Below are 72089 nucleotides of genomic sequence, written 5' to 3' on the forward strand. Positions count from 1 at the left end.
TCCCTCTTCACGATCATGCAATCCCTGGGCCATCCATATTCTCCTGAGGTCTACACTTGACTCTCTATTTCTTGTATGGAAACCACTCACATGAGGTTCTTTCCATTTCTGTTGCCCTCTTCACCATTCCTTTCTGATTCTGTTTTCATCTCATGTCATTACTTCTTCTTATTTCAATTTTTTTGTATTCAAATATTTGCCTTCATTGGCTTATGAAGCTGATGACAGGAAGGGGATTACTCAAGTATGTGCACAGTTTTCATTCAATATTTGTTTTCTAGAAAACATTTCTAGAAAATGTGAGTTGATATCCTATTCCTTTTATGAAAAATGCACTAACATAGGAAATAAATCCATAAAAATGGTTAGAATATGGCTTCCTATCATATACTTCAACTTTTATGTACATTACTATGCACATGGCACTTTTAATACTGAAAAAAATAGAGAAGACACCACACTTGTTGAGTTAAGCTCATCCATTCATTGTCTTTACAAGGACATAAATTATAATGCTATTCACTGGTCAGGTGTGAGCTTAAGACTTAATCTTCCTCTGCCCTTACTACTCAGTTGTTTCAAAAGGTATATAAAAATTATGGGTTTTTCTCTTTTATTAAACTGTCATCCATAGTAGTTACTCTTTTTTAAAAAAATTTAATTGACACAATTATTTCTTTTTCTACCGCTTTATGTTTTGTCTTTCTGGAGGGATTTTATGTCATAAGGAAGAACTCGAGCTTCCAATCCACCACTGAGAACTGGTCTAAAGTTCCCACTGCTCAGGCCATTGAATGGCTGGGAATATCCACTGAGTGATCTTAAGCTGTATCTGCTTAAGCCCTTCACACTAAAGCAAAACAGAAAAAACAGGCTCTCAGAAAATACAAACAACATTGGAAAGAAGGAAGAGTGAGACAAAGGGAGGGAAAGGAAAAAGAAATACGGAAGTGAGGGAGGGAAGGAGGATGGTTGGAGGTGAGAGAGAGCGAGAGAAGAAAGAAGGAAAGAAGGAAGGAGGGAAAGAAGAATCAGGGGAGGAAGAAAAGAAGGAAGGAAGAAAGGAAAAGAAAAGGAAAGAAATATCACTGATAATGCAACTCTTGTCATCTGAATTTTTGTGTGAATGGCACAAGAAGCTATTGCTCTAGGATGTTCCCAAAAAGATTGTTTTCATAAAACATAGAAGCAATCAGTAGCATTTTAATATCTTTCCTGATCTCATGTACTTTAAAATTCTTCAGACATAATGAAATTTAGAAACCTATTGCTCTAATGCATGGTAGCAGGCATCACAGAACTATTTTGTACGCAGAGTTGTTGACAGATTGCTTCCTTCACTGTATTCTTTCTCATCACTTTTAGAGTACCTGTTTTGCCTGTGATATTAAGATTTAATTTGAGGAAGGCAGTCCAAGTGATAAACAATTTGTTGGCACAGTTTATTCCACAGGAAACCCTATTCTGTGCCCTCTCATGGATTTAATTCCTATGTTAGTACTTTTTTCAGGAAACAGAGCAATATAAAAGGATGTTGTCTCTTTTCAGTGAGAGGTCTCTCCTCCAGCACCCATTCCACTTTCATTTCCAGAGATCATTATTTAAGACAAAGATGTGCACTCCAGCGAATGGTGTGTATGTATGTGTGTAGGTGTGTGTGTTCTGTGTGTGTAACTGTGTGTGTGTCCTTGTCATTATCCTATTAGCTTAAACTTTGCATTCCTATTTTTCAACAAATTTGAATTTTATTGATGAGTGTTCTCGCTGATACTTAAGTTGATGTTTCTGTTTTATTTTTCAGGAGACCTTCAGAGAAGAAATGGTAAATATTCTATAATAAACCCTACTCCTGAACCATAGAGCCTTTTCCCCTCTGACAACCCCTTCCTCTTCCATTGCATGCCATTCTTTGTTCGTCCTCCTTCTGAAAGTCCACTATCTCTCTCTGGATTTCAAATAATGGACTTTGGACTGGGCATAAAGCAAGAGCCCCTGTCCAATAACCAGAACAAAAAACACTGGAGACGTGCCAAGCAGTAGAGCACTTGTGTGGCAGATGTGAAACCATGAGTTTAAACCCCATTGCACCAAAAATTGACAGAAAATTTTAAAAATTGACTTCTTCGGTCTTCCAAATGCTTGCCATAGAAATAAACACAAAACAAAGTTATATATTGATCTGTTAACATAAATATCACCACAGACTTTGAAGAATCTAACTGTATTTCCATCAGAAGCAATGGTTCATATTCTCTAAATTAGTGTGTGTTGACTTAATTCTACATTGCTGCCACAGTGAGGATTGCCATTAAAAATTCAGTGGGAATCAAGAACACATGAAAGATAACAAACTACATAATAAAAGCCAAAATAATGTTAAAATATACTAGAAGCTATTAATATGGTATTCACAAGAGCTAATATTCCTCAAATGGTTTTATCCATGACTTAATTCTCTTCTTTTTCTTCTTCTTTCATTTTCTAACACTCTTATTCATACCAAAAGCAAATTTTCAGCCACTTTGTGTGTTTCTGTATGTGTGCTTGTGGCCCTAGAGGTTCCATTTACCATTTGCAGTTCTCACTAAGATTGAATTTTCTTAAGCTTCTTTTCCATGATATTAATTTCAAAAATTCACTTTATTTTTCAAAAGTGCTTCAGGGAACAAATGCTAAAATTGCCCTGACAATACTTTAATGCCACCTTAAAAGACCACTTTCTTTTTTATTTTCTTTTATTATTCATATGTGCAGACAAGGCTTGTTTCATTTCTCCCCACTGCCCCCACACCCTCCCTCACCACCCACTCCACCCCCTCCCTCTCCCCCCCACCCCCTCAATACCCAGCAGAAACTATTTTGCCCTTATTTCTAATTTTGTTGAAGAGAGAGTATAAGCAATAATAGGAAGGGACAAGGGTTTTTGCTGGTTGAGATAAGGATAGGTATACAGGGTATTGACTCACATTGATTTCCTGTGCGTGGGTGTTACCTTCTAGGTTAATTCTTTTTGATCTAACCTTTTCTCTAGTACCTGTTCCCCTTTTCCTATTGGCCTCAGTTGCATTTAAGGTATCTGCTTTAGTTTCTCTGCGTTAAGGGCAACAAATGCTAGCTAATTTTTAGGTGAAAAGACCACTTTCTTAATAGGAGAAGGCGACCAGAAACTAGAGAAAAGGTTAGATCAAGAAGTAACCTAGAAGGTGACATACATGCACAGGAAATTAATGTGAGTCACCTCCCTGTGTGGCTATCCTTATCTCAACTAGCTAAAACCTTATTCCTTCCTATTATTGCTTATACTCTCACTTCATATCAAAAGTGAATTTTCAGCCACTTTGTGTTTGTATATGCATGTGCTTGTGTGCCCTAAAGTTTCCATTTACCATTTGCAGTTTTCATTAAGTTTGAATCTTCTTAATCTTCTTTTCCATGATGTTAATTTTGATTATCCCACTTTATTTTTCAGAAGAACTTCAGGAAACAAGTGGTAAAATTATCTTGACAGTGCTTTACTCTACCAACCTTAAGTGTCTGCTTTCTTGGTGTATTGAACATTCCTTCCCTCTTCACATGCATGCCATCATCCCTTGGCCCATCCATATTCTCCTGAGGTCTACACTTGACTCTCTATTTCTTGGTTATAGAAACCATTAACATTACATTCTTTCCATAATTATTACCCACTTCACCATTCCCTTCTGATTCTATTTTCATCTCACATCATTACTTCTGTATTTCAATTTTTTTGTATTCCAAATATTTGCCTTCATTTCCTTATGAAGCTGATGACAGGAAGGGGTTTATTCAAGTAGGTGCACAGTTTTCATTCAGTATGTGTTTTCTGGAAAACTTCCTTTAATGTTAGTTGATATCCTTCTATTCCTTTTATGAAAAATGCACTAACATAGGAAATAAATACATAAGAGTTGGTAGAATAGGGCTTCCTATCATATACTTCAACTTTTATGTCCATTACTACACACATGGCACTTTTCATACTGAAAAAATAGAGAAGACTCCATACTTGTTAAGCTCATCCATCCATTGTCTTTTCAAGGACATAATTTATTATGCTAGTCACTGGTCACATGTGAGCTTAAGACTTATTCTTCCTCTGCACTTAAATCATATTACTCAGGTATTTCCTGGTATGGAAATATTAAGTGTTTTTTTTTTAATTTTTCACCGTGGTATTTATTCTTTATTCTTTTGAATTTAATTGACACAATTACTTCTTTTTCTTCTGCACTTCCCTTTTTGTCTTTCTGGAGAGATTTTATGTCATAAAGAAGAACTGGATCTTCCAATCCACCACTGAGAAGTGGTCTAGAGTCCCACTCTAACTGGGTGGGAATATCCACCGAGTGATCTTAAGCTGTATCTGCTTAAGCCCTTAACACTTAAGCAAAACAGAAAAGGAGGCTGGCAGAAAGTCAAAACCAGATTGGAAGGAAGAAAGAGTGAGTGGGAGGGAGGGAGGGAATGAGAAAGAAACAAGGAAGAGAGGGAGGGAAGAAAGGATGTTGGGGCAAAGAGAGAGAGAGAGAAAAGAAAGTCCTAAAGAAAGAAGGGAGAAGGGAAAGAAGGAAGAAAGAAAAGGAAAGGAAAGAAAATTCACTGATAATACATTTCTTGACATCTGACAATTTGTGTGAATGACACAGAAGCTATTGCTCTAGGAGTTTCCCAAAAGATTTTTTTTCATACACAATAAAAAACATACATTTTAATGTCCCTCCTGATAATGCACTTTAAAATTATTCGGACATAGTGCAATTTAGAAACCTATCCCTCTGATGCAGGTAGCAGGCATCACCTGACTATTCTTTATACACAGCTGCTGACAGATTGGTTCCTTCACTGTGTATTTTATCATTGCTTTTAGAGTACCTGTTTTGTCTGTGTTACTCAGATTTTATTTGAGGAAGATGGGCCAAGTGAAAGACAATTTGTTAACACTATTTATTCCATATAAAGACCTCTTCTACCCCCTCTCATGGATTTAATTCCTATGTTAGTACTTTTTTCAGGAAAGAAACAGAGCAGTATAAAAGAATGTTGTCTATTTTCAGTGAGAGGTCTCTCCTCCAGCACCCATTCCACTTTCATTTCCAGAGATCATTATTTAAGACAAAGATGAGCACTCCAGTGAATGGTGTGTATGTATGTGTGTAGATGTGTGTGTTCTGTGTGTGTATCTGTGGGTGTGTCTGTGTGTGTGTCTTTGTCATCATCCTATTAGTTTAAACTTTACCTTCCCATTTTTCAACAAAGTTGAGTTTTATTGATGAGTGTTCTCGCTGATACTTAAGTTGATGTTTCTATTTTATTTTTCAGGAGAACTTCAGAGAAGACTTGGTAAATATTCTCTAACAATTTCTCCTTTACCATCAAGACATTTTCCCTCTGACATCCCCTCCCTCTTCTATTGCATGCCATTCTTTGGTTCCTCTTCTTTTGAAAGTCCACTATCTCGCTCCAGATTTTAGATAGTGAACTTTGGCTTGGGTCAAAAGCAAAAGCCCCAGTCCAAAATAACCAGAATAAAAAGGACTAGAGAAGTGACAAGCAGTAGAACACCTCCTTGACAAAAGTGAAATCCTGTATTTAAACCCCATCGCACCAAAAAACAAAAGAAAAGATTTTAAATTGGCTTCTTCATTCTTTCAGATGGTTGCCATAGAAATAAACACAAAACAAATTTATATATTGATCTGTTAATGTAAATATCACCACAGACTTTGAAGAACCTAACTGTATTTCCATCAGAAGCAATGGTTCATATTCTTTAACTTAGTGTGTGCTTGTGTGCCCTAGAGTTTCCATTTACCAAATGCAGTTTTCATTAAGGTTGAATTTTCTTAATCTTCTTTTCCATGATATTAATTTTGGTTATTCCACTTAAATTTCAGAAGAACTTCAGGAAATAAATGGTAAAATTACCTGGAAACTATGATACTCTACCCACCTCAAATGACTGCTTTCTTGATGTATTGAACATTCCTTCCCTCTTCACGATCATGCAATCCCTGGGCCATCCATATTCTCCTGAGGTCTACACTTGACTCTCTATTTCTTGGTTATGGAAACCACTCACATGAGGTTCTTTCCATTTCTGTTGCCCTCTTCACCATTCCTTTCTGATTCTGTTTTCATCTCATGTCATTACTTCTTCTTATTTCAATTTTTTTTGTATTCAAATATTTGCCTTCATTGGCTTATGAAGCTGATGACAGGAAGGGGATTACTCAAGTATGTGCACAGTTTTCATTCAATATTTGTTTTCTAGAAAACATTTCTAGAAAATGTGAGTTGATATCCTATTCCTTTTATGAAAAATGCACTAACATAGGAAATAAATCCATAAAAATGGTTAGAATATGGCTTCCTATCATATACTTCAACTTTTATGTACATTACTATGCACATGGCACTTTTAATACTGAAAAAAAATAGAGAAGACACCACACTTGTTGAGTTAAGCTCATCCATTCATTGTCTTTACAAGGACATAAATTATAATGCTATTCACTGGTCAGGTGTGAGCTTAAGACTTAATCTTCCTCTGCCCTTACTACTCAGTTGTTTCAAAAGGTATATAAAAATTATGGGTTTTTTCTCTTTTATTAAACTGTCATCCATAGTAGTTACTCTTTTTTAAAAAAATTTAATTGACACAATTATTTCTTTTTCTACCGCTTTATGTTTTGTCTTTCTGGAGGGATTTTATGTCATAAGGAAGAACTCGAGCTTCCAATCCACCACTGAGAACTGGTCTAAAGTTCCCACTGCTCAGGCCATTGAATGGCTGGGAATATCCACTGAGTGATCTTAAGCTGTATCTGCTTAAGCCCTTCACACTAAAGCAAAACAGAAAAACAGGCTCTCAGAAAATACAAACAACATTGGAAAGAAGGAAGAGTGAGACAAAGGGAGGGAAAGGAAAAAGAAATACGGAAGTGAGGGAGGGAAGGAGGATGGTTGGAGGTGAGAGAGAGCGAGAGAAGAAAGAAGGAAAGAAGGAAGGAGGGAAAGAAGAATCAGGGGAGGAAGAAAAGAAGGAAGGAAGAAAGGAAAAGAAAAGGAAAGAAATATCACTGATAATGCAACTCTTGTCATCTGAATTTTTGTGTGAATGGCACAAGAAGCTATTGCTCTAGGATGTTCCCAAAAAGATTGTTTTCATAAAACATAGAAGCAATCAGTAGCATTTTAATATCTTTCCTGATCTCATGTACTTTAAAATTCTTCAGACATAATGAAATTTAGAAACCTATTGCTCTAATGCATGTAGCAGGCATCACAGAACTATTTTGTACGCAGAGTTGTTGACAGATTGCTTCCTTCACTGTATTCTTTCTCATCACTTTTAGAGTACCTGTTTTGCCTGTGATATTAAGATTTAATTTGAGGAAGGCAGTCCAAGTGATAAACAATTTGTTGGCACAGTTTATTCCACAGGAAACCCTATTCTGTGCCCTCTCATGGATTTAATTCCTATGTTAGTACTTTTTTCAGGAAACAGAGCAATATAAAAGGATGTTGTCTCTTTTCAGTGAGAGGTCTCTCCTCCAGCACCCATTCCACTTTCATTTCCAGAGATCATTATTTAAGACAAAGATGTGCACTCCAGCGAATGGTGTGTATGTATGTGTGTAGGTGTGTGTGTTCTGTGTGTGTAACTGTGTGTGTGTCCTTGTCATTATCCTATTAGCTTAAACTTTGCATTCCTATTTTTCAACAAATTTGAATTTTATTGATGAGTGTTCTCGCTGATACTTAAGTTGATGTTTCTGTTTTATTTTTCAGGAGACCTTCAGAGAAGAAATGGTAAATATTCTATAATAAACCCTACTCCTGAACCATAGAGCCTTTTCCCCTCTGACAACCCCTTCCTCTTCCATTGCATGCCATTCTTTGTTCGTCCTCCTTCTGAAAGTCCACTATCTCTCTCTGGATTTCAAATAATGGACTTTGGACTGGGCATAAAGCAAGAGCCCCTGTCCAATAACCAGAACAAAAAACACTGGAGACGTGCCAAGCAGTAGAGCACTTGTGTGGCAGATGTGAAACCATGAGTTTAAACCCCATTGCACCAAAAATTGACAGAAAATTTTAAAAATTGACTTCTTCGGTCTTCCAAATGCTTGCCATAGAAATAAACACAAAACAAAGTTATATATTGATCTGTTAACATAAATATCACCACAGACTTTGAAGAATCTAACTGTATTTCCATCAGAAGCAATGGTTCATATTCTCTAAATTAGTGTGTGTTGACTTAATTCTACATTGCTGCCACAGTGAGGATTGCCATTAAAAATTCAGTGGGAATCAAGAACACATGAAAGATAACAAACTACATAATAAAAGCCAAAATAATGTTAAAATATACTAGAAGCTATTAATATGGTATTCACAAGAGCTAATATTCCTCAAATGGTTTTATCCATGACTTAATTCTCTTCTTTTTCTTCTTCTTTCATTTTCTAACACTCTTATTCATACCAAAAGCAAATTTTCAGCCACTTTGTGTGTTTCTGTATGTGTGCTTGTGGCCCTAGAGGTTCCATTTACCATTTGCAGTTCTCACTAAGATTGAATTTTCTTAAGCTTCTTTTCCATGATATTAATTTCAAAAATTCACTTTATTTTTCAAAAGTGCTTCAGGGAACAAATGCTAAAATTGCCCTGACAATACTTTAATGCCACCTTAAAAGACCACTTTCTTTTTTATTTTCTTTTATTATTCATATGTGCAGACAAGGCTTGTTTCATTTCTCCCCACTGCCCCCACACCCTCCCTCACCACCCACTCCACCCCCTCCCTCTCCCCCCCACCCCCTCAATACCCAGCAGAAACTATTTTGCCCTTATTTCTAATTTTGTTGAAGAGAGAGTATAAGCAATAATAGGAAGGGACAAGGGTTTTTGCTGGTTGAGATAAGGATAGGTATACAGGGTATTGACTCACATTGATTTCCTGTGCGTGGGTGTTACCTTCTAGGTTAATTCTTTTTGATCTAACCTTTTCTCTAGTACCTGTTCCCCTTTTCCTATTGGCCTCAGTTGCATTTAAGGTATCTGCTTTAGTTTCTCTGCGTTAAGGGCAACAAATGCTAGCTAATTTTTAGGTGAAAAGACCACTTTCTTAATAGGAGAAGGCGACCAGAAACTAGAGAAAAGGTTAGATCAAGAAGTAACCTAGAAGGTGACATACATGCACAGGAAATTAATGTGAGTCACCTCCCTGTGTGGCTATCCTTATCTCAACTAGCTAAAACCTTATTCCTTCCTATTATTGCTTATACTCTCACTTCATATCAAAAGTGAATTTTCAGCCACTTTGTGTTTGTATATGCATGTGCTTGTGTGCCCTAAAGTTTCCATTTACCATTTGCAGTTTTCATTAAGTTTGAATCTTCTTAATCTTCTTTTCCATGATGTTAATTTTGATTATCCCACTTTATTTTTCAGAAGAACTTCAGGAAACAAGTGGTAAAATTATCTTGACAGTGCTTTACTCTACCAACCTTAAGTGTCTGCTTTCTTGGTGTATTGAACATTCCTTCCCTCTTCACATGCATGCCATCATCCCTTGGCCCATCCATATTCTCCTGAGGTCTACACTTGACTCTCTATTTCTTGGTTATAGAAACCATTAACATTACATTCTTTCCATAATTATTACCCACTTCACCATTCCCTTCTGATTCTATTTTCATCTCACATCATTACTTCTGTATTTCAATTTTTTTGTATTCCAAATATTTGCCTTCATTTCCTTATGAAGCTGATGACAGGAAGGGGTTTATTCAAGTAGGTGCACAGTTTTCATTCAGTATGTGTTTTCTGGAAAACTTCCTTTAATGTTAGTTGATATCCTTCTATTCCTTTTATGAAAAATGCACTAACATAGGAAATAAATACATAAGAGTTGGTAGAATAGGGCTTCCTATCATATACTTCAACTTTTATGTCCATTACTACACACATGGCACTTTTCATACTGAAAAAATAGAGAAGACTCCATACTTGTTAAGCTCATCCATCCATTGTCTTTTCAAGGACATAATTTATTATGCTAGTCACTGGTCACATGTGAGCTTAAGACTTATTCTTCCTCTGCACTTAAATCATATTACTCAGGTATTTCCTGGTATGGAAATATTAAGTGTTTTTTTTTTAATTTTTCACCGTGGTATTTATTCTTTATTCTTTTGAATTTAATTGACACAATTACTTCTTTTTCTTCTGCACTTCCCTTTTTGTCTTTCTGGAGAGATTTTATGTCATAAAGAAGAACTGGATCTTCCAATCCACCACTGAGAAGTGGTCTAGAGTCCCACTCTAACTGGGTGGGAATATCCACCGAGTGATCTTAAGCTGTATCTGCTTAAGCCCTTAACACTTAAGCAAAACAGAAAAGGAGGCTGGCAGAAAGTCAAAACCAGATTGGAAGGAAGAAAGAGTGAGTGGGAGGGAGGGAGGGAATGAGAAAGAAACAAGGAAGAGAGGGAGGGAAGAAAGGATGTTGGGGCAAAGAGAGAGAGAGAGAAAAGAAAGTCCTAAAGAAAGAAGGGAGAAGGGAAAGAAGGAAGAAAGAAAAGGAAAGGAAAGAAAATTCACTGATAATACATTTCTTGACATCTGACAATTTGTGTGAATGACACAGAAGCTATTGCTCTAGGAGTTTCCCAAAAGATTTTTTTTCATACACAATAAAAAACATACATTTTAATGTCCCTCCTGATAATGCACTTTAAAATTATTCGGACATAGTGCAATTTAGAAACCTATCCCTCTGATGCAGGTAGCAGGCATCACCTGACTATTCTTTATACACAGCTGCTGACAGATTGGTTCCTTCACTGTGTATTTTATCATTGCTTTTAGAGTACCTGTTTTGTCTGTGTTACTCAGATTTTATTTGAGGAAGATGGGCCAAGTGAAAGACAATTTGTTAACACTATTTATTCCATATAAAGACCTCTTCTACCCCCTCTCATGGATTTAATTCCTATGTTAGTACTTTTTTCAGGAAAGAAACAGAGCAGTATAAAAGAATGTTGTCTATTTTCAGTGAGAGGTCTCTCCTCCAGCACCCATTCCACTTTCATTTCCAGAGATCATTATTTAAGACAAAGATGAGCACTCCAGTGAATGGTGTGTATGTATGTGTGTAGATGTGTGTGTTCTGTGTGTGTATCTGTGGGTGTGTCTGTGTGTGTGTCTTTGTCATCATCCTATTAGTTTAAACTTTACCTTCCCATTTTTCAACAAAGTTGAGTTTTATTGATGAGTGTTCTCGCTGATACTTAAGTTGATGTTTCTATTTTATTTTTCAGGAGAACTTCAGAGAAGACTTGGTAAATATTCTCTAACAATTTCTCCTTTACCATCAAGACATTTTCCCTCTGACATCCCCTCCCTCTTCTATTGCATGCCATTCTTTGGTTCCTCTTCTTTTGAAAGTCCACTATCTCGCTCCAGATTTTAGATAGTGAACTTTGGCTTGGGTCAAAAGCAAAAGCCCCAGTCCAAAATAACCAGAATAAAAAGGACTAGAGAAGTGACAAGCAGTAGAACACCTCCTTGACAAAAGTGAAATCCTGTATTTAAACCCCATCGCACCAAAAAACAAAAGAAAAGATTTTAAATTGGCTTCTTCATTCTTTCAGATGGTTGCCATAGAAATAAACACAAAACAAATTTATATATTGATCTGTTAATGTAAATATCACCACAGACTTTGAAGAACCTAACTGTATTTCCATCAGAAGCAATGGTTCATATTCTTTAACTTAGTGTGTGCTTGTGTGCCCTAGAGTTTCCATTTACCAAATGCAGTTTTCATTAAGGTTGAATTTTCTTAATCTTCTTTTCCATGATATTAATTTTGGTTATTCCACTTAAATTTCAGAAGAACTTCAGGAAATAAATGGTAAAATTACCTGGAAACTATGATACTCTACCCACCTCAAATGACTGCTTTCTTGATGTATTGAACATTCCTTCCCTCTTCACGATCATGCAATCCCTGGGCCATCCATATTCTCCTGAGGTCTACACTTGACTCTCTATTTCTTGGTTATGGAAACCACTCACATGAGGTTCTTTCCATTTCTGTTGCCCTCTTCACCATTCCTTTCTGATTCTGTTTTCATCTCATGTCATTACTTCTTCTTATTTCAATTTTTTTTGTATTCAAATATTTGCCTTCATTGGCTTATGAAGCTGATGACAGGAAGGGGATTACTCAAGTATGTGCACAGTTTTCATTCAATATTTGTTTTCTAGAAAACATTTCTAGAAAATGTGAGTTGATATCCTATTCCTTTTATGAAAAATGCACTAACATAGGAAATAAATCCATAAAAATGGTTAGAATATGGCTTCCTATCATATACTTCAACTTTTATGTACATTACTATGCACATGGCACTTTTAATACTGAAAAAAAATAGAGAAGACACCACACTTGTTGAGTTAAGCTCATCCATTCATTGTCTTTACAAGGACATAAATTATAATGCTATTCACTGGTCAGGTGTGAGCTTAAGACTTAATCTTCCTCTGCCCTTACTACTCAGTTGTTTCAAAAGGTATATAAAAATTATGGGTTTTTTCTCTTTTATTAAACTGTCATCCATAGTAGTTACTCTTTTTTAAAAAAATTTAATTGACACAATTATTTCTTTTTCTACCGCTTTATGTTTTGTCTTTCTGGAGGGATTTTATGTCATAAGGAAGAACTCGAGCTTCCAATCCACCACTGAGAACTGGTCTAAAGTTCCCACTGCTCAGGCCATTGAATGGCTGGGAATATCCACTGAGTGATCTTAAGCTGTATCTGCTTAAGCCCTTCACACTAAAGCAAAACAGAAAAACAGGCTCTCAGAAAATACAAACAACATTGGAAAGAAGGAAGAGTGAGACAAAGGGAGGGAAAGGAAAAAGAAATACGGAAGTGAGGGAGGGAAGGAGGATGGTTGGAGGTGAGAGAGAGCGAGAGAAGAAAGAAGGAAAGAAGGAAGGAGGGAAAGAAGAATCAGGGGAGGAAGAAAAGAAGGAAGGAAGAAAGGAAAAGAAAAGGAAAGAAATATCACTGATAATGCAACTCTTGTCATCTGAATTTTTGTGTGAATGGCACAAGAAGCTATTGCTCTAGGATGTTCCCAAAAAGATTGTTTTCATAAAACATAGAAGCAATCAGTAGCATTTTAATATCTTTCCTGATCTCATGTACTTTAAAATTCTTCAGACATAATGAAATTTAGAAACCTATTGCTCTAATGCATGTAGCAGGCATCACAGAACTATTTTGTACGCAGAGTTGTTGACAGATTGCTTCCTTCACTGTATTCTTTCTCATCACTTTTAGAGTACCTGTTTTGCCTGTGATATTAAGATTTAATTTGAGGAAGGCAGTCCAAGTGATAAACAATTTGTTGGCACAGTTTATTCCACAGGAAACCCTATTCTGTGCCCTCTCATGGATTTAATTCCTATGTTAGTACTTTTTTCAGGAAACAGAGCAATATAAAAGGATGTTGTCTCTTTTCAGTGAGAGGTCTCTCCTCCAGCACCCATTCCACTTTCATTTCCAGAGATCATTATTTAAGACAAAGATGTGCACTCCAGCGAATGGTGTGTATGTATGTGTGTAGGTGTGTGTGTTCTGTGTGTGTAACTGTGTGTGTGTCCTTGTCATTATCCTATTAGCTTAAACTTTGCATTCCTATTTTTCAACAAATTTGAATTTTATTGATGAGTGTTCTCGCTGATACTTAAGTTGATGTTTCTGTTTTATTTTTCAGGAGACCTTCAGAGAAGAAATGGTAAATATTCTATAATAAACCCTACTCCTGAACCATAGAGCCTTTTCCCCTCTGACAACCCCTTCCTCTTCCATTGCATGCCATTCTTTGTTCGTCCTCCTTCTGAAAGTCCACTATCTCTCTCTGGATTTCAAATAATGGACTTTGGACTGGGCATAAAGCAAGAGCCCCTGTCCAATAACCAGAACAAAAAACACTGGAGACGTGCCAAGCAGTAGAGCACTTGTGTGGCAGATGTGAAACCATGAGTTTAAACCCCATTGCACCAAAAATTGACAGAAAATTTTAAAAATTGACTTCTTCGGTCTTCCAAATGCTTGCCATAGAAATAAACACAAAACAAAGTTATATATTGATCTGTTAACATAAATATCACCACAGACTTTGAAGAATCTAACTGTATTTCCATCAGAAGCAATGGTTCATATTCTCTAAATTAGTGTGTGTTGACTTAATTCTACATTGCTGCCACAGTGAGGATTGCCATTAAAAATTCAGTGGGAATCAAGAACACATGAAAGATAACAAACTACATAATAAAAGCCAAAATAATGTTAAAATATACTAGAAGCTATTAATATGGTATTCACAAGAGCTAATATTCCTCAAATGGTTTTATCCATGACTTAATTCTCTTCTTTTTCTTCTTCTTTCATTTTCTAACACTCTTATTCATACCAAAAGCAAATTTTCAGCCACTTTGTGTGTTTCTGTATGTGTGCTTGTGGCCCTAGAGGTTCCATTTACCATTTGCAGTTCTCACTAAGATTGAATTTTCTTAAGCTTCTTTTCCATGATATTAATTTCAAAAATTCACTTTATTTTTCAAAAGTGCTTCAGGGAACAAATGCTAAAATTGCCCTGACAATACTTTAATGCCACCTTAAAAGACCACTTTCTTTTTTATTTTCTTTTATTATTCATATGTGCAGACAAGGCTTGTTTCATTTCTCCCCACTGCCCCCACACCCTCCCTCACCACCCACTCCACCCCCTCCCTCTCCCCCCCACCCCCTCAATACCCAGCAGAAACTATTTTGCCCTTATTTCTAATTTTGTTGAAGAGAGAGTATAAGCAATAATAGGAAGGGACAAGGGTTTTTGCTGGTTGAGATAAGGATAGGTATACAGGGTATTGACTCACATTGATTTCCTGTGCGTGGGTGTTACCTTCTAGGTTAATTCTTTTTGATCTAACCTTTTCTCTAGTACCTGTTCCCCTTTTCCTATTGGCCTCAGTTGCATTTAAGGTATCTGCTTTAGTTTCTCTGCGTTAAGGGCAACAAATGCTAGCTAATTTTTAGGTGAAAAGACCACTTTCTTAATAGGAGAAGGCGACCAGAAACTAGAGAAAAGGTTAGATCAAGAAGTAACCTAGAAGGTGACATACATGCACAGGAAATTAATGTGAGTCACCTCCCTGTGTGGCTATCCTTATCTCAACTAGCTAAAACCTTATTCCTTCCTATTATTGCTTATACTCTCACTTCATATCAAAAGTGAATTTTCAGCCACTTTGTGTTTGTATATGCATGTGCTTGTGTGCCCTAAAGTTTCCATTTACCATTTGCAGTTTTCATTAAGTTTGAATCTTCTTAATCTTCTTTTCCATGATGTTAATTTTGATTATCCCACTTTATTTTTCAGAAGAACTTCAGGAAACAAGTGGTAAAATTATCTTGACAGTGCTTTACTCTACCAACCTTAAGTGTCTGCTTTCTTGGTGTATTGAACATTCCTTCCCTCTTCACATGCATGCCATCATCCCTTGGCCCATCCATATTCTCCTGAGGTCTACACTTGACTCTCTATTTCTTGGTTATAGAAACCATTAACATTACATTCTTTCCATAATTATTACCCACTTCACCATTCCCTTCTGATTCTATTTTCATCTCACATCATTACTTCTGTATTTCAATTTTTTTGTATTCCAAATATTTGCCTTCATTTCCTTATGAAGCTGATGACAGGAAGGGGTTTATTCAAGTAGGTGCACAGTTTTCATTCAGTATGTGTTTTCTGGAAAACTTCCTTTAATGTTAGTTGATATCCTTCTATTCCTTTTATGAAAAATGCACTAACATAGGAAATAAATACATAAGAGTTGGTAGAATAGGGCTTCCTATCATATACTTCAACTTTTATGTCCATTACTACACACATGGCACTTTTCATACTGAAAAAATAGAGAAGACTCCATACTTGTTAAGCTCATCCATCCATTGTCTTTTCAAGGACATAATTTATTATGCTAGTCACTGGTCACATGTGAGCTTAAGACTTATTCTTCCTCTGCACTTAAATCATATTACTCAGGTATTTCCTGGTATGGAAATATTAAGTGTTTTTTTTTTAATTTTTCACCGTGGTATTTATTCTTTATTCTTTTGAATTTAATTGACACAATTACTTCTTTTTCTTCTGCACTTCCCTTTTTGTCTTTCTGGAGAGATTTTATGTCATAAAGAAGAACTGGATCTTCCAATCCACCACTGAGAAGTGGTCTAGAGTCCCACTCTAACTGGGTGGGAATATCCACCGAGTGATCTTAAGCTGTATCTGCTTAAGCCCTTAACACTTAAGCAAAACAGAAAAGGAGGCTGGCAGAAAGTCAAAACCAGATTGGAAGGAAGAAAGAGTGAGTGGGAGGGAGGGAGGGAATGAGAAAGAAACAAGGAAGAGAGGGAGGGAAGAAAGGATGTTGGGGCAAAGAGAGAGAGAGAGAAAAGAAAGTCCTAAAGAAAGAAGGGAGAAGGGAAAGAAGGAAGAAAGAAAAGGAAAGGAAAGAAAATTCACTGATAATACATTTCTTGACATCTGACAATTTGTGTGAATGACACAGAAGCTATTGCTCTAGGAGTTTCCCAAAAGATTTTTTTTCATACACAATAAAAAACATACATTTTAATGTCCCTCCTGATAATGCACTTTAAAATTATTCGGACATAGTGCAATTTAGAAACCTATCCCTCTGATGCAGGTAGCAGGCATCACCTGACTATTCTTTATACACAGCTGCTGACAGATTGGTTCCTTCACTGTGTATTTTATCATTGCTTTTAGAGTACCTGTTTTGTCTGTGTTACTCAGATTTTATTTGAGGAAGATGGGCCAAGTGAAAGACAATTTGTTAACACTATTTATTCCATATAAAGACCTCTTCTACCCCCTCTCATGGATTTAATTCCTATGTTAGTACTTTTTTCAGGAAAGAAACAGAGCAGTATAAAAGAATGTTGTCTATTTTCAGTGAGAGGTCTCTCCTCCAGCACCCATTCCACTTTCATTTCCAGAGATCATTATTTAAGACAAAGATGAGCACTCCAGTGAATGGTGTGTATGTATGTGTGTAGATGTGTGTGTTCTGTGTGTGTATCTGTGGGTGTGTCTGTGTGTGTGTCTTTGTCATCATCCTATTAGTTTAAACTTTACCTTCCCATTTTTCAACAAAGTTGAGTTTTATTGATGAGTGTTCTCGCTGATACTTAAGTTGATGTTTCTATTTTATTTTTCAGGAGAACTTCAGAGAAGACTTGGTAAATATTCTCTAACAATTTCTCCTTTACCATCAAGACATTTTCCCTCTGACATCCCCTCCCTCTTCTATTGCATGCCATTCTTTGGTTCCTCTTCTTTTGAAAGTCCACTATCTCGCTCCAGATTTTAGATAGTGAACTTTGGCTTGGGTCAAAAGCAAAAGCCCCAGTCCAAAATAACCAGAATAAAAAGGACTAGAGAAGTGACAAGCAGTAGAACACCTCCTTGACAAAAGTGAAATCCTGTATTTAAACCCCATCGCACCAAAAAACAAAAGAAAAGATTTTAAATTGGCTTCTTCATTCTTTCAGATGGTTGCCATAGAAATAAACACAAAACAAATTTATATATTGATCTGTTAATGTAAATATCACCACAGACTTTGAAGAACCTAACTGTATTTCCATCAGAAGCAATGGTTCATATTCTTTAACTTAGTGTGTGCTTGTGTGCCCTAGAGTTTCCATTTACCAAATGCAGTTTTCATTAAGGTTGAATTTTCTTAATCTTCTTTTCCATGATATTAATTTTGGTTATTCCACTTAAATTTCAGAAGAACTTCAGGAAATAAATGGTAAAATTACCTGGAAACTATGATACTCTACCCACCTCAAATGACTGCTTTCTTGATGTATTGAACATTCCTTCCCTCTTCACGATCATGCAATCCCTGGGCCATCCATATTCTCCTGAGGTCTACACTTGACTCTCTATTTCTTGGTTATGGAAACCACTCACATGAGGTTCTTTCCATTTCTGTTGCCCTCTTCACCATTCCTTTCTGATTCTGTTTTCATCTCATGTCATTACTTCTTCTTATTTCAATTTTTTTTGTATTCAAATATTTGCCTTCATTGGCTTATGAAGCTGATGACAGGAAGGGGATTACTCAAGTATGTGCACAGTTTTCATTCAATATTTGTTTTCTAGAAAACATTTCTAGAAAATGTGAGTTGATATCCTATTCCTTTTATGAAAAATGCACTAACATAGGAAATAAATCCATAAAAATGGTTAGAATATGGCTTCCTATCATATACTTCAACTTTTATGTACATTACTATGCACATGGCACTTTTAATACTGAAAAAAAATAGAGAAGACACCACACTTGTTGAGTTAAGCTCATCCATTCATTGTCTTTACAAGGACATAAATTATAATGCTATTCACTGGTCAGGTGTGAGCTTAAGACTTAATCTTCCTCTGCCCTTACTACTCAGTTGTTTCAAAAGGTATATAAAAATTATGGGTTTTTTCTCTTTTATTAAACTGTCATCCATAGTAGTTACTCTTTTTTAAAAAAATTTAATTGACACAATTATTTCTTTTTCTACCGCTTTATGTTTTGTCTTTCTGGAGGGATTTTATGTCATAAGGAAGAACTCGAGCTTCCAATCCACCACTGAGAACTGGTCTAAAGTTCCCACTGCTCAGGCCATTGAATGGCTGGGAATATCCACTGAGTGATCTTAAGCTGTATCTGCTTAAGCCCTTCACACTAAAGCAAAACAGAAAAACAGGCTCTCAGAAAATACAAACAACATTGGAAAGAAGGAAGAGTGAGACAAAGGGAGGGAAAGGAGAAAGAAATACGGAAGTGAGGGAGGGAAGGAGGATGGTTGGAGGTGAGAGAGAGAGAGAGAAGAAAGAAGGAAAGAAGGAAGGAGGGAAAGAAGAATCAGGGGAGGAAGAAAAGAAGGAAGGAAGAAAGGAAAAGAAAAGGACAGAAATATCACTGATAATGCAACTCTTGTCATCTGAATTTTTGTGTGAATGGCACAAGAAGCTATTGCTCTAGGATGTTCCCAAAAAGATTGTTTTCATAAAACATAGAAGCAATCAGTAGCATTTTAATATCTTTCCTGATCTCATGTACTTTAAAATTCTTCAGACATAATGAAATTTAGAAACCTATTGCTCTAATGCATGTAGCAGGCATCACAGAACTATTTTGTACGCAGAGTTGTTGACAGATTGCTTCCTTCACTGTATTCTTTCTCATCACTTTTAGAGTACCTGTTTTGCCTGTGTTATTAAGATTTAATTTGAGGAAGGCAGTCCAAGTGATAAACAATTTGTTGGCACAGTTTATTCCACAGGAAACCCTATTCTGTGCCCTCTCATGGATTTAATTCCTATGTTAGTACTTTTTTCAGGAAACAGAGCAATATAAAAGGATGTTGTCTCTTTTCAGTGAGAGGTCTCTCCTCCAGCACCCATTCCACTTTCATTTCCAGAGATCATTATTTAAGACAAAGATGTGCACTCCAGCGAATGGTGTGTATGTATGTGTGTAGGTGTGTGTGTTCTGTGTGTGTAACTGTGTGTGTGTCTTTGTCATTATCCTATTAGCTTAAACTTTGCATTCCTATTTTTCAACAAATTTGAATTTTATTGATGAGTGTTCTCGCTGATACTTAAGTTGATGTTTCTGTTTTATTTTTCAGGAGACCTTCAGAGAAGAAATGGTAAATATTCTATAATAAACCCTACTCCTGAACCATAGAGCCTTTTCCCCTCTGACAACCCCTTCCTCTTCCATTGCATGCCATTCTTTGTTCGTCCTCCTTCTGAAAGTCCACTATCTCTCTCTGGATTTCAAATAATGGACTTTGGACTGGGCATAAAGCAAGAGCCCCTGTCCAATAACCAGAACAAAAAACACTGGAGATATGCCAAGCAGTAGAGCACTTGTGTGGCAGATGTGAAACCATGAGTTTAAACCCCATTGCACCAAAAATTGACAGAAAATTTTAAAAATTGACTTCTTCGGTCTTCCAAATGCTTGCCATAGAAATATTTGTTTTCTAGAAAACGTCCTTTAATGTGAGTTGATATCCTATTCCTTTTATGAAAAATGCACCAACATAGGAAATAAGTCCATAAAAATGGTTAGAATATGGCTTCCTATCATATACTTCAACTTTTATGTCCATTACTCTGCACATGACTCTTTTATACTGAAAAAAATAGAGAAGAGTCCATACTTGTTGAGTTAAGCACATCCAACCATTGTCTTTTCAAGGACATAAATTATTATGCTATTCATTGGTCAGGTGTGAGCTTAAGACTTACTTACAGCTCCCACTGCTCTGGCCACTAAATGGGTGGAACTGAGTGACCTTAAGCTGTATCTGCTTAAGCCCTTAACACTTAAGCAAAACAGTAAAAACGATGGCAGAAAATCAAAATCAGATTGGAAGGAAGGAAGAGCAAGTGGGAGGGAGGGAATGAAGAAAGAAAAAAGGAAGGTTGGGAGGGAAGGAAAAATGTTGGGGGAAAGAGCGAGACAGAGAGAGAGAAAAGAAAGAAAGGAAAGAAGGAAGGAATGAAGCAATAATGAAGGAAGAAAGAAAGAAGGGAGGATGGAAGGACAGAAAGAAAAGTAAAAGAAAGAAAATTCACTGATAATACATTTCTTGACATCTGAAATTTTGTGTGAATGACACAAGAAGCCAGTTTTTTCATAAACAATAAAAAACATACATTTTAATATCCCTCCTGATAATGCATTTTAAAATTATTCAGACATAATGCAATTAAATACCTATCCCTCTGATGCAGGTAGCAGGCATCACATGACTATTCTTTATACACAGTTGCTGACAGATTTGTTCCTTCACTGTGTATTTTATCATCCCTTTTAGAGTACCTGTTTTGTCTGTGTTACTCAGATTTTATTTGAGGAAGATGGGCCAAGTGCAGGACAATTTAGTGACACTATTTATTCCACATAAAGACCTCTTCTACCCCCTCTCATGGATTTAATTTCTATGTTAGTACTTTTTTTTAGGAAAGAAACAGAGCAATATAAAAGAATGTTGTCTATTTTCAGTGAGAGGGCTCTCCAGCAAAACCCATTCCCACTTTCATTTCCATAGATCATTATTTAAGACATAGATGAGCACTCCAACAAATGGTGTGTATGTATGTGTGTAGATGTGTGTGTTCTGTGTGTGTATCTGTGTGTGTGTCTTTGTCATCATCTTATTAGTTTAAACTTTGCATTCCCATTTTTCAACAAATTTTAATTTTATTGCTGAGTGTTTTCCTTGATACTTAAGTAGATGTTTTTACTTTATTTTTCAGGAGAACTTCAGAGTAGAACTGGTAAATAATATCTGACAAACACTCCTCCAGTGTCATTGAGACTTTCTCCTCTGACATACCTTCCCTCTTCCGTTCCATGACATCCTTTGATGCTCCTTCTTCTGAAAGTCTACTGTATCTCTCCAGATTTAGATAATGGACTTTGTCCTGGACAAAAAGCAAGAGACCCTGTCCAAAATATCTAGACCAAAAGGATTGGATAAATTACAAGCAGTAGAGGGCCTGCATGTCAAAAGTGAAACCCTAAGTTTAAACACCATTTCACCAAAAAATAAAAGACAATTTAAAAACTTGGCTTCTTCAGTCTTCCTGAAGCTTTCCATAGAAATAAACACAAATCAAAGTTAACAGAAGCAGTGGTTCATATTCTTTAATTTAGTGTGTGTTGACTTACCAACATTGCTACCACAATGAGAATTGGCATTAAAAATTTAGTGGGAATCTAAGAACACATTAAAGATAACAAACCACATAATAAATGCCAAAATAATGTAAAAAAATACTGGAAGATATTAGTAAGGTAATCACCAGAGCCAATATTCCAAAATGTTTTTATCAATTGAGTAATTCTCTTCTTCTTCTTCTTTCATATTCTGACAGTCTTATTCATACCAAAAGCAAACTTTCAGCCACTTTGTGTGTTTATGTATGTGTGAGCTTGTCTGCCCAAGAGTTTCCATTTACCATTTGCAGTTTTCATTACGTTTGAATTTTCTTAAGTTTCTTTTCCATGATATTAATTTTGATATTCATTTTAGTTTTCAAAATGACTTCAGGGAACAATGGTAAAATTACCTTAACAATACTTTAATTCTAACTAAATGGCTGCTTTATTGATGTATTTAGCATTCCTTCCCTCTTCACATGCCTGCCATCATCCCTTGGTCATCCATTCTCCTGAGGTCTACTCTTGACTCTCCATTTGGTGTTATGCAAATCACTCATGTTAAGTTCTTTCTATTTATGTTTCCCCACTTCTCCAATCCTTTCTGATTCTATTTCCATTTGATGTCCTTACTTCTTCTGTATTTCAAATTCTTAATTTTTTGTATTCCAAATACTTGCCTTTGTTTCCTTTTGTAATTGATGACAGGAAATGAATTAGGCAAGTAAGTGCACTGTGTCCATTCAATGTTTTTTTTTGGAAAACTTCCTTTAATATTCTTTCTTTAACATTATATCCTTCCTTTTAATGTTATATATTTCTATTCCTCTTATGAAAAATGCACTAACATAGGAAATAAGTCCCTAAGACTGGGAGAGTAGGGCTTCCTGTCATATACTTTAATTTTTATGTCCATTATTCCTCCATTTTTCTTTACATTCTTAAGAAAATAGAGGATACTCCATTCTTGCTGTGTTAAGATCATCCATCCATTTTATTTTCAAGGACATAAATTATGCTATTCATTTGTCAGATGTGAGCTTAAGACTTACATTTCCTCTGCCCTTAGTAATACTACTCAGTTTTTTCCAGGTATGTAATATTACGGGGCTTTTCTGTTTTGTTTAAACTTTCATACATATAATTACTCTTTATTCTTTGAATTTAATTGATGCAATTATTTCTTTTTCTCCTGTTCTTCCTTTTATTTCTGTCTAGAGGGATTTTATGTCCTAAAGAAGAACTGAAACTCCCAACACATCACTGAGAACTTATCTGCAGCTTTACTGCTCAAGCCATTGAGTGGGTGGGAATATCCACTGTGTCGTCTTTAGCTGTATCTGCCCACACTCCTGAAAGATGGGGGAAAAAAGGGTTGACAGAAAGTAAAAACCAGTTTCTAAAAGAAAGCAAGAAATTTCACTGGTATTATATATCTGACATCAGAATTTTTATGTGAATGACATAAGAAGGTATAGCTCTAGGACATGCCCAAAATATTGTTTTCATAAAACATGGAAGCAATTCATAACTTTTTCATATCCTTCCTGATTTAATGCATTTTACAATTATTCAGACCTAATGCAATTTAGAAACCTATCTCTCTCCTGTACACACATTTGTAGACAGATTGTTCTTTTACTGTTCACTTCCTCATCACTTTTAGACTACCAGTCTTATTGAATTCCTAATATTTAACTTTGAGAAAGGCAGGCTAAATGAAAGACAATTTGTTGACTGTTTATTCCTCAGGAAGCTCTATTCTCCACCCCTGATGGATTTATTTCCTATGTTATACTTTTTTTCAGAAAAGAAATAGAGGCGTGTAAAAGAACACTGTCTATGGTTGGTGAGAGGGCTTTAAGAATATTTCCTTCCGGTTCTTAGAATTGTGGATCAGTTTCAACTACAGAGAAAACTATGGCACTGTTCCAACATTTTTCTTCTCTTTGATATTTGGTCCTCATGTTGAATGAACTGGTACTTTTTCTTTCTATTTTGGAAGATTTAATATTATTTAGAAGCACTGTGACTAAGATAAAACAAGCTCATATTTCAAGATCTACAGTCATTGTGTCATATGTTTCCTGAACTTATGCATTTATCTCAAAATGAACTCATTCATCAACTCCAACTTACATACATTTTTTCAATCTCTCCAACTAGGTACAATCTCCACTTTAGTTGAAATTTCCCTATAATTTCTCTTGTCATTTCAATCTATGTAGTCAAGTAAATTTTATTAGTAATAATCCTCTGAATTTGAAGTACATTTGAGGTGGCTAATGTGTAAGTTTTGCACAAAATATGCACAGATCACATTTAAGATGCACTTTACTGGCATTAAATACTTCAGCTTCCTTCCTTTCCTATTATGTAGGTTGGATTAACCTTCACTTAGGTAGGAGTTAAATAGAAACACACACACACACACACACACACACACACAAACAAGGATGGGTAATGGTCTGAAAAGAGGAATATTGAATATGTAAACACAAAGACTAACTAGGATCTTATGCTATACACACTTCTTTTGTGTATAATTCTACAATTATATCTACTTTTTGCTGTATGTATAAATGACAAGGTTGTGACCATTGGCTACAGGAACCTAAACCAGTACTTCCCATAGAAATGGTACTTCAGTATTCTCAAACACCATGTTTCCAGTGCCTTTTTATTTTTTCTGTTTTTCATTTCATGTGATTTAGTTTAAAAATACAAGACTTTTCCTTCCTGAAAAGGATATGAGGTAACAATATTCTTTTATTGCATGAAAGAGTAAAATCAAGAAACAGCTTATCTCTGGAAGGTTTTACTTGGGAAACACATGAGGAGTCACAGATGGACAAAGTTCTAAATAATTCAGGAGAAATGGATAAGAAGGAGGAAAAGAGATTAATGTGATAAACTCAGAGATTTTTCAATAAAGTAGTAGCATCCTCAACACTATTGCCAAAATAGTATGTAAAAGAAAGAAGAGAGATTAACACAGCAAAAGAGATTGCTTTAAAAAATGTGAGAGAAATAAAGGTGCACCTATGACATAAAAGTTTTGAAACCAATAAAATATGAGAACTCTCAAGATACTGCCTTTTAAAAAAAATCTGCTTCTAGTGTGAGCTCATCTAGTATGAGTAGGATGAGCTCATCTCTTGAAAATTATATGAAAGGTTTTTGAAGGATATCACTGAAATTCAAGTGGCACTTCAGGAAAGGAATGGAAAAAATGTATGTTTCAAATAATTTTGAAAAGCTAAGTGTACCTTATAAAATTTAGGTATGACCTGACATTTTTTTTATCATAAATCTGGATGAATTATTCAGATTTATCCCTGAGATATATTCAAATCTATACCTTGGAATAAAATGATCACTTTTTATTTTATACACATCATGATCAATTTGAAAGTTCATGAACATACACTTCCATTGCACTCAGAAATTTTGTAGCATTCCTTTACTGGTACGATGTCACATTTTGTTAAGTTTCTCACAAACACCTGAGAAAGTGACTAACATCAGTTTTATTCCATTTATTTTATTGATTATCAAAGATGTATAAGCTGAGAAATTGTGCTCCTACTTGGAAGATAACAGGAATGGAAGGAATTTACTTACAGTGATGTTTCAACTGTTCGAACTTCTTTTGAAGTAAATGAGAAAATCACAGAATAACCGTTTATAAAAGCTTATTTTAAAAGTTCTGTCTGGTCAGGTGAGCTGGTTTATACCTCAATTCTAGCAACTTGGTAGTTGGAAATAGGAAGACAATGTTTCTAGGCTAGTCCAAGGAAATAGTTAGTGAGACCCTATCTCAAAACAGCAAGCCAAGCGTGGTGGTGCATGCTGGAGGTGGAGGCAGGTATATTGCAGTCTGAGGTCAGTCCCAGGTAAAGTATGAGAGCCTACCCCAAAAATAAGTTTGATAAAAACAGGGTTAAATGTGTAGTTCAAGTGGTAGAGCAATTGCCTAGTGAGCACAAGGTCCTGAGATTGAAATTCCAGTGCCACCAAAAAAAGGTCTGTCAATTAGCAACTCAAATTCTAATGCAATTTCTTTAAATGCAAAGAATTAGAAACAATCAAACTTGCAAAACGGTTATACCCAAATGTAATATTCATTTTCTGTCTTAATGCTTGTGTCATCTTCTAAAATGTCTTGATCACACTGAAGTATTAACCACAGATTATGTAAATTATGTTTTACTAAAGACACCTTGTTTAATGTGACAAACAGATTTGACAAAATTTAAAAATCATCCTCAACACATGCTGCCAAAATAGTATGTGTTATAAAATTTGTGCACCTATATAGAAATAAATAGATGTAAGTATAAAATAGAATTATTTATAAAGCTATACACAAAAGAAATATGCATGATATGAAATTAGTCTTTATGTGACATTCTCAATATTCTTGTATTGGGTTTCACCTTTTGTGTAATCCCTTTTCCCTTTTCAAGATAAAAATGTGCTTCATTGCCATCTTTGCTTTTAGTCACTTTTTCTAATTACAGTTATACTACAAATTCATTTCACACTGGGAATTTTTTGCCATTTTTTGTATTTTGTGCTGGTTTTCCTACATATTTTTGAATTATTTTTTGAATATATATCTTTTTAATGATTTTCTGTAATTTTATTTCTGATTGATAAAAATAATTTTGATATATATATGTGGTATAATGTGATTTGGGGTCAACATATAATTCATGAAATGAATCAATCAGGTTAATAAATGCATCCATCACATGAACTTATTTTTTTGAACCAAGAATGTTAAAAATCAATTCATTAAGTAATGCAAATTTTACAATACATTATTATTTACTATGGCCACCATGCATTGTAATAAATGGCTAATTTTTGTTCCTTCTGTCTAAATGAAACATTGTAGCCTTTGATCATCTCTCCCTTTCCTCAGACTTCTCTCTCTCAAAACCCACTCCACCTCATCTTCTCATAATCACCTTTCTCCTCTGTTTCTAAGATATATTGTCATTTAGGTTCTTCCTGTAAGTGTCATTGTACAGTATCTTTATTTCTCAGCCTGCCTTATTTCATTTAGTGTAAACTTCTCTAGTTCCACCCATTTAATAAGTCTATTTTCTTTTGCAGAGAAACTTCAGGAAGAAATTGGTAATTTTTCTGATATTTTTTACTAAAGTTTTTCTTAGAATATTTTTCCATTTTCTTACTCTTCATATCATTCACACTCTTTTTTTGCTCTTCCTTCTTGTGGATTTCAGATTACGCCATTTTTCTTCTCTTTGACTTCTGGACTTTTCCTACACTAAATTCCACTGCCATCCTCTTCCTCACTTCCTCTTCATTTCCTTTCCTTCTTTTACTATATATATTGTTAGGCTTCTTCTTTGACATTCCTCTGTCTGTCCTCTGAGGGAATATTCACTGTTTTGCCCATAATAGTGTCCCAGTCCTTTCATGAGGGCATCAGATTCCAAGTTGCTAAGTGAGATAGGTCTTATTTTTATTAACCTTATAAACACATGCATATAGCAATTTCAAGTAAACCTGGGACCTACTCGTTCACTTCTCTTGACCAGATTCTCAAGTAATCCAAGGTTTCTAAATATTCTTGCACGCATTTGTCTCACTCTTTTCTCTCTTCAACTATAATTATTACTGCTCTCTTTTCGTTTTACTCCATTTGATTATTGATTCTATTAATCTCTCTTCCTTCATGATATTTCTATGCATTTCTTTAATCATGTAAACTCCATTGAAAATACATCTCTAATCTCTAAGGCTTTGTTCTAAGATATTCCTACAATTATTAGGACACATTACAAGAATTATTTAACTTCATATTCCTAAATATCAGATTACATTCTTTCATAATAGTGATATTTCCAGATGGGATGTACTTCAGAATTTTTTTATAGCCAATGGAAAATATATGACTTGGCCAATGCTGCAGAAACCCGTATTGACAGATGTATGTCTTTAATTACATATCTTTATAATATTAAGAAAATCTGTCTCATATATTCATGCTTGTATATTTTCTCTCAGATAGGAGAAAGACTCAATACAAGTTTGGTAAGTAACTATTATGTCTCAGACCTCCTTCTTACCTCTGTCTTGGAATCAGTCTTCATCTTGGCTCCTGTAGCAATGGTAGGATGAATGTGCATTTTTCCTCAGTTAGAAGAAGGTTTAACTCAAGTTCAGTAAATATTGATGATCTCTCAGATATCCCTATTTTGTCTCTTGTGGATTCAGCTGCTATCTTAGACTCTACTGTATTTTGCTATTATGCATAATCACAACAAAAAAAGCTTCTTAAAAAGAATAATTTGGGGCATTATTTTTCTAAATTTCAAAAATTTTGGTAAATTGTTCCTGAAATGCAATCTACATGTTTCAACAATTTTCCCCTCCTTTCTTCTTTCATTCCATTCTTTATTTCATGCTTTCACATTTCCAGTTATATATCCCACTCAAATTTTTTGCTGTTGTTTTTCTACATTTATGTCATCTGACCATTTTAATTACTATGTTCTAAAATTTGAAATATAAGAATATAGACTTTAAAACTACAAGGATTTTGAAGAAAAATTTGAGAAAGTTAGGAAGAGATGAGAAGAAGATAAAAGGTTTCCTGTTCTCTTTTCTTGCAGACTGGAGGAAAGCAGAAATATATACTGGTGAGTGGCAAAGACTGAGGAAAATATTCCTGTTCTGAAAAATAGTATAAGTGAATATGTACACTGTAAAAAGTTATGCCCTGAAAAATCAAAGAAAACTGAAGTACACTTTCCCTAAACACAGTATATTACTTGATTTTTAATAAGTACGCTGGTAAAACATAAAATGTTAGAATTTTAATTTTCCAAGTTTGCCTCTCACATTGTATTTTGAGAGAGTGGTTATGTGCTAAAATCTGAGGAAAACTATGTGGAAACGAAGTTCCATGGTCAGATTCACCATATGCCATATTTTCTCACCAATATGTGAATATAATATAGTAATTTATTCCTGCAGGAATGGAGGGTGAGGAGACTATAGGGATGGGTATAGGCTTTAAGTAAGACATAATTAGGAGGCCATAAAAAGAGGATCAAATATATGAAAGAGTATTTTTGTTAGTTGCTACCATTCATTAATTAAACCTTAGAAATGGTGTATTCTGGACAGTCAGCTATATTTTTCAGACTTTCGATTCTCATGTTGCTATGTTCTTTGTAGACTGGAGAAAAGAAGAATTCCAAGCTGGTGAGTCTATAATACTTCTCAAAAGGACCCTGCTCTTTGTGGAGTGATCTCTGAAAAAAATACAGACAAAGGTGATATAAATCCATCCAGGACCAGAGAAGCTCTCACACAATGGAGATGCTCCAACCTAGGGGTCTTGAGGCTTCCCAGGATCATGATTGTCCTTTTTCTTTGCAGTGAATGTGACATTGGATGCAGACACCGCCCATCCTGTCCTACTTCTTTCTGAAAAGGGGAGACGAGTATCCTGGCAAGAAAGCTGTCAAGCTCTACCCAGCTCCACACAGAGATTTGACTCCTTTCCTTGTGTGCTGGGTCAGCCACGCATCAGCTCAGGGAGATGCTTCTGGGAGGTGGAGGTTGGGGACAAAGGTTCTTGGGATGTAGGAATTTGTAGGGATAATGTGACAAGGAAGGGAAGGGTTACAATGTCACCACAGTATGGTTTCTGGACTATCCGGCGCTATGGGGAAGAATTCTGGGCCATTACTTCCCCAGAAACTCAACTTATTCTAAGAGAGTACCCCCATAGGGTAGGGATATTCTTGGATTATGAGGCTGGAGATGTGTCATTCTATAACATGACAGATGGATCCCACATTTTCACCTTTCCCAAGACCACATTCCAAAGTGTTCTAAGACCTCTTTTTAGGCTTTGGTTCTCTGACTCAGGCCCCTTGACCATTGTCTAGGTAAAAGAGAAAAGAATGATGCTAGATTTCAGAGGTGTACTCCTCTCTGTGATCAGTGGTGAATTTGGGGCCCATTATGGTTACAATTCTATGCAGCAAGCCAGAAATTGAGTTTTCTTTCCCCTTACTGACTTATGCTCATGATAAAGCTCTGGGATGGCATACAGATTTCTTGTTGTCCCTGATACTCATATCCATTTTTATTCTTTAGTAATAGACTTCTTCATATTAATAATATATATTATTAATATATAAGTCTATTATAATATAATAATAAACTTCTTCATACCTTGCTCAAAAGCACCTTGGTATAGAGATTAGATTGCATAGCCATCTTTGCTGTATGTGACATGATGCTGGCCAGCACATTAGAAGCTAAATTGTTCCTTAAGACCTCTGTAATGTGACTTGAAAGAAAATTTCTATGGCTTTCTTCTTCTTCACTTTTTCTGCTAGCTAGATGTGACATGATGGATGAAACTTGAAGACAATTTTTGGAAATGTCTTATGACATGGATACTAGAAATGATAAAATAAGTCCGAGATTTTGACAATTTATTGCAACTACTTTATTGTTGGGGACCAGGCATGACCCTGGACTGGAAATAATGGAGTTTGCACTGCCTCTCCATATAGGAGTTTGCACAGCTTCTCCATGTAGAAGTTTGCACAGCCTCTTCTACCATAATTTCCCTAGTACCTGGTGTCTTGACCTTTGCTGTCACATCTCTTTGAAGAATACAACCTGCTGTGTCTGCATACCAGCCCCCTGATGCAAAACTAGATAAAGTATCAGAACTGTTGGGAGACTCCCTGATGCTAAATTAATCCATACCTTAGATAAGGTGTCCTGCATGCCTTGATGATTCCAGAAATGATGTGTTGTAATTAAGCTTCATTAGCCTTAGGAAAATTAGCTCACCAAACCTCACTCCTTTCACCTTGCATCAAGAATTGTTAAAACTTGATTTTTACCTGTCTTTTCCTTGTACTGACCTAATAAAATAAACACTCTGGTCAGGTAAGCACTCACGTTTTCCCACCAGGAACGTGCAGCCCTCCCGACAACAGTGTTCTGTTTTATGTTCTATGTATGTTTGTCAGTGTGTGTCTTATTTCTTATTCCCAGTCGCTCTTAGTCAGACTCATGCAGCATATCCACGCAGGCAGGGGCACTCTATAACCCAGTACCAGACTTCTATGACTTCTATAAATTGTGTATCTTTTTTTCCATTTATTTGTATGCTGTATTTTTGTTTATTGTGACTGGATCTAATCTTAACAGATGCCTCCATTTAAGAACAGCAGCAGCTAGTGGAGAGGCTCAAGTGGTAGAGCACCTTGCCTAGCAAGTGTGAGGCCCTGAGTTCAAACTCCAGTACTGCCCAAAAAATAGACTGTGAGCAAATGACATCCAGAGTTGAAAATTCAGTAAACAAGATGTTAGTATCCTGCATTTGCTTGCTTAGCTACTCCTGCTCGCCAGTTCTGCAATCTCATCAGGGTCTCTCACTTTCTTCTTACTCTTCAGTGTCTGCTGACCTCAGTTCATGTCCTTTCCTAATTTGTTTCCATGAGTAATAATTGCAAGTATTTGCTTAGTAATAAATGAAAATCCCTCACCTCATTTTCCTCTTGTAACATCTTCTCTGCAAAATCTTAAGTTTGAATTATTAGCCATTCCTCATACTGGCAGCTTAAAATGCTGCAAAGTTCCACATGTGTGAGTAGATTGTATCTCATTATGTACATAGTGACCTCTCACAACTCAGATGTCAAAATGTTCTGGCAGTCATCCCACACTTCTCGAAAACGTTTACATTTCCTTAACTTTGTACTGCCAGTTTTTTGAAGATTACACTTTGTTTTAACTTCCAACAGTATTCTTCCAAATTCTCAATATATGACCATGTTCCTAATTAGAAAACAAAAGTAATATAATGAGTAGAAGCTATCAGAAGGGAACTGCCTCTTCTTTGTAACAAGATGTATAACAAAATTATCTAAATTTGTAATTCCCCATTGCCCCTCCCTATCTCTTATATTAAGAGAAGTATCCCTTTTCCTACACAGGAAACACCAATCCATTCATCCTGTACTGGCCTCTCTGGTTTGAGGATTAATCAGTTATTCCTCTTAGCCTTTACCCTTACTCTTTCCCATGAACCTCAAAAAATTCCAAACCTTGCTCATCTTAAAATCAAAAGGATACAATAATCCATCATGATCTCTTATATACCCTTCTTTTCATCCTCTTAAAATACTAAAATCATTCGTATCTTCATCCTTCAACACATTACCTTCTCACAGTATTCACTGCAAAAAGTTTGCACATAAAATCCCCCAAATTCATATGTTAGTTCTAACATCTAGTACCTAAGAATGTGAACTTATTTGAATATTGGCTTATTGAAGATCTAGTTTGTTAAGTTAGATCATGCAGGAAAATAAGTTCCCAATCCAACATTACCAATTACTATAAGTGGACTTAGGATGCAATCATGTACAATGAAAAAATACAAAAACTTATTTTGCAAATTAATATCATGGCAGCTTCCCCCTATTTTTTCTTCCAGTAAATCTATAGTTTTACATAGTACATTTGAGTCTTTAATCCATTAATTAGTTGATTTTATAGTGTGTGAGATATGCATTCTCAGCAATCTGAGCAACTAAGATGCCCCAAATTTCTAAATAGTAGAGCCATGTTTGCACTGTTCCCCAACCCCCAGACCACAGACCAAAACTAGTCCCACTTTCTTGCTTCCATACCTGGGATCATAAAGCCTAGGCCACTGCTCTGTCCCACTGCTCCAGGGTTCAGTGTCACCAGATATGGTACATTTTCTCTGTTCCCAAGATTCAACTGTACCCTATTAATTCTGTGACATAAATTGCAGTAATGCCATCTTCTCCACATCCTTAATTCCTGGAATACTTTTTCTTCCTGTGAGTTTTGTCAGTTATACACAATGAATCCTAAGTCAGAGTCACAGCTACATTCCTGCTCCCAAGAAAAACTAAGCTATTTAAGGAGTTCCTCAGACTCACAGTCAGTCCTCCCCTAGGTGGAAGAACTGCATCCATCTATGCCTTAGAGAGTGAACCTGCACCCATGTCACATGTGCCATTGTAGTTAGACATGATATAAAGTCCATGATCCAACTAAACAGCCACAGCATATAACCATGGGACACAGTAACATTATAGCTGCATATGGTCAGTGTCAAACTGGACACCAGAGCCTTTAGCTGTCTCATCATTGTGGGGAAAATGAGAACATGAAGTCTCCTAAATATTTTCCCTTTTGAAACTTTAACAACATACTTAGCCACCAATGCTGCCTCAAATTCCTGCAGGCTAGACCACAGAGGTACATCAGTTAGATGTAGCCCATGCAGGCATCAATAAAATTGATCATAGCTAAAGAAACCGCATGGAGACTAGACTACTATGCCCATTTAGAAGTAGAGCCAATATGTACTGCCAAAAAGACAACACAAGCCCCATCTTCAAGTGAATCTTTTTCTTTACAAAAGCTGTTCTACAAAATTGGATAGGTGACTATTCCACCAAAACCACAGTCATCACCTCAGTGAAACAAGAAACATGAAAAAGTAAAGAAACATGAAGAAAGTAAATCTATAGTAAATGGCACCAAAGAAATTTTAAAAATTATTTTTTTTCTTAGAAAACAATTCAAAATAAATATGTTAAGGAAGACTAGCAAAATAGAGGAGAATGAAGAGAGTTTTTCTATAAAATCAGGAAAAAGATCATGATCTGAAGAATTCGAAAACAGATCAGAAAAAGAACAAAAGTCTTGAAGCTGAAAATTCAATGAAGTAAACAGTACAACAGAGTTCAAAGAGACTGCTAGATCAAGCAAAAGAATCTCTGAACTTGAAATTAATTCTTTCTAAATAACCCAGGGGAAGATAGCAAAAATAAAAGGGAAAAAAGTAAAGAAATAATACAGGACTTATGTTACAGCAGAAAACAGAAGTTTTCCCATTGTAGACATTTCATAGGGAGAATAGACAGAAAACAGCACAGAAACCTTAATGAAATATTTGTGGCACATGTCCAATGTCCTGGGAGAGATCAAGATCCAAGGAGGAGAGGACCCAGATGGTGGGTAGCTGATGGACCCTGGGACCTTCACCTGCCTGATTTCAAACAAATACGCCAGATTTTCATAGCAGCGAATATCAAGTGACCTTGCTTTTTCTGCCAACCAAGATATAACCAACTCATAGTAGGTACATAATATTTATGACCAATCCTTAAACTAACTTTTTATAGTGCATAAAGCCAGGTACAGGGTCATGCAACCCCAGCCAATCTGCCCCTTTTTTTGTTTGTTTCTTTTTTCTCTCTTTTCATTCCCTCCCACCTGGGTCAGTAAAACTAAAACACAATGTGGAGAACTGCAGAAAGAGACTTGCAAGAATCTGGGAATACCTTGACCTGCCATAATAAATAGAACTGTCTCCACCTTAGTGTGTCTGCACCCTCACCAACAATAGTGCAACACACAGAACCACACAAAGAGAGCTGCAAGCATCTGGGAAGATCCAGACCCACCAAACACAAGCAGACATGAAACCACTGCTGATGCTTACCTGCACTGCCCTGTAGCTGACCAGTTTTCAATGGAGTGAATCTGCAAACTCACCAGGTAAGCAAAACACACTCTCTGTTTTGAAGGGAACCATGTATTCTAGCACAACTGTGGAGCCAATGGCACCCCTCTGGACAAAACTGATGGCCAAATACACAGAGGGAACATTTCCCTCTACCTGGTGGGGGGAAGAGAATGTAGAGCTGAAAAGCCTGTGGGGAGGTTGGGTGACTCAGCAGTACTGTGGGGAAAGAAAGGCATTGCTCTGTCTTGGAGAAACCAGGATCAAGTTGAAACCGACAGCCTCACTAAGCAAAAAGCTCACTTCTAGCTCACAGGTTTGCTTTATGAGTGGAAGGGACCCATGACTGCTCATTCACCAACCCCTCACAGGATCACTTCTAAGAACACACCTGCTCCAGAGGGTCCACTTCACTAACGGAGCCCAGGCTCAAATACCCAGAGCAGGGTCCCAGCAAAGCTGTGTAAATATTTAAATATATATTTATCTATTTTTTATTTTTCCCTACTCCATTCTTTCCTAACATTAACTTACTCAGTGCTCTATTGCCCAATTTTCCTTTCTCTCTCCCAATTTTTTCTTTCTTTTCTTTTGTCCATCTTCTCTCCATTCCTTTCTCCTCACCTTCCTCTCCTCTCCCTTCCCCTCCCTCCACTACCTCAACCTGCTCAATATGCATCACCCACTATATAGGCTATTATAACAACTTTACAAGTTACCCCATCCTTCCTATCCCTCAGCAATCCCTGACAATGGCACCCTCTTCTACAACTGAACTACAATTCAATACACACTAGAAAATTAGAATCCTGGAATCCCCCACACCTCACATCCCTTCCTCCCTGACTTCATCCCCCCTTCTGACCCTTCTTCCAGCTCCAGCTCTTTGAATACCTAAGTATCTACCTCTATCCAAACAACCAATATTCCCCCTATCTCCATGACTTACAGATAAAATCACAAAAGGGCTTCCTACACATTTTTTTAAAGCCGTTCCAGCACTGAATCAGTGAATTTGTTATTGCTAATTTATATTAAGCCAGTCATAGCCCACTAATTGAGTCCAGGGGAAGATAACAGGTGATTTAAATCCCCAAATAGCACTCAATAACATAGGAACACAGCACATCATAGAAGCATGAGGGAAGAAGAAAAGGAAATTCCAACCCTCAAGAGACCAATAATTCAATAGAGGATTTACAGGGAAATAGAGAAAATGAATACACAGTTCCTGACTCCAAAAGAATGAAGATAAATATGACCAATGAGCTCAATGACATCCATAAAAAATCTCTCAAAGAGGAAATCATGAATGAGATCATTGAGATACTCATGGAGAAACTTCAAGAATGGTTAAAGAGAAGATACAGGATGAACACAAACAACGTCAAGTCATCACAAATAAAAACCTTGCAAAAACATGGAAACATTAAATGAACTCAGAGAGGACTTCAAGAAACTCCAAAGTGAAACAATGGAGACTATTAAAAAAGAGAAATATATGAAATAAAGAAGACAGGATAAGATATGAAAGAGGAGTTTTAAAAAGGCAGGGAAAACCTCAGAAATAGGAATCAAACAAGTCCTGGAGATAAAAATTTCCTTAAATCAAATAAGAAATACAAGGGGAAGCCACTTCTGTAGACTAGAACAAGTGGATGATGTAATCTCAGGGCTTGCAGACAAAATAGATATTAAAGAAAAAAAATGGAAGAGCTCTTACACAAAATAATCAAGTGCTGTAAAAGGAATACGTAAGAACTCAATGACTCTATCAAAAGACAAAACCTGAGAATCATGAGCATCAAAGAAGGAGAAGAGGTGCAAGCTAAAAGGATTCAAAATATATTCAACAAATATTACCAGAAAATTCCCAAATCTCAAGAAAGAGTTATCCACTCAGGCATAGGAAGCCTCCAGGACAGCAAACAGACTTGCCCAAAATAGAACCCATCCATAGCATATTATCATAAAAGGAACTAGTACAGAGAACAGAGAAAGAATATTGAAGGCTCTAAGAGAGAAAAAACACATATCAAGGTAAACCCATCAAAATAACAGCAGACTTCTCAACAGAAACCTTTAAAGCAAGAAGGATATGGACTGAGGTATTTCCAGCACTGAAACAGGAACTATTAAACCTCATGAGAACAGACGTGCTCAGAGAGTAACTTTGAATTGAAAAACTCCACAAAAAACTCCTAGACACCATAAAAAGCTCCAGCAAAGTAGTAAAACCCAAAATCAACTTACAAAAACAAGTAGCCTTTCTATACAACAAAAAGGAACAGATTGAGAGAGAATATAAGAAACAATACCATTTACAGTAACTTCAAAAAACTCAAATACCCAAGAATAAACAAAGGATGTGAATGACCTCTACAAGAAAAGTTACAAACAATTGAAAGAAGAAATCAGGAGATTCCAAGATGGTGACTAGAGGGAGGAAGCAGAAAGCATGCTTCTTAAAGTAAAATCTTGGAGAAATGCTGGAGAAACACTTTGCAGAAAAAACTACTGAGAAGAGGCAAAACTCTGACTTCTCTGACTCCTCCACAACCCCAGCCTGTGCATAGCATCCCCACTCCACTTTAAACAGAGAAACCAGGAGAGCTCCAGTGCCACCAGACACCAGCTCCTACCAGCTGGAGAGACACAGACCACTAGGTGACCTAAGTGGCATGCGGTACTCCCACAAACAACCCTTGTCCAGATCACCATAGCCCCCTGGACAGATTGACCCCCACCGAGGGAAAAAAGAGGAAAAAAACAAACTGAATAATAAACAACAACAATAAAAAAGACATGCAGCAAAGAGGGCAGGATGCCCTGAGCACTGAAGAGTGGGGGAGGGGCAATCCCACACAGAGCTGTAAATAAACAAGCCAGAAGAAGAAAGCAGGAGTGGTGGCACCTGCCCAGCAACCTTGGCATGGGAAAGCTTGTAAAAGTGGCTGTGTGAGGAAAGCCCCTTTGTAGAGGGGGAAGGGACACTTCCCATGTGAACTGTAAATAAACACACTGGCCGGAGAAGAGGGTGTACTGCCACCTCCCCTAGTGTGCTTGGAGAGGGGAAAACTTATAACAGTGGCAGTCACACCCAGGAGAACTCTAAATAAACAAAGCCTGCGGGGCCAGGTAAGTGTTAAGCTCACTCCTGAGATCTGCAATCATTAAAGCCTCCAGCAACAGCAGACTGACAGTAGCGGGCAGGTGAGCCACAGCCTCAGTTAGACATTCACAGAACAGTCTCCAGACTCTTTTTGTTTTCTTTTTTCCTTTTCTCTTCCTTTGATGAGACAATGACTGAACTACAACCTCATGCTGAAAGACTTACTGAAACAGTACTGCATTTGAACTTTGGATATTTTGTTGTGTTTTGGTTTTTAGTTTGTTTTGTTTTTTTGGTTTTTTTCCCGTTTGATGAGACAATGAAAGAATTACTGCTGAGACACCATCACCAGGACTGGAGGCTGAGGAACTAATACCAAAATTATTAAGACTGAAACTTTATTGCATTCGAACTTGGGGAATTTTTTTTACTTCTCTCCCTGTCTCTCTAATGACTGTTTAGCTTACTGTTCATTAGTACACTAGCTCTCCCTGTTTATTTCTTTGACACTGTTTTTTTTGTTGTTGTTTGTTTGGGTTTTTTTACTTATTTGTTTGTTTGTTTTTCCATTTTCTATACCTTCTTTGCTTTCCCTCTCATCTCACCATTCCATTCTAGATATCACCACTGGATTATATACAAGATAGAAAATACTTAATTGCACACAGTATAGGGACAGTAACAATAGCAAGGGCAATGATGGGAAGACAGAAAAAAGAGGGAAACCAGTATCCCCCAGCAATAAATTAGTACAGGAACCAGAGGGAACTAAAGAAAACATACTCAGATCCAGACTCCAGCAAAACGAAGATAAACTATGCCAAAGAACCCAATGAAGTCCACAAGAATAATCTAAAAGAAAAAATACTACAGGTAATCAATGAGAATTTTATAGAGATGATACTGGATATGGTCAACCAAAATGTACAAGAGACACTCAAGAAATTACAAGACAACAAAAAATAGAGAATTTGAGAAATCACAAGAAGAAATAAAAGAAACTATACAAGCACCATATAAACACCAAAGTGAAACAAAGAACACAATTAATAAAGAGATAAATGAACTCAGGACAAAAATAGACAACATTAAAGAGGAAATGACTCAGGAGAATAGAACAAGCAGAAGACAGAATCTCAGAACTCGGAGATGAAATGGTAATTAAAGGAAAAACCAAAGAACTATTAGCTAAACAACTGAAGACCTGTGAAAAGAAAATGTAAGAACTTACTGACTCCATCAAAGGACCAACCCTGAGAATCATGGGCATTGAAGAAGAAGAAGAGGTGCAAGCTAAGAAAATGCATAATATGTTCAACAAAATAATTACAGAAAATTTCCCAAATCTAGAGAAATCTATGCCCATACAGATGCAAGAGGCATCCAGAACACCAAACAGAGCAGACCAAAATAGAACTACCCCACGGCATATTATTATTAAAATAACAAATACAGAAACTCGAGAAAGAATATTGAAGGCTGTAAGAGAGAAAGAACAAATAACATACAAAGGTAAACCCATCAAGATCACAGCAGACTTCTAATAGAAACATTAAAAGCAAAAAGACCTTGGGGTGAGATCTTCCAGGCACTGAATGAAAATAACTTCAACCCTAGGATACTCTACCCAGCAAAACTATCATTTAAAACAGATGGATCAATAAAAGTCTTCCATGATAAGCCAAAACTAAAACAATATGTGACTACAAAGCCACCACTACAAAAGATTCTTCAAGGGATTCTGCACACAGAAAGTGAAACCCAACATAACCATAAAAGGGCAGGCAGTACCAAACTACAGGAAAAGAAAAAGCAAGAAAGTAGAGAGTAGATCGAATTAGCTACACATCTCTAACCCTCAAACAACAAAGACAACTAAATGACAGGAATAACCACATACATATCAATACTAACACTAAATGTTAGCAGACTTAATTCCCCCATCCAAAGGCACTGTCTGACAAACTGGATTAAAAAGGATGATCCAACAATTTGTTGCTTACAGGAGACCCATCTCACCAATAGAAATAAGCATAGGCTTAGGATGAAGGGCTGGAAGAAGATTTACCAAGCCAATGGCCCTCAAAAACAGTCAGGAGTAGCAATATTTATCTCAGACAAAGTAGACTTCAAACCCACACTGATCAAAAGAGATAAAGAAGGACATTCCATACTAATAAAAGGAGAAATAGACTAAAAGGAAATAACAATTATCAACCTATATGCACCTAATGTTAATGCACTCAATTTCATCAAACATACCCTGAAGGACCTAAAAGCATATATTAACTCCAACACAGTAGTCATGGGAGACTTTAACATGCCACTATCATCAATACAAACAAAAAATAAATCCAAACAAAAAATAAATAAGGAAATCCTAGATCTAAAACATACCACAGATCAAATGGACCTAGTTGATGTTACAGAACATTTCATCCAACTTCTACACAATATACTATCTTCTCAGCAGCCCATGGAACCTTCTCCAAAATAGATCATATCCAAGGGCATAAAGCAAGCCTCAGCAAATATAAGAAAGTACAACTTATACCATGCATTCTATATGATCACAATGCAATAAAACTAGAACTCAACAATAAAAATAAAGACAAAACGGTGCAAACAGCTGGAAACTGAATAACTAATTGCTTAAGGAACAATGGGTCATTGATGAAATAAAAGAGGAAATTAAAACATTCCTAGAAGTCAATGAAAATTAAACCACAACCTACTGGACCCTTTGGGACACAGCAAAGGCATTCCTGAGAGGAAGATTGTAGCCATGACTGCATATATCAAAAAGACTGAAAGATCTCAAATCAATGACCTAATGATACATCTCAAACTCCTAGAAAAACACGAACAAGAAAATCCCAAAATAAATAGAAAGAGAGAAATAATAAATGTAAGAGCTGAAAACAATGAAATAGAAACCAAAAAAATCAAAGAATTAATGAAACGAAAAATTGGTTCTTTGAAAAAATAAACAAGATCAATAGACCCCTGCAAATGTGAGTAAAATGAGGAGAAAAAAACCCAAATCAGTAAAATCAGGAATGCAAAAGGGGAGATAACAACAAACACCATGGAAGTCCAGGAAATCATTAGAGACTACTTGAGAACCTATGTTCAAATAAATTTGAAAATCTTGAAGAAATGGGCAGATTTTTAGATACTTATGATCATCCAAAATTGAACCAAGGAGACATGTATAGCACCCTATACGAATATTAACTCAAAATGGATCAAGGATCTTAATATCAGACCCCAAACTCTAAAGTTGGTACAGGAAAGAGTAGGAAATACTCTGGAATTAATAGGTGTAGGCAAGTGCTTTCTCAATGGAACTCCAGCAGCTCAACAACTAAGAGATAGCATAGATAAATGGGACTTCATAAAACTAAGAAGCTTCTGCTCAACAAAAGAAATGATCCCTAAACTGAAGAGACCACCCACAGAGTGGGAGAAAATATTTGCCAACTATACATCAGAAAAAGGACTGATAACCAGAATATATAGGGAACTCAAAAAAGTAAATTCTGCCAAAATTAATGAACCAACGAAGAAATGGGCAAGTGAACTAAACAGAACTTTCTCAAAAGAAGAAACTCAAATGGCCAAAAAACACATGAAAAAATGCTCACCATCCCTAGCAATAAAGGAAATGCAAATTAAAACCACACTAAGATTCCACCTCACCCCTGTTAGCATAGCCATCATTACCAATACCACCAACAACAGGTGTTGGTGAGGATGCAGGGAAAAAGGAACCCTCTTACACTGCTGGTGGGAATGTAAACTAGTACAACCACTCTGGAAAAAAATTTGGAGGCTCCTTAAAAATCTAAACATAGATCTACCATATGATCCAGCAATACAACTCTTGGGGATATACCCAAAAGACTGTGACACAGGTTACTCCAGAGGCACCTGCACACCCATGTTTATTGCAATGGTATTCACAATAGCAATGTTATGGAAACAGCCAAGATGCCCCAACACTGACGAATGTATTAAGAAAGTGTGGTATTTGTACGCAATGGAACTTTATGCAGCCATGAAGAAGAATGAAATGTTATCATTTGCAGGTAAATGGATGGAACTGGAGAACATCATTCTGAGTGAGGTTAGCCTGGCCCAAAAGACCAAAATTCATATGTTCTCCCTCATATGTGGACATTAGATCAAGGGCAAACACAACAAAGGGATTGGACTTTGAGCACATGATAAAAGCGAGAGCAAACAAGGGAGGGGTGAGGATAGGTAAGACACCTAAAATATTAGCTAGCATTTGTTGCCCTTAACGCAGAGAAACTAAAGCAGATACCTTAAAGCAACTGAGGCCAATAGGAAAAGGGGACCAGGAAGTAGAGAAAAGGTTAGATCAAGAAGAATTAACCTAGAAGGTAACACACATGCACAGGAAGTTAATGTGAGTCAACTCCCTGTATAGATATCCTTATCTCAACTAGCAAAACCCTTGTTACTTCCTATTATTGCTTATACTCTCTCTTCAACAAAACTACAGATGAGGGCAAAATAGTTTCTACCTGGTAGCGAGGGGTTGAGGGGGTAAGAGAGGGAGCAGGGAGGTAAGGGAGGGAGTGGGGGAAGGGGGGTGAAATGACCCAAACATTGTATGCACATATGAATTAAAAAAAAGAAAATTACAGAGCTCTCAAATAAATAATCTGATTCTGCACCTCAAATTCTTAGGAAAAAAGTAGCCAAACTAAAACTAAAAGACATAAAGAAATTATAAAAATCAGAGCTGAAATCAATGAATTGGAAATGAAAAGAATGCATTGGAGAATGCAATGAATGAATGAAACAAAAGGTTGGTTCTTTGAAAAAAATAAACAAGATTGACACACCTTTAGCCAAATTAGCTAAAAAAATGAAAGAAGAAGACCGTAATAAAATCAGAGATGAAAAAGTGGTTAATACAACAGACACCAATGAAATTCAGAAGGTCATATGGGATCATTTTGAAAGCCTATACTCCAGCAAAGTAATAAATGAAGAAGAAATAGAAAAATTTCTTAGTACATATGAACCACCAAAATTAATCCAAGATGATATTAAGAACTTGAACAGATATATAACAAGGAATAAGATTGAGACAGTTATGAAGAACCTCACATCAAAGAAAAGCACAAGTCCAGATAGATTCACCACTGAATTCTTCTAGACCTTCAAAGAACAACTAATACCAATGCTCCTCAAACTATTCCATAACACACAAAAGTAAGGAATGCTACCAAACTCATTCTATGAAACCAATATTACCCTAGTAACAATACCAGGTAAACACAATCAAAAAAAAGAAAGTTATAGGCCAGTATCTCTAATGAACATAGATGCAAAAATTCTCAATAAAATATTTGCTAAGAGAATCCAACAACACATTAAAAATATCACACACCATGATCGAGTAGGTTTCATTCAGGGATGAAAGGATGGTACAACATATATAAATCAATAAATTTAACACATAAACAGAATCAAGGATAAAAGCCACATTGTCATCATCTCAATAAACACAGAAAAACCATTTGACATAATTGGACTTCTTTTCATAACAAAAAGCACTGAAGAAACTGGGACTAGAAGGAATATTCTTCAACATTATGAAGGCTATATATGACAACCTATAGCCAAAATTATGCTAAATGGTGAAAAAACTGAAACCTTTTCCTCTAAAATCAGGAGTAAGACAAGGGTGTGCACTCTTCCTACTCTTATTCAATATACTATTAAAATTCCTAGCCAAAGCAATAAGACAGGAGACAGAAATAAAAGGGATTCAAATAGGTAAGGAAAAAATCAATTAATCCTTACTTGCACATATGTCTTATACCTGAAAGGCCCTAAAATCACTACCATGAAATTCTTAGATTTCATATACACATTCAGCAAAGATACAAAATCAGTACAAACAAAGCAGTAGCATTTCTATATACAATGAACAGTCTGAGAAACAAATCAGGAAAACAATTTCATTCGCAATAGCTTAAAAAACTAAAATACTTAGGAATAAATCTAACAAAGGCAGTGAAAGACCTATACAACAAAAATTATAAATCACTAAAGAAAGAAATCAGTGATGACATTAGAAGACAGAAGGACATCCTGTTGGGATGGAGTTTGCACAGCCTCTCCATGTAGAAGTTTGACAGTCTCTTCTACCATAATTTCCCCAGTACCTGGTGTTTTAACCTTTGCTCTCACATCTCCTTGAAGAATACAACCTGCTGTGTCCTCATACCAGCCCCCTGATGCAAAACTAGATAAAGTACCAGAACTGTTAGGAAACTCCCTATGCCAGATTAATCAATACCTTAGATAAGATGTCTTGCATGCCTTGATGATTCCAGAACTTATGTGTTGTAATTAAGCTTCATTAGCCTTAGGAAAATTAACCCACCAAACCTCATTCCTTTCACCTTGCATCAAGAATTGTTAAAGCCTGATTTTTACCTGAGTCTTTTCCTTGTACTGACCTATAAAATAAACAGTCTAGCTCAGGTATGCCCTCATGTTTTCCATCAGAAACGTGCAGCTCTCCTGTTCCCAGTTATTCTGTTTTATGTCTGTATGTCTGTGTGTGTCTTATTTCTCATTCCCCATCGCTCTTAGTCAGGTTCACGCAGCATAAACATGCAGCTGGGGCAACATCCCATGCTCATAGACTGGCAGAATCAATATTCTGAAAACAACTATACTACTGATCACAATGTATATGTTCAATGCAATCCCCATCAAAATTCCAAAGACATTCTTCACTGAGATAGAAAATCAGTCCTATTTTTGTAGGGATACATAAACAGCCTCAAATAAGCAAGGCAATGCTGAGCAAAAAAGAGCACTGCTAGAAGTATCACAATACCTGACTTCAAACTATACTACAGAACCACAGCAATAAAAACAGCATGTTAGTGTCACAAAAACAGACAGGAAGACCAATGCTGAAGAATGGAAGACCCAGACACAAACCTACGTGGCTATGGCTATTCAATTTTCAAAAAAAGGAGCCTAAAACATGCATTGGAGAAAAGATAACCTCTCAACAAATAGTGTTGGGAAAACTAGTTATCCACTAGTCGGAGATGAAAACAGATCCCAGTTGCTCACCTTGAACTAGTATCAATTCAAAGTGGATCAAAGATCTTAATGTAAGATCTGAAACTGTGATATTACTCCAGGAATGAACAGGAAAAATAATGGAACATATAGGTATAGGCAAAAACTTTATGAAAAGAATGCCAATAGCTCAGCAGTTAAGAGAAAGGATTGACAAATGGGACATCAAACTAAAAATCTTCCACATAGCAAAGGAAACAGTCACTAGAATAAAGAGGCAGACTATAGAATGGGAGAAAAATTTTGCCAGCTATACATATGACAAAGGGTTAATAACCAGAATATACAGGGAGCTCAAAAAACTAGCCTCATAAAGAATCAACATCCCATTGAATAAATGGGCAAATGAACTAAAAAAATAATTTGCAAAAGAAGTACAAATGGCCAATCAAAACATGAAAAAATGCTCAACATCCTTGACCATAAAGGAAATGCAAATCAAAATGACATCAAGATTTCACTTCACTCTAGTCAGAGTGAATATCATCAATAACAAAAACACAAATGCTGGCAAGGATGTGGGGGAAAAGGAATCCTTATGCACTGTTTGTTGGAATGTAAATTATGGCAAGTGCTATGGAAAGCAGGATTGAGGATTGTCAAAAAACAGATCAACCATACAATCCAGTGATACCAGTCCTGGGTATATACAAAAGGAATGTAAGCCACAATATGACAGAGACACTTGCACACATCTGTGTTTACTGCAGCAGTATTCACAATAGCCAGTCTTTGGAAACAGCCCAGATGCCTCACAACTGATGAATGGATTAAGAAAATACAGTATACATATATATATATATATATATATATATGTATGTATATATACAATGGAGTATTATTCAGCAATACAGAAGAATGAAATTATGTTGTTTGCAGGCAAATGGATGGAACAGAGAACATAATATCCATACCCAGAAGGACAAAGGTAGCATGTTTCCCTCATATGTGGAAGCTAGACCTATAAAGTAAATGCATATATAAGTACATAGGTGATATTATATACATGTATGTATATACACATATGCATATATATTTGGAGAGAAGAGAGGAAAAGAGAATGAAAAATAATGAAACACATTGCATCTGTGCATGGATATAACATAACACAATGCACTGTAAGCTGTTGAATACTAGAGGAGCAGGACAATAGAAAAAGAGTAAATGTTAGAGGGGGTTAATCTGACTAAAGCATGATAGACACCTCTGAAATACCAAGGGGAAACCTCCTTGAACAATCAATAAACACTTTTAAAAATGAAGAGCAGGAAGGTAAAACTAGTCCTATCTGGGAGTAGGTACCTGTGGAAAAGGGGAAAGAAAAGAAGAGGGTGAAGGAGGGCAAATGTCGTAGATATATTTTGTATTCATATATGAAAATAGAACAATGAAATCTGTTGGAATTATTCTAGAAAGGAGGGAGGGGAGAAGAGGGAGAAAGATGGAGCAGGTTAATCTAAAAATATATTGTAATCACGTATATAAATATCACAATGTATTCACCCTGTGCAACTACTATATGCTAAAAAAGATATGCTATTGTGGCCAAATGCATATATTCTAATCCAAGATGGCATCAATAATTGAAAAATTAAAAATTAAATGTGTAGCATCTTTTCCTCATATTTGTTAGGTAAGAAATATTCTGATTCAAGTGACTTATTAGATCCCGTCTTTATAATTGCCTAACAAGCTTATTCCTTGAAAACATTTAAGACACTAGCATGTGAATTTTTGGTGCACTAATCAATTCCTAAGTAATAATTCTACTACCTGACCATTTCCATTCTCTGGGGGAAAATATACTAAGACAGTTAGCTACTTCTAGTCCTCACTCTGGGTATATATTATTCTAATAGATTCTAACTTCATGGATTAATCTTAGAGAATTCAGTCAATCATTGCTATCTGAGTTAATCAAATACAATTCTTGAGCTTCCAAAGTTTTAAAAAACAAAAACAGCCAAGTAGAATATATAAAAGACACAGCAAACTAGAAAAAATTCTACTTATCATTGAGAAAATGTAGGTCATGTAGATTTAAGGCAACAGAATTGAATACTTCTAAACTTCAGAAACCCAGATGCTCTGGTGAGATCAGAACTATTACATTGCTACCAAAGTGGAAACTAGTACAGGTTCTTACAAAAATATAATACACAAGGCTTAATTACATTTCTTCCTTCCTTTCTTGGGTCATTATAAGTAGTTCTTCCTTGAGGTTGAAAGTACATTCACAGGTTTGTTCTATCTATATAGCATATTTATATATTATATACATATAGCTAATTACAAAATAAGACAATATCTCTCAGAATGGCTTAAACTTTCACATACTGAAAAAGAATAACATCTTTCCAGATTATTGATGTTTCAAATGTTTCAGTTCCTTGTTCCCCCATATGATCAGAGACTTTTCATATTTTTTTGCTTCCATATCATAATTTTTCCTTTCTATCCAGTCTAAATACAAAAACCCCATTACTTACATTTGTTGGTGGTACTGGAGTTTGACCTCAGGGCCTCACATTTATAGGAAGGCACTATACCACTCCAGGCACTCCTCCAGTTTCAATACTCATATTTTTAATGGACAACCCAATATGATTACCAAGTCACTAAAGGATAATTAGAGAGCAAATCTCAGACACACTTGACTCTAGAGTTTTGCATGTCTCTGGTGCTCTCCTTGTTGGCAGTCAGATCCAAAAGAGTGGAGCAGAGCAAGCACTAAGTTAACTCCAGTAATTCAAGACCTTTATACCAGGTGTGTTTCTCAGCAAGGTATTTTATATTCTGCTAATTCTGATAAAGAAAACAGATTTAGATCAGGAACTCTAATCTAGCATTAATTGTATGCATTGCATTGATATACAGTTACATACTTACTAAATAGATTCTCATCAGTACCATTTAGGGTATTAATTCTATTAAATGGACTAGACATCTATAGCATAGCTCACCCAACAGTAACACAATGGACATTCTCAGCAGCCCATGGAACTTTTCCAAAACAGATCATATTTTAGGACATAAACTAAGTCTTATTAAACATAAAAAAGTAAAAATGACTGTGTTCTATCAGAGTAGAATGGAAAGAAACTAGAGTTTAACAGCAAAAGAAATTACAGAAAGTATTCAAACACATGGACACTAAGCAACACATTGTTGAACAACCCATAGGTCATTGAAAAAAAAAAGGGGGATATCCAAAAGTACCTAGAATATAATGAAAATTAAAACACAACCTGACAGAACATATATGTAGCAAAGGCAGTACTAAGAAAAAGGTTTATAGCTATGAGCAACTAAATTTAAAAAAAGAGAAATCTAAAATAAATAGCCAAATGTCACACCTCAAGCTCCCAATAACACAAGAACAAGGCAAATCCAAAATCAGCAGATGAAAAGAAATTTTTAAAAGTTAGGGCAGAAATTAATGAAATAGAGACCAAAACACTATGCAAACAATCAATGAAACAAAAAGTTCTTCAAGAAGATAAATAACATTGATAAACAGCCAATTTTACTAAAAGGAGGAAGGGAATGACACAAATTAATAAAATAAGAGATGAAAGAGGAGATATCACAACTACCAATAGAATCTAGAAAATTGAAAATAAACAAGAAATGGATAAATTTCTACATTTGACCAACCGAAATTGAACCAAAATGATATAAACCACTTAAATAGATTTATAACAAGTAATGAGATTGAAACAGCAATAAAGAGTACCAACAAAGAAAATCCCAAAGCATGATGAATTTACTGAGAATTCTACCATGGCTTAAAGAACTAATACTAACACTCTTCAAACTTTCCCATGGAACAGAAAGAGAAGTAAACTACCAAATTCATTCTATAAAGCCAGTATTACACTCATTTCAAAACCACACAAGGACAAGTATACATTGATACATTGATACATTTGATATATTGTAAGAACCTTTGTAAATGCTACAATGTACCCCCACCCAGCACAATAACAAAAAAACAAACAAGGGCACAGCAAAATAAGAGAATTATAAGCCAATTCCTTTAATGAACATAGACACAAATTCTCAGCAAAATACTTGCAAACCTAATGCAACAACTTTTCAAAAGAATCATACACCATCATCAAGCTGCTTTCATTTCAATGAGGCAAACATACATAAATAAATAGATTTAATACAGCACATAAACAGAATAAAGGGGGAAAATCACATGATCATCTCAATTGATACAGAAAAAGCCTATGACAAAATTCAATTTCCTTTCTTGATAAAAAGCTCTGAAGAATGCTAGGAATAAAAGGAATATGCTCCAACATAATAAAGGTTATATATGACAAACCATCGTACTAAAGGGGAAAAAAAACAAAATCATTTTCTCTACAGTCAGGAATAAGAGAAAGGTCTCTACTCTCCCCACTCTGATTCAATATAGTACTGGAATTCCTAGCCAGAGCAATAAGGCAAGAGAAAGAAATAAAAAAGATACAAATAGGGAAGGAAGAAGTCAAATTATCACCATTTGCAGATGATATGATTCTATACATAAAAGACCCCATATATTGCACAAAAAACTCCTAAACCTGATTGACACTTCCAGCAACACAACAGAATATAAAATAAAAATTTTTAAATCAGTAGCTCTTTTATGAACAAGCTGAGAAAGGAATCAGGAAAACAATCTCAATCACAGTAGCCTAAAAAAATACCTAAGTCTAAATTTAACCAAGGAGGTGAAAGACCTCTTCAATGAAAACTACAGAAACTTCAAAAAAGAGACCTAGAGATTTTGCCAATATTCTGGGAATCAGATTCAATAAATGAGTCAAAGAATCTTTGACTTATTAGTGCTTCTCTCCTTATAATGTTAAACTCCTCAAGCTTATCTAATTAATATTGTCAACTAAAAAATTCAACAATTTAGCAATAGTAAAAAAAAAATTCTTTAGCTACTTGGGAGGCTGACATCAGGAGGACAGCAGTTAATGGGTAGCACAGGCAATTAGTTTACATGACCACATCTCCAAAATAACCAGAGCAAAATGGACTGGAATTACAGCTCAAGTGGTACAGTGCCTGCTTTGCAAATACAAAGTCCTGAGTTCAAGCCCCAGTCTCATACACACAAAAGTTGTTGGCTTGTAGAGATTTAACATGGGGAGATGATAATCTGAGCTAAATACAAGGCAGTACTTATCAGTGAAACAGATATGGGGCTCATGAAGGCAAAAACATATTTCTATGTCATAGGGTCCCTCTCTCCAGGATTTTCCTCAGTATTTCTCCTCTACTCACCTATGTTCCCTCCCTAGTTCCTACCTCAGAGTCTATGAGTCCTCAGCCAAAAAGTAGTGAGAAAATATAGGTGTAACTTATCTGACTGGAGATGCTTTAAGAAATGTGGATGCATTATATCAGAAAGATCACTTTAGGAACATAAAAGCGTGATTTAGAATGAGAATTGGGTCAAGGGAAGAACACTTCTCACAATTAACTAATAGAAACATTTTGCTTAATTCTTTCACAGAAATGTATATCTCAGATACAACTCAGAACAAAGTACTTACACCATGAGAAAAGGAAACACTGTCACCATTTATAGATTTTTCATATGGTAGGAACAAAATTAATTTGGCTTACCATTATGTTTCCAGCAACTGGAACTGAACTTCTAAGTCACTGAAAGAACTATCAGAAATTTAGTAGTGAGTAGGCTTGCATGGTCCAGAGGCTCCATTCAGAGAACAGCAGAGATACCTAGCCAGGGAAACACCAGGTTGCTTAGGCTTTGGACCAGATGGGCCCATGGAAAATCTAAGTCTGGTAGTGAAGAGGGTCTAAGTAAGAAAGTCTGGTAGAAGAATCCTTAGATATCTGGTAATAATGAGAGTGAACATACTAAGGTGATTATGACTGAGATGAAGGATACTAAATTCAAGATACTGATGAGGCAAAGCAGACTTTCCATGGTAAGGTCTGGAGAGATGCCAAAGTTGCTAAGAAAGATAGCCCAGAATTGGTAAGAGGGGGAAATAGGCAGTAAGCCTTGAAGAAAAAACACCTTTGAAGCTCCCTCTGATTATCATGTAGCCTGACTTATATTCTGAAACTGGTGACTGATACTCCTGCTACTTATTCACAATCCACAGTTCCTGCATGGTAAATTAATTCATATCATCATCCACCATTGGAAATTCATGTTTACATTAACTCTTGGAGTCTTTAAGATAAAAACCTTACTAGTAATCAAAAAGTAAAATCATGGATCTGTCTCACCTTTTGCCCCTAGGTGCTGGGCTTCTAGACTATGAGGATGGTAAAGGTAAATAGGTTACAAACTACAAGATAATTGATGCAATAATGTGTTATTTGAAAATAAATGGATTCATCTCTCTCTGAGAATGATTTGTTTAAAAAGCACATCTTTTGCTGTTATAATGACTAACTACTTATTAGTTTCCATATTCAAGTGCACATGTGAAAGGAAAAAGGTTGTCATTTTTCTCAGAAAAGACAAACATTTCTCCAGTCTGCTTCCAGTTCCTGTTTACCTCTAAAATCTCATATAGATTAGATAACATTCTGAAACAATTTCCCAGATATTTAAAATAGGGATAAAATAAATAAATTGCAGATGGTCACAAAGAATAAATAAAATACAATTTGTGAAATGACATTTTGAAAGCTAAAAATATAAGAAAAACATACTTATTACTCCCATTTTAGAAGACAAAATTGATGCTCAAAAAGGTTAATACTTACCCAAGTTCACCCATCTAAGGAAGGAGTTGGATACTGAACTCAAGTTCCAATATTCTTATTGGAATATGAATCCAATATTCATATTCTTACCCCATATTACTCCTTCCCCTTGATTTATGACAAAAAGAGCTTATTTTATGCTTAATTCAAAAATTTTGCTATTATTATAGGGCTCTAAATTATCCCCCAAATGAGGATATAGACTGACATGAATACAGAATAATAATAAAGTTTATTTGAAATAAAACTTCTTCAGAAACTTGATGGCTATAAGACTTCAAGGAACTGTCTAATTTTTTGCAGATAATAACACATATCACTAATTTCAATGTGCCATGGATGTCCTTAACCCTCACATCTCAACACTCACTGCTCTTTCTTAAATTCTGCTCACAACAGCTGCCTATGGATGTGCCTTCTGCTCTCTCTCTCTCACTCGCTCGCTCGCACTCTCTCTTCACCAGTCCTATCTTCAGAAATCCTTAAGACACAGTAGAGGTGTGCCTCATTCCTGTTTGAAGTCACTAAAGTTGTCCATACTAGGCTATAGGCATGGTCTAAGTGACTGTGACTTCAAATACTACTACCACCAAAAATAAATAAAAGAAGTTGTCTATACCAGGCCCATCAACCAAAATAGAACTGTAGGGTTATATCATTGTTGATGTGGAATCAATTACACACACACACACACACACACAAACACACACGGAGTCCAAGGATATAAAATCCCCAACATTTCAGAAAAAAAAGGGAGCAATTTGGTAACTCTGCTTACTATTCATGCCCCATATTTGTATTCAGAGTCCATTCCTCTCTTCCTTATCTCTATGATATTTCTGTAATGAGCAAGAAGAGTGAAGAGCAAAGAGTTATAAAGTCCTTTCTTTTCTAAAATGGAACTCAAAGAAAATGCGAGTATCTGGAAAAGTTGCAAGTCTCTTAGTAAATGGATATAGACTAATGGTAAACATATTTCTTGATGAGATGTTGGTAAACTTAATTTGATTTGTGTTTTCTCTCTCAAAAGGTGTTACTTGTAATAGATCTGCAAGAAGAAGAGGTAAATAGATTTTCATCTAATAGGAAAGTAGATATACTTCTCAACATATAATCTCATTATGTTTTCTCTTCTTTTAGCATTCAGATATGCATACTCAACAGAAAGTGGTAAATAAATTAGATATTGGATAACTAAGAAATTGATATAAAACTGTCTACAAGAAACTAAGAATCTGACTTTTTTCTTCCATCCTGTAGACATTTCATAGGATGACTATATTTAATGATTATGGTAAAATTGAAGGAAAAAAATCAATGTTTCTTCCTGCCATAACACAAGAGAAAATTCTATGTCTTTCTTATTATCACTTATATCTTCTCTTCCACAAAATCAGAGAACAAGAGGGCAGAATAGTTTCTACCCAGAAGCTGGGGACAAGATGTGGGAGGTAGTGAAGAAGGGGGAGGTGGCCCAAACAATGTATACACATGTAAGTAAATGTAAGAAAATGAAAGAATAAAAATAAAATACCTTAAAGAAAATTTTTTTAAAAGCTCATCCTCTAGTCACTGTGATAAAATACCTGAAAATAAAACAACTTAAAAAAAAGAAAAATTCATATGGGCTCATGGTTTCAGAGGTTTCAGTCCATTCAGTCCATGGTCTCTTGGTCCAGTTGATTTTAGGCTGTGGCAAGGCAGTATATTATAGTAGATAACACAATAAGACAGGAAAGTACTCACCTCATAGCAAGTGGAAAGCAGAAAGAACTCGTTTACATAATGAAGTCCCTTCCCCAAAACCCATTAATTTATTAACTCATAAATGGATTAATCTGGTTATGAAGTCAGAGTCCTCATGATCCCGTCACTTCCCAAAGACCCATCTCTGAATAATGCTGTCTTAGAGACCAAGTCTTTAACACTTGGGCTTTTAGGGGTCATTTAATAACCAAACCATAACATTCCACTTCTGGCCCCAAAGGATTACATCCATCTCACAATGCAAAGTAAATTCAGTCCATCTCCAGGAGTCCCCAGTCTCTTAAAGTTACAGCGTTGCTCAAAAGTCCAAGTCCAAAGTCTCCCCTGAGACTTAAAAGAAAACCCTTACCTGTGAAACACTGTAAAATCAAAAAACAAGTCGCATGCTTCCCAGAGTAATGGCACCATTCCAAAAGAGAGCAGTGGAACTGGAAAGAGGAAGAATTGAACCAAAATGAGACCAAAATCCAGCAAGGTAAACATTAACTCTTTGATCTTTTTTGGGGGGGAAGGGGAGTTGCACTTGGGTTTGAACTCAGGGCCTCACGCTTGCTGGAAAGGCCTCTTACTGCTTGAGCCACTCAGACAGCCCTGCAAACATTAAATCTTATAGCTTCATACCAAATTTCCAAGGCACACTGGGGTGTATGTGCTCCCAGGGGCTTCAGAAGCCCTGTCCCTATGCCCTTGTTGGCTGCAGCCCATGTGAACTCTCTTTTGGGTTGGCTCTGATCACTGCTTGTGTCTTCCCTCAGCAGACATTCCACATTCCTGACATCCCAACCCCCTGGGTTTCATTGTACCTTCAGCTTCACTCTTACAGTGTCACCCATCACCCTCTCAATGGCTGCCTGCAGAGACAATGACTCTGCACACACTGCCTAATCTCCCAGACTTTCCTTAGAAATCTTGGTAGAGGCTTCCATGACCTCGTTAACAACAAAAAAAACATGGATGACGCAAGGTCCACTACCAGTGACAGAAGTAAGTGGATCCCCTTGGCCCATGGCTGTAGTGGCCTTTAGGTGACTGATGGCTGAACATGGAGAAATAAATACCATGAAAACAACTCTAGAAGCAGGAAGCCCTGGAGCTCTCTTCTCGACTGAAAGTCTTACAGCCTTCAATATTCTTTCTCGAGTTTCTGTATTTGTTATTTTAATGACAATATGCTGTGGGGTAGTTCTATTTTGATCTGGTCTGTTTGGTGTTTTGGAGACCTCTTTTATGTGTATGGGCATAGATTTTTCTAGATTTGGGAAATTTTCTGTAATTATTTTGTTGAATATATTACGCATTCCCTTTACTTGCACCTCTTCTCCTTCTTCAATGCTCATGATTCTCAGGTTTGGTTTTTGATGGTGTTGGTGAGTTCTTGCATTTTCTTTTCACAGGTCTTCAGTTGTTTAACTAATAGTTCTTCGGTTTTTCCTTAAATTACCATTTCATCTTTGAGTTCTGAGTTTCTTTCTTCTGCTTGTTCTATTCTGCTGGAGTGGCCTTCCATTTTGGTTTGCATTTCTGTCTCATTCTTTTTTCTGAGGCTTTCCATATCCTGAGTTTCTTCCTCTTGAATGTTATCTATTTTTGTCCTGAGTTCATTTATCTCTTTATTAATCATGTTCTTTGTTTCACTTTGGTGTTTATACAGTGTTTCTATGGTTTCTTTTATTTCTTCTTGCTAAGGCAATACTCAGTAAAAAGAACATTGATGGAGGTATCACAATACCCGACTTCAAACTATATTACAAAGCAATAACAATAAAAACAGCATGGCACTGTCACAAAAACAGACATGAAGACCAGTGGAACAGAATAGAGGATGCAGATACGAAGCCACACAACTATAACCAACTTGTCTTTGTCAAAGGCACTAAAAATATACAATGGTGAATAGATAGCCTCTTCAACAAAAACTGCTGGGAAAATTGGTTAGCAGTCTGCAAAAAACTGAAACTAGATCCATGTATAGCACCCTATATGAATATTAACTCAAAATGGATCAAGGATCTTAATATCAGACCCCAAACTCTAAAGTTGGTACAGGAAAGAGTAGGAAATACTCTGGAATTAATAGGTGTAGGCAAGTGCTTTCTCAATGGAACTCCAGCAGCTCAACAACTAAGAGATAGCATAGATAAATGGGACTTCATAAAACTAAGAAGCTTCTGCTCAACAAAAGAAATGATCCCTAAACTGAAGAGACCACCCACAGAGTGGGAGAAAATATTTGCCAACTATACATCAGAAAAAGGACTGATAACCAGAATATATAGGGAACTCAAAAAAGTAAATTCTGCCAAAATTAATGAACCAACGAAGAAATGGGCAAGTGAACTAAACAGAACTTTCTCAAAAGAAGAAACTCAAATGGCCAAAAAACACATGAAAAAATGCTCACCATCCCTAGCAATAAAGGAAATGCAAATTAAAACCACACTAAGATTCCACCTCACCCCTGTTAGCATAGCCATCATTACCAATACCACCAACAACAGGTGTTGGTGAGGATGCAGGGAAAAAGGAACCCTCTTACACTGCTGGTGGGAATGTAAACTAGTACAACCACTCTGGAAAAAAATTTGGAGGCTCCTTAAAAATCTAAACATAGATCTACCATATGATCCAGCAATACAACTCTTGGGGATATACCCAAAAGACTGTGACACAGGTTACTCCAGAGGCACCTGCACACCCATGTTTATTGCAATGGTATTCACAATAGCAATGTTATGGAAACAGCCAAGATGCCCCAACACTGACGAATGTATTAAGAAAGTGTGGTATTTGTACGCAATGGAATTTTATGCAGCCATGAAGAAGAATGAAATGTTATCATTTGCAGGTAAATGGATGGAATTGGAGAACATCATTCTGAGTGAGGTTAGCCTGGCCCAAAAGACCAAAATTCATATATTCTCTCTCATATGCAAACATTAGATCAAAGGAAGCACTACAAGGTGATTGAACTTTGATCACAAGATAAAAGCGAGAGCACACAAGGGAGGTATGAGGATAGGTAAGACACCTAAAAACTTAGTTAGCATTTGTTGCCCTCAATGCAGAGAAACTAAAGCAGATACCTTAAAGCAACTGAGACCAATAGGAGAAGGGGACCAGGAACTAGAGAAAAGGTTAGATCAAGAAGAATTATCCTAGAAGGTAACACACATGCAGAGGAAGTTAATGTGAGTCAACTCCCTGTATAGCTATCCTTATCTCAACTAGCAAAAACCAGTGTTCCTTCCTATTATTGCTTATACTCTCTCTTCAACAAAATTATAGATAAGGGCAAAATAGTTTCTGCCAGGTATTGAGAGGGTGGGGGGGAGAAGGAAGGGGCTGGGGGTAAGGGAGACAGTGGGGGAAGGGGGGTGAAATGACCCAAACATTGTATGCACATATGAATTTTAAAAAAAAAGAAAAATATATATAGTTTATTTCTTTTCAAGATACATTATTTACCTTGGTTAGCCTTGCCTGCTTTTTTAAAATTTCATTTAACCCATAAACTAAGCCATGAGAAGATTTTCCCTCCAATTTCTTGCACACTTGGTATGTGAGGAGGTTGACTGGGTAATGTTCTATAATAGAAATTACAAGCTGATTTTTGTTTGTTTTGTGTGTATATGTGTTTCAGAATTGTCCAAAGGACATCTTTACTATAATATGAAATGGAGAAGTTCTTTTCTGGTCAGTTCATGTCTATTTGGGATTCTAAATGATTCATGGATATCAATTTCTTTCCTTAGATTTAGGAAATTTTCTGCTATAATTTGCCTCTAGTCTCCACCTCCATTCTCTCTTCTAAACAACAGCTTTGTCGGTTTGGTCTCTTTGTCCCAGAGTTCTTGAATGCTGTAGTCAAAATTTAATAACTCCTCAGCATTAATTTTTTTTAAATTTTCTTTGGCTGGCCTTGTGTATTTATATCCCAGCCTATAATCCACCTCTGCACTTGAACCCCAAGGGATTTGTGGGGGGACAAGGGTAGTCAAAGGCAGGAGATTAAAGCTGGGATTCTGAAGAGTCCTCCCCTTCTCTTCCCTGCATATCCCACCTGCTCTTTGTCACTTGCTCTCTGATGGGTGTTTTTCAGACTCTGTTGCTTCTCTGAATTTAGCTACAGTGCTCCTATAGCTGGTCAGCTCAGAAAAATGTGCTTTGGGTGCGTTTTAATATTGCACATCTCTGGAATCCATCATTTCCATTTAATGAGTTTTCCCCATACTTCTGGTGATCCTCAGTCCATCCAGCAACATGTAAGGGAGAAGACAATGTGTACCTGCCCTGACCACTGCTATGGAAGTTTCTACCTGGTGGATCATGGAACTCACCTGGGGGTACTGAGGAGATGGGGATAGGGCACAAAGAACATCCTGCTTGGGATGCTGGGAAACCAAGGAACTGTACAGGGAGTCCTGTACTTGGGAACTGAAATTTAACTTGAATATCTGAAGCCTGGGTCTCTTCACATGGAGACTTGAAAAGGAAGCCTGCTTCCAGTTTCCCTCTTGCATTCCCGGAGCTAATCCAGGGCACTTGTCTATGGGTCCAGCCTTGTCTGTCATCCATTTAAGATTTCCCACTTCCTAGTGGCAATCTTCTCTTTTCCCCTACCACAAGCCAGAACATGTCTGAAACACCAAACTTATTTTTATGTCCAAATATTTTTTTTATTTCTTATGATGCTAGGTTTTTTATTCATTTATTCATATGTGCATATATTGTTTGAGACATTTTCCCCCTGCCCTCTACCCCTTTCCTCTCCCCTCCACTCCCTGCCTCTCTTCCAGGCAGACACTGCTCTGCCCTTTTCTCCATTTTTGTTGAAGACTAGACATAAGCAATAATAAAGGAGATTCCAAGATGGCAGCTAGAGGGAGAAAGCAGAAAGAGAGCCTCCTATAATGAAATCTTGGAGAGATGCTGGAGACACACTTTGCAGGCATAATCACTGAGAAGAGGCATAACTTTCACCCCTCCACACCTCCAGCCGGCGTAGAGAATCTCCACTTCATGTTAAATGGAGAAACCAGGGGGCCCCTGTGCCGTCAGTTGCCTGCACCCAGATGGCTTGGGAAGACGCGGACCAGGTGAGCTTCGTGGTACCGCAGTACTCCCACAGAGAAGCCTGGGCCAGAGCAGCATAGCCACCTGGACAGACTGACCTCCACCCAGGGGAAAAAAAGAGAAACTGACTAATAAGCAATAAGAACAATAAAGACACATGGGAAAGAGGGTGGGGCACACTGAGTGCTGAAGATTGGGGGAAGGGAATCCTTCCCAGGACTGTAAATAAATAAGCCAGGTGGGCAGGAGAGGCTCTGGCCCAGGAGTGGGAAAGCTTGTGAGAGTGGCGGAGGGAGGAAAACTCCACAGGAGAGGAGGGAAGACCCACTTCCCACATGAACTGTAAATAAACATGGCGGCTGGCAGGAGCAGCAGCACTGCCCAGTAATCAGGAGCAGGAAAGCTTCTGAAAGTGGCAATGGGAGGAAAACTCCACAGGAGAGGGGGGAAGACCCACCTCCCACATGAACTGTAAATAAACACGCAGGCCTGACAATGCGGGGGCAGCGTCACCTTTCCCAGTGCTTAGAAAGAGGAAAGCCTGTAGCAGAGGCTCCTGCACAGGAGAACTCTGAGCAAACAAAGCCTGCAGGGCCAGGTGAGTGTGAAGCTCAGCTCAGAGATCTCCATAAATAATGCCACCAGCAACAGCAGGCTGACAGCAGCGGGCAGGTAAGCCACAGCCACAGATACCATTCTCAGAACTGTCTCCAGATGCTTTTTTTTCTTTTTCTCCCTACCTTTGATGAGAGAACAACTGAATTACACCTGCATGCTGAAAAACTTACTGAAACTGTATTGCATTTGAACGTGGGGCACTTGGTGGGGTTTTTTTGATTGTGTGTGTGTGTAGTTTTGTTCTACTTTATGAATCCCCTTTAATGAGACAACTACAGAAGAACAACTGAGGCACCATCTCCAGGATTGGAGGCTGAGGGACGAACACCAAAATTATTAAGACTGAACCTTCATTGCATTCTAACTTGGAGGTTTTTTGGTTTTTTGGTTTCTTGGTTTTTTTAAATTTTTCTATTTTTCATTTTATTTTAATGCATTTTTATATACAGATATTTCTTTCATTTACATATTTTTTATTTTTATTCTTATCTTTTTTTTTAATTTAATTTTATTTTATTTTATTATTCATATGTGCATACAAGGCTTGGTTCATTTCTCCCCCCTGCCCCCACCCCATCCCTTACCACCCACTCCACCCCCTCCCTCTCCCCCCACCTCAATACCCAGCAGAAACTACTTTGCCCTTATTTCTAATTTTGTTGTAGAGAGAGTATAAGCAATAATAGGAAGGAACAAGGGTTTTTGCTGGTTGAGATAACGATAGCTATACAGGGCATTGACTCACATTGATTTCCTGTGCGTGGGTGTTACCTTTTGGTTAATTCTTTTTGATCTAACCTTTTCTCTAGTACCTGTTCCCCTTTTCCTATTGGCCTCAGTTGCTTTAAGGTATCTGCTTTAGTTTCTCTGCATTAAGGGCAACAAATGCTAGCTAGGTTTTTAGGTGTCTTACCTATCCTAACCCCTCCCTTGTGTGCTCTCACTTTTATCATGTGCTCATTGGTTTTTTGGTTTCTTGGGTTTTTTTTAATTTTTCTATTTTTCATTTTATTTTAATGCATTTTTATATACAGATATTTCTTTCATTTACATATTTTTTATTTTTATTCTTATCTTTATTTTTTTATTTTTGATTTTCAATCCTCTCTCTGTCTCTCTAATGTCTCTTCAGCTTACTGTCAATTAGTACACTAATGCTCCCTGTTTATACCTTTGAAACCTTCTTGTCTGATACCTTGTTCTGTTTTCTCCTTCTCGTCTGTGTAATTGTTTATCCCTTTCCTTTAACTTCTTGCCTTCCATCTCAGCTCACCCTTCCATTCTAAATATTACCATTGTTATTATTACAAGCTAGAAAATACTTAATTGCACACAGTACAGGGACAGTAACAACACCAAAGACAATGACGGGAAGACAGAAAAAACAGGGAAACCACTTTCCCCACAGCAAAAGTACATGAACCAGAGGGGAATGAAGAAAACAGATACTCAGATCCAGACTCCAACAAAATGAAAATAAACTATGCCAAAGGACCCAATGAAGCCCACAAGAATAATTTAAAAGAAGACATACTACAGGTACTCAATGAGAATTTTATAGAGATGATACTGGATAGGGTCAACCAAAATGTACAGGAGACACTCAAGAAATTCCAAGACAAAAAAAATAGAGAATTTCAAAAAGCAAAAGAAGAAATAAAGGAAACCATAGAAGCACTGTATAAACACCAAACTGAAACAGAGAACATGATGAATAAACAGATAAATGGACTCAGGACAAAAATAGACAGCATTAAAGAGGAAATGCCCAGGATATGGAAAATCTCAGAAAAAAGAATGAAACAGCACTGCAAAACAAAATGGGAGGCCAATCCAGCAGAAGAACAAACAGAAGACAGAATCTCAGAACTTGAAGATGAAATGGTAATTAAAGGAAAAAACTGAAGAACTATTAATTAAACAACTCAAGACCTGTGAAAAGAAAATGCAAGAACTCACCAACTCCATCAAAAGACCAAACTTGAGAATCATGGGCATCGAAGAAGGAGAAGAGGTGCAAGCGAAGGGAATGCGTAATATATTCAACAAAACAATAACGGAAAAATTCTCAAATCTAGAAAAAGATATTCCCATACAGATTCAGGAGGCCTCCAGGACACCAAACAGACGAGATCAAAATAGAACTACCCCACGACATACCATCATTAAAACAACAAGTTCAGAAACTAAGGAAAGAATATTGAAGGCTGTAAGAGAGAAAAAACAAGTAACATACAAAGGTAAACCCATCAAAATCACAGCAAACTTCTCAACAGAAACATTAAAAGCAAGAAGAGCTTGGGGTGAGGTCTTTCGGGCACTGAATGAAAATAACTTCAACCCCAGGATACACTACCCAGCAAAGCTATCATTCAAAATAGATGGAGCAATAAAAGTCTTCCATGATAAGCAGAAACTAAAACCATATGTGACCACAAAGCCACCACTACAAAAGATTCTGTAAGGGATTCTGCACACAGAAAGTGAAACGCAACTTAACCATGAAAAGACAGGCCGCACCAAACCACAGGAAAAGAAAAAGCAAGACAGTAGAGAGTAACCTCAACTTAGGTACACACAATCAAACTTTCAAAGAACTAAGACAAATAAATGACAGGAATCACTACATACCTATCAGTACTAATGCTTAATGTTAGTAATGATAATGTTAATGTTAATTAACATTAACTGATAATGTTAACGTTAGGCACCACGTGATGAAATGGATTAAAAAGGAAGATCCAACAATTTGTTGCTTACAGGATACCCATCTCACCAACAGAAATAAGCATAGGCTTAGGATGAAAGGCTGGAAGAAGATTTACTAAGCCAATGGCCCCCGAAAACAGGCAGGAGTAGCAATACTTATCTCTGACAAAGTAGACTTCAAACCTACATTGATCAAACAAGATAAAGAAGGACATTCCATACTAATAAAAGGGGAAATAGACCAAAAGGAAATAATAATTATCAACCTGTATGCACCCAATGTCAATGCACCCAATTTCATCAAACATACCCTGAAAAACCTAAAAGCATATATAAAAGCCAACACAGTGGTTGTCAGAGACTTTAACACCCCATTATCATCAATAAATAGGTCATCCAAACAAAAAATCAATAAAGAAATCCAAGATCTAAAATATGCAATAGATCAAATGGACCTAGTAGATGTCTACAGAACATTTCATCCAACCTCTGCACAATATACATTCTTCTCAGCAGCCCATGGAACCTTCTCTAAAATAGATCATATCCTAGAGCACAGAGCAAGTCTCAGCAAATATAAGAAAATAGAAATTATACCGTGCATACTGTCTGATCACAATGCAGTAAAAGTAGAACTCAACAACAAAAGTAAAGACAAAAAACATGCAAACACCTGGAAACTAAATAACTCATTACTTAATGAAGAATGGATCATCAATGAAATAAAAGAGGAAATTAAAAAGTTCCTGGAAGTCAATGAAAATGAAAACACAACCTACCAGAACCTATGGGACACAGCAAAGGCAGTCCTGAGAGGAAAGTTTATAGCCATGAGTGCATATATTAAAAAGATTGAAAGATCCCAAATAAATGACCTAATGATACATCTCAAACTCCTAGAAAAACAAGAACAAGCAAATCCCAAAACAAATAGAAGGAGAGAAATAATAAAAATAAGAGCTGAAATCAATGAAACAGAAACCAAAAAAAAAAAATACAAAGAATTAATGAAACAAAAAGTTGGTTCTTTGAAAAAATAAACAAGATTGATAGACCCCTGGCAAACCTGACTAAAATGAGGAGAGAAAAAACCCAAATTAGTAGAATCAGGAATGCAAAAGGGGAGATAACAACAAACACCATGGAAGCCCAGGAAATCATCAGAGACTACTTTGAGAACCTATATTCCAATAAATTTGAAAATCTTAAAGAACTGGACAGATTTCTAGATACATATGATCATCCAAAACTGAGCCAAGAGGAAATTAATCACCTGAATAGGTCTATAACACAAAATGAAATTGAAGCAGCAATCAAGAGTCTCCCCAAAAAGAAAAGTCCAGGACCTGATGGATTCTCTGCTGAATTCTATCAGACCTTTAAAGAAGAACTGACACCAACCCTACTTAAACTGTTCCACGAAATAGAAAGGGAAGGAAAACTGCAGAACACATTTTATGAAGCCAGTATTACACTTATCCCAAAACCAGGCAAAGACACCTCCAAAAAGGAGAACTATAGACCAATCTCTTTAATGAACATTGACGCAAAAATCCTCAACAAAATAATAGCAAACCGAATTCAACAACACATCAAAAAGATTATTCACTACGACCAAGTAGGCTTCATCCCAGTGATGCAGGGATGGTTCAACATATGAAAATCAATAAATGTAATACACCACATTAACAGAAGCAAAGACAACAACCACTTGATCATCTGAATAGATGCAGAAAAAGCCTTTGATAAGATACAACACCATTTCATAATAAAAGCTCTAAGAAAACTAGGAATAGAAGGAAAGTACCTCAACATTATAAAAGCTATATATGACAAACCTACAGCCAGCATTATACTGAATGGAGAAAAACTGAAACCATTCCCTGTAAAATCAGGAACCAGACAAGGATGCCCACTATCTCCACTCCTATTCAACATAGTACTGGAATTCCTAGCCAGAGCAGTTAGGCAAGAAAAAGGAATAAAAGGAATACAAATAGGTAAAGAAACTGTCAAAATATCCCTATTTGCAGACTACATGATCCTATACCTTAAAGACCCAAAAAACTCTACTCAGAAGCTTCTAGACATCATCAATAGCTATAGCAAGGTAGCAGGATATAAAATCAACATAGAAAAATCATTAGCATTTCTATACACTAACAATGAGCAAACGGAAAAAGAATGTATGAAAACAATTCCATTTACAATAGCCTCAAAAAAAATCAAATACCTAGGTGTAAATCTAACAAAAGATGTGAAAGACCTCTACAAGGAAAACTATATACTTCTGAAGAAAGAGATTGAGGAAGACTATAGAAAGTGTAGAGATCTCCCATGCTCTTGATTGGTAGAATCAACATAGTAAAAATGTCGATACTCCCAAAAGTAATCTACATGTTTAATGCAATTCCCATCAAAATTCCAATGACATTCATTAAAGAGATTGAAAAATCTACTGTTAAATTTATATGGAAACACAAGAGGCCATGAATAGCCAAGGCAATACTCAGTCAAAAGAACAATGCAGGAGCTATACGATACCTGACTTCAAACTATATTACAAAGCAATAACAATAAAAACAGCATGGTACTGGCACAAAAACAGACATGAAGACCAGTGGAACAGAATAGAGGACCCAGATATGAAGCCACACAACTATAACCAACTTGTCTTTGACAAAGGAGCTAAAAATATATGATAGAGAAATAGCAGCCTCTTCAACAAAAACTGCTGGGAAAACTGGTTAGCAGTCTGCAAAAAACTGAAACTAGATCCATGTTTATCACCCTATACCAAGATTAACTCAAAATGGATCAAGGATCTTAATATCAGACCACAAACTCTAAAGTTGATACAGGAAAGAGTAGGAAATACTCTGGAGTTAGTAGGTATAGGTAAGAACTTTCTCAATGAAACCCCAGCAGCACAGCAACTAAGAGATAGCATAGATAAATGGGACCTCATAAAGCTAAAAAGCTTCTGTTTATCAAAAGAAATGATCTCTAAACTGAAGAGAACACCCACAGAGTGGGAGTAAATATTTGCCAACTATACATCAGACAAAGGACTGATAACCAGAATGTGTAGGGAACTTAAAAAACTAAATTCTCCCAAAACTAATGAACCAATAAAGAAATGGGCAAGTGAACTAAACAGAACTTTCTCAAAAGAAGAAACTCAAATGGCCAAAAAACACATGAAAAAATGCTCACCATCTCTAGCAATAAAGAAAATGCAAATTAAAACCATGCTAAGATTCCACCTCACCCCTGTTAGAATAGCCATCATCAGCAACACCACCAACAACAGGTGTTGGCGAGGATGTGGGGAAAAAGGAACCCTCCATACACTCTTGGTGGGAATGTAAACTAGTACAACCACTCTGGAAAAAAATTTGGAGGCTACTTAAAAAGCTAGACATTGATCTACTATTTGATCCAGCAATACCACTCTTGGGGATATACACAAAAGACTGTGACACAGGTTACTCCAGAGGCACCTGCACACCCATGTTTATTGTGGCATTATTCATAATAGCCAAGTTATGGAAATAGCCAAGATGCCCCACCACTGAGGAATGGATTAAGAAAATGTGGTATCTATACACAATGGAATTTTATGCAGCCATGAAGAAGAATGAAATGTTATCATTCACTGGTAAATGGATGGAATTGGAGAACATCATTCTGAGTGAGGTTAGCCTGGCCCAAAAGACCAAAAATCGTATGTTCTCCCTCATATGTGGACATTAGATCAAGGGCAAACACAACAATGGGATTGGACTTTGAGCACATGATAAAAGCAAGAGCAAACAAGGGAGGGGTGAGGATAGGTAAGACACCTAAAATATTAGCTAGCATTTGTTGCCCTTAACACAGAGAAACTAAAGCAGATACCTTAAAAGCAACTGAGAGCAATAGGAAAAGGGGACCAGGAACTAGAGAAAAGTTTAGATCAAAAAGAATTAACCTAGAAGGTTACACACACGCACAGGAAATCAATGTGAGTCAATGCCCTGTATAGCTATCCTTATCTCAACCAGCAAAAACCCTTGTTCCTTCCTGTTATTGCTTATACTCTCTCTACAACAAAATTAGAGATAAGGGCAAAATAGTTTCTGCTGGGTATTGAGGGGGGGAGCGGGAGGGGGTGGAGTGGGTGGTAAGGGAGGGGGTGGGGGCAGGGGGGAGAAATGACCCAAGCCTTGTATGCACATATGAATAATAAAAGAAAAAAAATAAAACACTAAAAAAAATAGAAAGAAAAAGCATTTTTGCTAGTTGAGATAAGGATAGATATACAGAGAGATTCCTAGCATTGCTTCCATGCACAATTTGCTTCCATGCAAATTAATTCATCTCTACCTGACCTCTTCACTACTTCCTGGTCACTTTCCCATATTGACCTCTGTCATTTTAAGGTTACAGTATTAGCTCCTCTGCAGTGGGGACATCAAACACTTTCAAGTTTTGGGTTTCCTGCCTTATCCCCATACCTCCCATATGTGCTCTCCCCTTATGTATGAACCAAGTTCAACAGCACTATTATTTGCCCTAGATCTAAAGTCTGCATATGAGGAAGAACATAAGATTTTTGGCCTTCTGAGCCTGGCTCAGAATGATGTTCTCCATTTCCATCCATTTACTTGAGAATGATAAGATTTCATTCTTCTTCATGGCTGAATAAAACTCCATTGTGTATAAGTACCACATTTTCTTAATCCATTCTTCAGGAGTCGGCCATCTTGACTGTTTCCATAACTTGGCTATTGTGAATAGCCCTGCAATAAATATGGGTGTGCAGGTTCCTCTGGAGTAACCTGAGTCCTATTCCTTTGGATATATTCCTAGGAGTAAGATTGCTGGATCATATAGCAGATCTATGTTTAGTTTTTTAAGAAGCCTCCATGTTGTTTTCCAGAGTGGCTTTATGCCCAAATCTTGATTTAAGATGAAATATATGCACAGGAATCAAAGAAATGTCTTTATATCTGACTGTACAAAGATTTTTTTTCTTTTTAGTGTGTAAAGTTTGTTTTGGCAGAAAGGAAGTAATTCCTCAGCCTTGTCTTGAATCTGATAATTTTTCCTCTACCAGGTCTAGTCTGTTGGTAATGATTTCCATTTATTTAGTTTTTTGTTTGAATTATTAAGCTTTACATTTCCAAGATTTCTATTTGATTTCTTTTTTCAGAATTTCTACCTCTGTTGAAATTCTCATTTACACTGTTGCATATCTCTTCCATATATTGAATTCATTTCTTTACTTTATTCATCTGTTAATTGCAATCCTTTTTGAGGTGACTGATAATTTTTAAACCTAGGGTTTTGAGTTCTTTGGTACTTCAACCATTTCAATATCTTTGGATTCAGTTATTGAAGAGTTCTTGACTTTCGGAGGCAACATGTTGCCTTAATTTTTCACACTTCCTTTGTTTCTAAGTAGTGATCTGTTCATTTATTGGGAAGTATATTTCTCCAGGTTTAATAGGGGCTCTTCTTAGTGAGTGGTCTTCTCTTCAAGGTTCAATCCCTAGTGCCACTCAGACAGGAAAAAACAAACCACATAACAACTGTAACACCAAAACAAAGAAAGTATAGTATTATGATTAAAATCAATTAAAGCCAACTACTAAACATCAATAACCATAGAAAAGAAATAATTATGGTGTTAAAAAATAATTAAGATATCAATGATAGTAAATGAATTGAATGAAGGGGGAGGAAAATGGAAAAAAGAAATAAGCCAGTTCAAATGAAAGAAGAGTATGAGGGATAGGAAGAGAAAAGAGGAAGCGACAAGAAAATCTGATTACAAAACAAAGAGAAATACATGGATAAAAATAAAAGAGGAATAAAAAATAAAACCAAAAATTTTTAATAAAGTAAAAACAATAGTAAAACAGTATAAGGAAATGAATGAAAAAAGTTTCAAAAGCTTTTTTGGGTTCTCTAATATTGAAATTTGTCAGTTGATGGGGTGGAGAGGGAGCAAGCCATTTTCAGAATCAATTAAATCTTTTGTAGTGCCTGCTGTTCAGGCTGATGCTATACCAGGATTAGAGCAGGGCTGCTCAAGACCATCACAGACTGAGCTCTTTAACTTCTCAGTGGGTGCACATCAGACCATCCCCTTCTCCACAACTGCCTCTGTGTGCTGTCTCCTACCCAGACACTGTGGCAAGGTGTCCCCAGGTTCCCTAAACTAGGTTAGTTCTTTGTTTTCAAGTCCCCAGAGTAGCTCAGTCTCAAATAGGCCCTTTCTCAATATGGTGTCTAACTATAGCACTCCACAATATGTAGACAGACAAAATGAATTTCTTTATCAATGCTGGCCTGACACTTAGGAGAGGTCACTCTCACACCAAATCTCCTCAATGGATTTAAGACTTGTGAAAACTGTGGACTTACTCTGCAGCTTGAGCTGCCAGTCTGTTGTCACTAGAACTGTCTGGCTTTGGCTTCTCTTCCAGGATTGAAGATGTGAGCTGTTTCTTATTTTTCTTTTATATCCTTTCTGTTTCTCTGTGGTTTTCAGCTGTACTGTCACCTCTTTCTTTCTCTCTTTCTCTCTTCAGATTATAATCTATCCTTTGTTGCCCTGATTCTTCTCATTGTCAATTGGAGGAAGTTTCTAATTCACCATCATACCTTGGAAGCCTCCTTTAATTGCTTAGTCCTGTGTATATGTGAATTTGTTTCCTAAGTCTTTATATGTCTGAAAACAGCTTTAGTTCACTCTCAGTCTTAACTGAATGCACAATTGAAAACATTTCCCCTGAGTACTTTGAATAGTTATTCCATTTTCTTTTGTATTTATTATTACATTTATTTTTTGGCTATATTGGGGTTTTGAAGTAGGCCAATGTTTGCTAAGCAGGCTCTCTAACACTTGAACTAGACCCACAGCCCTTTTTTATTTTTTTTTTCAGACAGGGTCTCGATTTTTGCCTAGGGTAGGCCACAGACTGTGATCCTCCCACCAACACCTCCCATGTAGCTGGGATCACAGCCACATGCCACATGAGACTTATTTGTTGAGATGGTATCTCGCTAATTTTTTATCCAAGCTGGCCTTGAACAACCAACCTCCAGATCTCTGCCTCCCAAGTAGCTGGAATTACAGATGTGATCTACCATGTCTAGCTGTATTTATTATTGTTGACAAGAATACTACTGCTTTGATTATTGTTACTAAGTAAATATATTTTAAGAATTTTTTCTTTATCCTTGTATTCTGCATGTTAATTATGTGTATTCATTTATCATTTAATTTTCCATTCTACTAATTTTCCATTCTGTGGTCTCATATTTTTTCATTAAGGAAAATTATCTTAATTGCTGTGAGTATTTTCCATACCTACATCTATATCTCTATCTAACAGCTGTAGTCTTTCATTCTAAATTTATTATGTATGTAAATAAAGGTATGAAAAAATTCTGCTTCCACCTTTCAGCTTTTGTAATTTCTCCTTTGCATTCCTCATCTGCATTAAGTTATCCTTACATCTTGTAATTGATAAATCCTATACTCTCAGTAGCTTTACATAATAGAATTTTGTTTCTTACTCACAAGAGGTCCAAATCAGGAATGCCTGATTGCTGAATATCCCTTCTCTCAGCAATGACTTTAATCATTCATCTTATCTAATGCCTCCACCATCTTCGATTAATGGCTTCTGAGTTTGTCATGCCTATTTGCCTTAACAGTAATACCTTGGATGTTGAGTCAAAGACTTTATACACCTTCACCTTGTCTCATATATCACTTCTAACATTAGATGGACTAGAGTTCAGTCATATGGCAACTCTTAACTGCAAGGGAACCTTGATTATTTGGTTTCTCTATAACTGCTCTAACAAACAACAACAAACTTAACAGTTTAAAACAAAACAAATCTGTATTCTGGTAGTTGTGATAATAGCCATTTGGACTGTGGTTTTGATTTGCATTTCCCTATTTATTGCAGCCCTACTCATAATAGCCAAGATATGGGGTTAACCTACATGTCCAACAATAAATGGATGGATAGAGAAAATGTGGTACACATACACAATTTTGTATATATACACATCTCATTACTAAACCATGGAAATTCCTTTTGAATTACTCTTCTTAAGTATAGTATCCCATCTGTTGTGACTATCTGTCATACTAGTAAGTTTTCTTAAATGTTTTTTAACTTTAGACTATGAGCACACTGGTTATCATGTGTTTGAGTTCCTCATAAACCCTATATTGCACAGTTACTCTATTACAGATTTCATAAGTCAATTTTATAACAGTTTTTTTTAATTAGGATATATTCATTGTACAGGGGTGATTCATTGTGTCAATTCCAAATAGCCTTACATTGTATTGTTTAGGCCACCCCCACCATATACTGCCCCAAATCTCCTCCCTGACACACTTAGAGCAACTGTAAGAGGTTTCATCATATTATTTCATATATGTATATGAATCCCATCAACAATATTCCCTCACCTTCATCTCCTCCATTCACCCTCTCCTATACTTATCTTACTGTCCTGCAAATGTTCAAAAAGATTTCTCAAAGTATTCTGCTGTGAGTATACTTTAATTTGGACAATTCAACCCCTTTCATTGCTCTCCCTTACCCCTTCCTTCCCACTATCTATTATCCAACAGATTTCCAGATATATCATTATATCTTCTACCTTCACAGATGTAATGTATTTTGATATTATTGACTATTATTCTCTTTTCATTTCCCTCCTACCTGGAGTTCCATAGAATAGTTTCACTATTACAAACATGCTCTATATATGAGTTTGTATAAGATCATGTTTATGTTTGTGAATATGTTTATCTTTTGGAACTATTTTCCACACATGAGAGAAAAATATGCAACCTTTGTCTTTTTGAGCCTGGCTTATTTCATTTAACATTATGTCCTCCAATTGCATCCATTACCTTCAAACCAGGTAGTTTTATTCTTTCTTATGGCTGAATAAAATTCCATTGTGATATATATTTTTTTCTTACACATTTTCTTATATGTACATTTTCTTAATCCATTCATCAGTTGTAGGGCATCTGGATTGTTTCTATGGCTTGGTTATTGTGAACCATGCTATAATAAACCTCGTGTGCAAGTGTCTACTCTATCTTGACTTACATTCTGTCGGGTATATGCTTAGGAGAGGTATCACAGAATCATACAGCATTTCTATTCTTAGTTTTTTAAGGAATCTCCATACTGCTTTCCATAATGGTTGTATTAATTGACATTCCCACCAACAGTGTATAAAGGTTCTTGTTTCCCCACATCCTCACCAACATTTGCTGTTGTTTGTGTTCTTGATGACAGCCATTCTAACTGGCATGAAATGAAATCTTAGTATGGCTTTGACTTGCATTTCTTTTATAGCCAGGAAAGTTGAAAATTTAGTCATGCATTTATTTGTCATTTGTACATCTTCCTTTGAAAATTCCCTTTCAATTCATGTGCCCATTTCTTCAATGGGTTATTGATTCTTTGGGAATTGAGATTTTTAGTTCCCCGTAGATTCTGGATATTAGTCCTTTATCAGAAAATAGCCGGCAAAGATTTTCTCCCATTCTGTAGGCAGTCTCTTAAGTCTAATGACTGTCTTGCTGTGTAGCAGCTCTTTAGTTTGATGCAGTCCGATTAGTTAGTTCATCCTTTCTTTTATTTGCTGAGCCACTGGAGTTCTATTTATTAAGCCATTATGTATGCCTATATGTTCCACTGTATTTCTTACTAATTCCTGTAGTTGTTTTGAAGTTTCAGACCTAAAAACTGCATGTTCTTCCTCATAAGCAGATTATAGATCTAAAGCAAATGCAGTAATATTATTAGACATGGGTCACACACTAAGGGCAGAATGCACATGGGAGGATTAGGGAAAAGGAAGGAATCCTAAAACTTGAATGTGAATGATGTGCTCACAGTAGAGTAGTGAATAATCATACAGTGGCAGAGGCCACTATAGGAAGGGGACTAGAAAGTAGTGAACAGGTCTGGTAGAGTGTACATAGAAGCAACACTAGGAATCACTCTGTATAGATATCTTTACTGCAAACTAGCAAAAACTCTATGAATTTCTTATTAGCTCTTACGTTTTCTCTTCAACAAAATGAGAAAACAAGACGGCAGAACAGGTTCTGCCCGCAAGGGGGGGATGTGGACCAAACAATGTATACACAAAGTGAGTAAATGTAAAAACAATAAAACAAAAAAGTCCAAAGTTTCAGGCCTTATATTAAGGTCCTTAATACACTTTGAGTTCATATTTGCACAGGATAAGAGACATGAATCTAATTTCAGTTTTCTCCATAGAGATTGACAGTTTTCCCAGCAACATTTGCTGAAGAGGCTATCTTTTCTCCATTGTATATTTTGGTCACCATTGTTAAAAAAAAAAAAAACAGGTAGGCCTAGCTGTGTGGAATCA

General features: G+C 36.4%; 1 protein-coding gene across 1 annotated transcript; it reads left to right on the plus strand.

The window, feature by feature from the left end:
* The first annotated feature begins 24338 nt into the window (after positions 1 to 24338).
* On the plus strand, positions 24339 to 30803 carry LOC141425878 (butyrophilin subfamily 1 member A1-like). The gene is made up of 6 exons (XM_074084804.1): positions 24339 to 24342; positions 27007 to 27027; positions 27925 to 27951; positions 28533 to 28559; positions 29101 to 29127; positions 29305 to 30803. The coding sequence occupies exons 1-6, from the start codon at positions 24339 to 24341 to the stop codon at positions 29817 to 29819; spliced, it is 621 nt and encodes a 206-aa protein (XP_073940905.1). The 3' UTR covers positions 29820 to 30803.
* The last annotated feature ends 41286 nt before the right edge of the window (positions 30804 to 72089 follow it).

This window comes from Castor canadensis, chromosome 8, assembly GCF_047511655.1.
Source record: "Castor canadensis chromosome 8, mCasCan1.hap1v2, whole genome shotgun sequence".
Classification (NCBI taxonomy): domain Eukaryota; kingdom Metazoa; phylum Chordata; class Mammalia; order Rodentia; family Castoridae; genus Castor; species Castor canadensis.

Excerpts from the sequence above, each read along its gene's own strand:
- LOC141425878 (XM_074084804.1), top strand. Across the intron at positions 27,028-27,924 it reads GAAACTTCAGGAAGAAATTG|ATAGGAGAAAGACTCAATAC; the intron begins GTAATTTTTCTG and ends ATTTTCTCTCAG. Across the intron at positions 29,128-29,304 it reads AAAAGAAGAATTCCAAGCTG|TGAATGTGACATTGGATGCA; the intron begins GTGAGTCTATAA and ends TTTTCTTTGCAG.